This window comes from Prunus persica, chromosome G8 (assembly GCF_000346465.2).
Source record: "Prunus persica cultivar Lovell chromosome G8, Prunus_persica_NCBIv2, whole genome shotgun sequence".
NCBI classification, from domain to species: Eukaryota; Viridiplantae; Streptophyta; class Magnoliopsida; order Rosales; family Rosaceae; genus Prunus; species Prunus persica.
In genome coordinates this window covers 3790612-3842292 of record NC_034016.1, presented here as the reverse complement: position 1 = coordinate 3842292, position 51681 = coordinate 3790612, and the positions used below count along the sequence as shown (strand labels likewise).

The following is a 51681-nucleotide window of genomic DNA, read 5'->3' as shown; positions in this document are numbered from 1 at the left end:
GATCTGCATACTGTAAAAACTCATCATACAGCACAATTAATCCATAAAATAAATTGCTGGTAAATAAATTACTGGTATGGACGATAAACCCGCACCATACTTTAAATAAATGTAAATGTGCGGTAAAATAAATTCATAAATTAAATTGCTTGCTGTATGGACGTTAATCCCGCACCATACCTTAAATAAAATTAAATGTGCGGTAAATTAAATTCATAAATTAAATTGCTTGCTGTACGGACGTTAATCCCGCACCATACCTTAAATAAAATTAAATGTGCGATAAATTAAATTCAGAAAGTAAACGTGCTTGTATGGGCACTAATTCTGCTCCATACTTTTAAATAAAAGTAAAGGCGTGGACGATAAACCCGCACCACCCTTTAAATATTGTCGTATGGGTAATAAGCCTACACCATACCATAAATAAAATAGATAAGCAAAGGCGTGGACGATAAACCCGCACCACCCTTTAAATATTGTCGTATGGGTAATAAACCTACACCATACCATAAATAAAATAAATGTGGGAATAAAAACCACCACTAAAAATATAAGAAAGTGAAAATTACTGTAGGAAGCTTTTCCAACCCCCTTTTTTTTTTCTTCGTTGGAATCTTATCAACACCATGATTCATTAGTTTGAAAGCTAGACAAATTATGTTGGCTTTTCTTCTTTTCTTCCTTACATCAACATAATGGTTAGTAGTATAAATAATAGTGCAGCACAAAAATTATACCTAAGAGCTTCTCGTGCTGATAACGTGTTATAAAATAACCTGGAATATGTGCGAATATTGAGCTGCACGTAAAGTAGATGAGACACAGCATTTAACGAGGTTCGGCTATGCCTACGTCCTCGGAGAGCAGCAGCAGTAACTTTTCCACTATGTAAAATAATATGGCTACAACTTTAGTGTTTACAACATGTGTGGCTCACTGAATTTTCTCTCTAGGAGAATTTCTCTCTGCTCTCTCATTCCTCTTTCTTCCTTCTCTTCCTCTTGTCTCTTTCCTCTTCTCTCTTTCCTCTCTTTGTTTCTTTCCGTTTCCCTTTCTCTTCTTTTCTCTTTTCCCTTCTTTCTTTCCTCTTTTCTCTTCTCTTCTATCTCTATCTTCTTTCTCAGATGTGGTCTTATTTATAGGATGAGAAAGGATACCCGTGAGTGTACCCGTGAGTGTGCAGGTGATAAGCTTCCAAAATATTTTGCTTAATTTCTTTGTGGGCCCCATACATGTGGGCTCCACATGTTTATTCTTTACAACAGTTATTAAGTTTTCACTTTTTGAAAATGCAATTCCATAAGGGTAATGTAATTATGTTATTTTTGTTTAGCAATTGGCATATGATTGGACATATTATTTTTCAATTAAGTTTATTTTTTTTGACTCACGATGACATACGTACGAATTTCACAAATATATTTGTTTGCTTTTATAAATCTAAAGTTACCGTTTTAGACTTTTTTTATTTATGAGAACTGTTTGACTTTTTTTTTTTCCTTCTGATTTTGATATGTCACTTCATTGTAGCTTTACTCAAGTTCATTATGAGTTGCTGGTTTTATTTATATGAATTATGATGGCTAGTTGTGGTTAATTCCTCTGTATTTTATGCCTAGTTTTTAAAAATCAATTGAGGTTGATAGTTTTAATTTTTTGTTACTTTTGTTTCATAGAATTGGTGAATGTGCATCAATATTTATTTGAGAGCTTGAAAGTCTTTATCCATCAAATTTTTTCACCTCGAGTTCTGTCTATGTAATTGGTTGAAATCAATTTCTAAAATAAGAATTATATTACTTGTTGAACTCTATGTTACATGGTTGTACTTTTGTAGACATCCACGAAGTATTATAAATTTATATTCTTTTTCTAACATGGCCGTGTATTTTATATTACAATGTCAGGATTAAAATCAAGAAAAATAAGTATAAAAGTAGAAAGTTTACAAGTTTTCTCGTAGATTACAAGATTTTCAGTTGTGTTTACAAGGATAATGACATAATTTTACTCGTCCAAAGTCCATTCTTACCTTGGTACTATGTATCATTTTCTTTGTAAATTAGGGTATTACAGTGTTATGGATTAGGGTGGACTATAATGTTGTTACAATTATTTCAATTATTTCACAACATTTGCAAATTTTTTCATGAGTTAGGGGTTGCTTTATATAACTTATAACCAAAATCAATAAAATTGGGGTAACTTTATATAAATCCAATTGGCCAAACTGAAAAAAACAAATTTTACTTGTAACCAAATACAATTTTTGAACATCTAAACTATTCTTTTTGTTTTGTTATTTCTTAAATGTGAATAAATTACTATAAGGAACTAAAAAACGACTACATGGTATAACTCATTTACGTATTTAATATCAATCAATGATAAGATATTCAACTTTTAAGACATAATATCAATAAATATCCACTTATATTATAATAAATATTATATGACGTACTTTGAAGCCACACTATAATTACTTCTCAAGATGACATATTATTATATAAAAAAATATATGTATTCTTGCTTATTCTAAAAATAACTTTAAACAAATGTTTTATAACAAAAGATGACTCATAGCATCTTCCAACAAAAAATTTCCTTATGATCCGTCTCCCTTTTTTGTTCATATCTTCGTAATATAATTGGTTCATGTTCCGATAAAAAAATTATATTAAATAAGAATATATAATAATATAATACTTAAATAATATATATTGCACTTTATAATCAATATAGAATACATAAATATGATATTTACATATAATATGTACAATTTCAACTAAAATACTCGAAATTTTATATAAGTATGTAACATAACAAAATACTAAATGGGGCAATGAAGGAGAAGAAAGTGATTGAGTTACCATTACCAATTCCTTAAACTCGTAACTTACAAGTTTTGGTAACAATTTACAAGGTTTTGCTCTTAAATTACAATGTTAGGGTTCACCGAATTCATAATGTTGTAAATCAGCCTTTTGCAAGGATATGAATCCATATTACAAGGAATTGGTAATGATGAATCATAGGGATGTAAAATGAGTCCTTATTCTAGTAAACAATGGTTTGCAACATTAAGGAATTGTATTACAATGCTTTGGACGCACGAGTTCCATAAACTTGTAAAGTGGATCCGTAATCTCACAAATTACAATATTTGGGTTCCCATTTATTAGGTTTTGCAATCTGATTACAAGTTTAAGGTTCTTCATATTCCATAATCGTATAATACCCTAATTTATAATAGAAAGGATCCCCATTATAAGTTTATGGAATGTCGAGGTGCAAAACATTGTAAAAGTGGTCCTTATTATTGTAAACCCTTGTGTTTACAAAAATAAGGACCACATTTACTTCTCCAAGGTCCACCCTTATAATACCTTAACATTATAAGAGAGATCCTTTCTAATGTAAATTATAGTATTACAAGATTATGGATTATAAAGAACTTTAAAGTTGTAATCATGGTGCAAAAACTTGTAAATAAGTATCAAAATATTGTAATCTATGAGATTAAGGATCCATTTTACAAGTTTATAGAACACTTACATCCAAACCATTGTAATACAAGTCCTTAGTGTTATAAACTATTGCGTTTACAAGAACATGAACCACGTTTACATTTCCAAGGTCCACCATTACCTTAACTTTGTAATAGAGATCCTTTTATTGTAATTTATGAGATTACAAATTTATGGATACACATTACAAGTTTATGGTACATGAAGGTCCAAAATATTGTAAAAGAAGTCCGTAATACTGTAAACCCTTGTTTTTACAAGAATAAGGACCACATTTACAACGTTAAAGTCTACTCTTACCTTATCATTGTAAGAGGGATCATTTCAATTGTAAATCAGGATATTACAACTCTATAGATAAGGAAGAACCTCAAACTTGTAATCATGGTGCAAAAAATCATAAATGAGAACCTAAATCTTGTAATGTACGAGATTAAGGATTTGCATTACGAGTTTTTGGAGAGCTTACGTCCAAAGCACTGTAATACAAGTCCTTAATGTTATAAACCATTGCATTTACAAGAATAAGTACCAATTTTACATCTTCAAGGTCCACCATTACCTTAACCATGTAATAGAGATCATTTCTATCGGAATTTATGATATTACAAGTTTATGGATACACTTTACAAGTTTATGGAACATGGAGGTCCAAAACATTGTAAAAGAGGTCCTTAAAATTGTAAACACTTGTGTTTACAAGAGTAAGGACCACCTTTACTTCTCCAAAGTCTACCCTTACCTTATCATTGTAAGAGGGATCCTTTCAATTGTAAATCAGGATATTACAACGCTAGGGATAAGGAAGAACCTCAAAATTGTAATCATGGTGCAAAAAATCATAAATGAGAACCCAAATCTTGTAATGTACGAGATTAAGGATCTACGTTGCGAGTTTATGGAGAGCTTACGTCCAAATCATTGTAATACAATTCCTTAATGTTATAAACCATTACATTTACAAGAATAAGTACCAATTTTACATCTCTAAGGTCCATAATTACCTTAATCATGTAATAGAGATCCTTTCTATTGTAATTTATGATATTACAAGTTTATGGATACGCTTTACAAGTTTATGGAACATGGAGGTCCAAAACATTGTAAAAGAGGTCCTTAATACTGTAAACCCTTGTGTTTATAAGAATAAGCACCAAATTTATTCCACCAAGGTCCACTCTTACTCTATTCTTATACAAGGGTTCCTTGTTGTTCTAAATTATGGTATTACCAGATTAAGGATGACTTTTACAATGTAATGGAACGACTATGTCCATTTTAGTATAATACGAATCCTTAATGTTGTAACCACCACCTTGTTTACAAGGATAATGACTCAACTTACTACTCCAAGGTTCATTCTTACCTTAACATTATATTGGGGGTCATTACGAGTTTTGTAAATTACGATATTACAAGATTAAGGATCTCTTTTATAACTTTATGGAACCCCTCTGTCCATAACAATATAACGGAAGTCCTATATGTTGTAAACTCCTTTGTTTACAATGACAAAGACCAAATTTATTCCACCAAGGTCCACTCTTACCCTATTCTTATACAAGTCCAATTTACTTTCCTAATGCCCCAAGTTACCTTAATATTATACTATATGTCTTTATCTTTGTAAATTACGATATGACAATATTAAGGATGAGTTTTATACTCTTATGGAACACACCTGTTTAACATAGAGTAATACGAGTGAAAGGACCCGTCCCGAATTTCCCCAAATCCGAGACGAATCCTGTGGAATTCCCGACATCACCCAGATGCTGGGCCCACTTCTAAAGCTATACCCTTTTTCCCAAAATGGAATAAGGGTACTAGACTTTCTGCCGAAATTTTGGCAGAGTCTCCCTTGTAAATTGGACAGTTCCCAAAATTTCGACCTGCATAAAAACACATTTAATATTCCCAACGGGCAGCATGCACAAAATAATTTCATGCAATTTACATAAACGGCCTTCGGCCTTCCAATAATTCTCAACAAACTACCAAGCACACTAACAAATCAATTCATGCCTTAAACAAGGCAAACAATAAATTCAAAGACGAATTATGACTACTAACTACAACATACATCATCTAACTTTTCCAAATCCAACATACGAGGTTTTAACCTCCTAACACAATCACATCTATGTCCGTGGCTGCACCTAATAACCTTAGGCTGCCTATGTACCCTCCCTGAGGGATCAAGTCACACGTAGTTCTTCCTTAAAACCCAATTCCACACATAGGCAATACCTTATTTCATTTCTCTGTATTTCACATAATCTCCCCATACGACGGTACTACCAACGCCACGTATGGGGCCTGTCAACACGTCGGATAACCTACGCCACGTGCGACCATACCATACTATCACATTATCTCCCCATACGCCGGTACAACCAACGCCACGTATGAGGTCTGTCAACACGCCGGATAACCTACGCCACGTGCGACCATACCATACTATTACAATATCTCCCCATACGCCGGTACAACCAACGATACGTATGGGGCCTGTCTCAACGCCGGATAACCTACGCCACGCTCGACCTGAGCATCATATCACAATATCTCCCCATACGCCGGTATAACCAATGCCACGTATGTCGACACGCCGGATAACCTACGTCACGTGCGACCTCAACATAATATCACAAGATCTCCCCATACGCCGGTACAACCAACGCCATGTATGGGGTCTGTCCACACGCCGGATAACCTAAGCCACGTGGGACCTAACTTTCACAGGGTGGTACTTGTAGTGTAACCAAAATCCAGGGAGGTACCTAAGGTAGTGTGTATAGCACTTCAAACTGACATTCTAGACTCCTTTTATACCTTTACAAACGTATATAAATATATAATTTACTTCTAATATTGTGTAAACCTCAACAATAGTCTAGCACCCAATAATTCCCCTGGGAAGGTGAGATTACTCCAGAAGACTCACGGTCAACCAAGGGCCAAACTACCTTAACCCTGGTCAAACGGGCCCACGGGGCCCACGACCTCCAAATTCCGATCTGAATGTTTCTATGGGTTCTACAAGGTATAGGACACTCGTCCTGCAAGTTTGGCTCAGATCGGATGGTCAGATCGCTCACAATCGCACGATCTGACAGTTAATATAAAATATAAACTTTAAATTATTAAATCAGAACATCCGGGGCTCCGATTTACGATTTGTGAATTCCTACACGATCTTAGAAATATCTAGATTAACATATATTAAATTTGAGACCATCCAACAGTTCTAACCTATCGAACCTGGATAATGCGCAATAGGCGATATCAGTTCGATAGTCAAACGACGTCCAAATTGAGATCCATGAAATCCTATGCACTCGTGACAACCTAAGGATCTCATTGAGACACAATGAAAATTTACTACCCTCGCCCACGCGCCGCCACACGGGCCGGCAGCGCTGGGTGCCCAAAGCGATTATGCATTGCCGGAAAATCTCAAAACCACGGCTCCAAACTCCTACCCTAGGTATAACACCCTATTTGGAGCCACTTTTGTTCTTGGACCTACCCCAAAAACTGACCGGGAGTGGCCGGAATCGAGATCCCAAAACCGGCCGAATTTCAATTCGTAAATCGAATTACCTACACTCAAAATCGATGCAATCCTACCAACCATCAGCTAGAGCATGAAAAATAGGCAGAAATCCATACCTTGCTCGTCTAAATCGGTGGCCGGAGGAGAGAGATCGAGCTCCTTGAATTTTAGGTTAAAACCAGATTTTTGCATTTTTCGGCGAGCACAGGTGGTTCTAGTGGCTGAGATTGGTTGGGATGGGAAGAGGAAGATGGCACGGTTCTTTTGGGACCGGTGCCACCCCAAGCGGTGGCCAGATGCGACGGTGACGGCCCAAAAACCACCGCGGTGAACAGTAACATAAGGGGCTATTTACGGTTTTGCCACTGAACTTGTTTTGCTCGGAACTTCTTCGTTTCAACTCCGAATCGAGCCCACTACGTCTCTACGGACTCATCTTAGTACGACCTTCCCAAAAATACTAGTCGCTGCCCCAAACTTCTTTCGGGTAAGAAAATGACCAAAATACCCCTACTCCAAGGGTAAATTTATAATTTTCCTTAAATAATTTAAATAATTTAAATAAGGGGTTTAATTTGGAGTCGGGGTGTTACAACGAGACCTTAATATTGTAAATATTTGTATTTATAAGTATAAGGACCCAATTTACCTTCTGAATGTTCCATTTTACTGTTTGTCAATTGCAATTTTGAGCTCACTATTTGTCAATTGCATTATTCAGTTTCAATTTCCCACTAAATGTTTGTCAATTGCACATGAGTCATTACTATTGTAAACCCTTTGGTTTACAAGGATAAAGACCTAATTTACTTCTCTAATATCTCACCTTCCCTTTATAAATTTATTTTATTAATTTTAGTATATTTTAAATACATGTTTACAACATATTTACAAAGGCCAACAATCACATTTTTTTTACCCAAAAAAAAACTTATTCACTTTGGGGTTACAAAAGCATTAGGAATGGGAAGTGCAATCTTGTTGAAAACGAAGTCAAAAGTGAAGCAAATAGGGTAATTGATGGTAAAACATGCTCTTTTTGTTTATCTTTTTCTCTTCTTCTTTCTGCCATTGATTACCCTGTTGAAATTCTCTAGTAAGGAAATCAGGGATAGAATTTTCACTTCCTCTCAAATATTCAATATCAAAATCAAATATGCTCAAAATAGCTTGCCATCGTGCAAATATTTGTTTGGATGCAATATATTGAACATCTTTTTTCAAAACATGCTTAGCAAACTTACAATCGACTTGGACTAAAAATTTTTGATTTAATAAATATGACTGAAATTTATTAATGCATAATACTATGGATAATATTTCTTTTTGTGATTGTGACCAAGTACCAGAATGGAATCGAATGATTTGCTCAGTTTGACTAGAATTGACTCTTTGTTTGAGGATACCACCATAACCAATATTAGAAGCATCCGTCTCAACAATTTTGAATGAATTGGCAAAAGGGATGCCTAAACATGGAAGTGTTTTTGACATGGATCTTGATTTGTTTGACTATGTCAGTAGTGTGGGGGATTACTCTGGAGGCGATCAAACAAAGGCTTATATTGTTTTCTCAGATTTTGATAAAATTCAGAAACATAATTAAGAGATCCTAAAAACCTTTGTAATTGACTTTTATCAATGATTTGATCAGGGAATTTATCAGCAAATTGAATGACTCGATCAATTGGACTAATTTGTGACTGACAGATATTGTAACCAAGGAATCTAATATTGGTTTGGAATAACTTGATCTTCTTGGCAGAGACGACTAAACCATTTTGTTTGCCTATCTGCAAAAACTTATACAAGTGTTTCCAATGTTGTTCTATTGACTGAGAAAAAATAAGGACATCATCAATATAAACTATGGAGAAATGACTGTAAGGGTTGAATATCTCATTCATTATATTCTGAAACTCGCTGGATGATTGACTTTTGTGAAGGTTGATGACCAAAATTAATTTTGACAGTGCCATCAAGATATTGTTAGATATAATCTAAATTGTTTAATCTACGTTGGATTGGAATTGGTTGACTCTCAGCGGTTAAGGTCCAATCTACTGAAAGGGACATATAAGACCATTTAATTGAGTGAGGGACTGGTATATATATATATATATATATATCAATGGAAATTGCCAAACAAGAGACAAATTTCCCATCGTCATTTAAAAGTGAGATCTGACTTAACAAAAAAGAGCTTAACAATAAAAGTTAATAGGGTTATTCGCAGCAATGGTCCCTCAAATATACCCGTAGTTACATTTGGATAACTGAACTCAATTATTAGTTGTAGATGTCACTGAATTAGGTGTTGTGTTGCACCATTAGTCCTTCCTTCAAATTCTGTTAAATTTTCTGTCAAAAGTGAGGATAAATTCAGAAATTCATCAACAACCCTCCCCTTCCTCCACAAACCTCCATTGCCGCAACCCAATCCTTGCCGACACCCAAAAATTCAATTAAAAAGATGCTGCACAACACCAAGAATATTTTCAAATATTTATAATAAATACCTTCAAACCGGCAAACAGATTCAAGATCTCGCATTTTAAGCCGCTTACGAGAACCCAAGTCACGTTCTTGTCCCAATTCAGTACTCTTATGCTTTTCCCCAACAATCTAAAACAACCCAAAAAATACGCGCAGGAAAAAGAACCAACCTTTGAATCCAATCTGGGTATTGAGACCAACCCTTCTCCTAAATCACATCGGTCTTCCATAATCTTCGAACCCAATTTAAATACACCAATTTAAAACCCAACACTTTTGCAAGAGCCACTAAATCTGACTCATGGGTGCTAAAATTTGTAGACTTTTGAAACAAAAATGAAAAAGGGTAAGTGCTGAAATGATGAATCTTTGCACCTCCCCGAAGGAGCAAAGAAGAATGGAAGGTTGAACCATAGGTTCGACATAAGAGGAATCTTTCTTGAGACTCGGTTCGCTGTCAGTTTTCAAAGCATCTAGAGGTTGAGAGGGAAGAGAGGTTGGTGGGTTAGGGTTTTGAAGTTTTGTGTAGTAGACCTGTGGGAATTTTTATTATTTGATATTCAATTTGAATTTCCAAATTTCCAAATTTATAAATTTTGAAGTTGTGGAGGATAGGGAGGGTTGTGGATGAATTTCCGAATTTACCCTCACTTTTGATAAAAAATTTAAAAGAACTTGACGGAAGGACTATTGGTGCAACAAAACACATATTTAAGTGACCTCTGCAACTAATAATTGAGTTCAATGACCCAAATGCAACTACGGGTATAATTGAGGAACTAGTGCTGCGAATAACCCAAGTTAATATGTGAAAATCTAATGCTTTGTACCTTTATTTATGTGGATCTGTATGACCTAATACTTTCTATTAACTTGTATTTATTTTACCCTTAATCAATTCAAATGTTTATTTTGGAAAATAAACTTGTCCAACTGCATAGTTCAATTTTCTTTTGTATTTTCATAATAAACATATAAAGCATGAGACTACCATGATTGTCAATTGCACAACTGGAATGCAAATAGGTCTACTTTGATTGTCAATTGCACGACTGGAATGCAAATGGCACTACCTGTTTGTCAATTGCATTAACAAATCACATATTGTATTTATATTTTCAATTAATTGTGCATAGATAATGGCAATTGCGCGATTGGAATGCAAATGAGACTGCTTTGTTTATCAATAGCATGACTGGAATGCACATGACATTACCTGTTTGTCAATTGCATTGACAAACCACATATTGTATTTACATTCTAACAATATGCAAATTGAAAAGGCTTCCAATGTCATATGCATACACTAATTGTAAAAACGGACTAACCAATTGCTAATTGGATTCAAAAATGACATACCGAAGTACCTATTGCATTTTCATTACAAAAATGCAAGGCAATAAATATAATGTCGCATACTCTAATTGCAATAACAGACTAGTCAGTTGGTAATAGCATTATGAAAATGCAAAAAGGTTGCCAATTGTACGCTAAGTTACGTACACCAACTGCTAAAAACCCCTTACAATTTGGTAATTACACGCCTAAATACCATATCAAACTTCAATATAATACAACAATTCCGATGACCATGAACTCAATGTTAGAGCTCATAATATCATTACAATTAAGAAATTCTACCTAATGCTTTTCAAATGAGTCACAAAAATTTCAACATCAACAATATGCCTAACATGAAAAAAAAAATATATATATATACTAAAATTAATCATATTGGGTGTTTTGTCTGTCAAAAAAAAAAAAAAAACCAAATCACAATGGGTTTCTTTTCAGCCAAAAAAAAACTTACATCCACATCTCGACCACAATGCCAAGCTAAATAAAAAAACAGATAGTACAAAAAGAATAGTATGACTGAAAAAGAAAATTAAAGCTTCGTAAACAAAAGGTGCAAAGAAATAATTAAATTGCTAAATAATTATATAAAGCAACAAACTGAAATCTCACATCCAATACAAATAAATATTCAGCACTACAAAAATGTTAATAACATAGGGAAATAAACCAAATGATCTAATATCCAGTAAGTCACTTGGAAGCTCGACTTTCCTTGATGAGCCTAAGATTGCCTTTTTGGTATGAGCCACAGTAATCACATCAAGTTGCTAAAATGTAAATGTATGAATTAAAGAGTTAATTAATGCACATGGAACTAAGACTAAGCAGAATTCAGATAATAGATGATGCCTTAAATAATCTCTAATGTTTAATAACATATATAATGATGAAAATTTAAAACTCACATACATGAAGGGTAGACAATCCTAGGATAGTAAGCATGAGAGAGGAGGTAATAAACAGGGCTTCCTATGTAGATGCACACATGATGAATGAAAATCAAGCAATTCATAGAAAATTACAGCACTCTTTCTGCAGGACAACACCAAGTGAACATCCAATTGTCAGTTAGTAAGAGAAAGCACAAGGTCAGCAAAAAATTAGAGAGACTAAAAGGAAACTAAAGAAACTAACAGAGGCTTTTATTGTTTGGTTGTTAGGTAGCTTTCATTAAAACTCCAAAAAAGAGGCAACCTTCATAACAAGCTTCCAAAGATGATATTCATAAATCAATGGGGCTACAGGAGGATGAGAAATCCTCACACCCCCCATCCCACACGACCAAAACTACAAACAAAAGCAAAAAACCACATAAAAAAGAAGAATCCGGGCTAAACAAAGCAACACTCCAGAGCCCAGGAAAAAGAAAAAGAAAAAAAAGAGACTAGAATGACATCATAGCACATTCAGGAATCCGAATATGAAAATAAGATGCAACTTGTAAACACAAGAACCAACTCAGAAAAATAAAAAAAAAATCAATTGGAAAAGAAAAAAAAAACCAAAAAATGATGAATGCAGCAGTAAACTCAAAATTAAACTAACATTACCAAATCTACATCTAGTTCAACACTAATATGAAATCCTCACCTTGTCTCCAATTTAATGGTTCAAATACAAATTAAAAAGTTGAAAACCTGCAGAGACCATAGCCCAATATCAAAACCTAAAACTTACAATATAAATTAGAAAACTCAAACCTTGAATCATTAAAATTATCTTGGGAGATAGACGGCAGGGATCGAGCTAAATGGGGGTTTCAATTGGGGCTGAGATTTTTGGTATGGGTTTGGTTTTGAAACGAAGCCTGGGAAGGAGATTGAGAGACCATGAGATATAGAGATGAGAGAGACAATTAGGGAGAAGAAAGACAGAGATACCTGAGAGGAGAGGAGTTGTGTTCGTCGCGCTGTCTCGTCGTCACAACAGGAGGAGAGGAGCGATTTTGGAAGGAGTCGAACTGGAAGAGAGAGAAAAGAGAAACCCAATGCTACTGAAGGAGAGTTTTTGTTTTTGTTTTCTTTTTACCTACAACAACCGATTTATCCAGTAACTAACTCAACGGTGTGGATAACTCCACATCACCAACTACTCATCCAATGGTCTGTAACAATGGGCGCATCCATGCGCCAAGCCCACTGTAGAATTTTCCTTAAAACCTGTTACAACTAAGTTTTTGACTTTGGGCTCTTTGGAATGACGATGGATTAAAGATTGATGGGGTTAGTACAGTTGACCAAGTGATCAATGTTTGTATCTCATTGCCTGGGAAACAAGCTTGGATGCTCTCTGTTATGTATGCTAGCCCTCCTATCCTATTGTATTAGAAGTTGCCCACCTGATATCTGGATAATGTCGTTCTCTCCGACCCGTTATCAGCAATTTCTGGATCACATTGCACTCTCCGATCATTTGTCGCCTTGGTAAGGTGGAGTAGGCCTCATCAAAATTGAAAGGTTCAAAAGCTTGGATTGCTAAGAATGCTATGATACATTTTTTATCCATAAATTGTACACCGTATAGTAATAACATAGGCAGCAATTCACTCGAATAGCAAGGATTAAATCGATAGGAAAATGAAGAATCCATGAGAAGAGCGTTCTTTTTTCGGGTACTTGGAAAATGATTTCCAAGCAATCAAGCATACCTTCCAATACATAAATATAGAAAAGCCTCTTCCCTGTTTTCATAAGCCTCCACATTATTCGCAAAAAGAAAAGGGTTAACTGTTGTTGGAGTCTTTTTCCATCGGAAGGCTCATTCGGGCTTGTTGATTCTTGAGCTGCCATGGAGTGATGAATCAAGCCTTCGTTGCCTCTTTTTCTAAGTTAGTGAGAACTAGGCCCAAAGTATCCTGATGGAGAAACAAGTCCCAGGGATACTTTGTTCTTCTTCCAGCGACTACGTGTTTTGTGTTGATGTTTCCGGCAACTTGAAGAAGAGTTGAAGATGGTGCATTGATATTGCACAGGCTTGGCATGAGAGTTTGCTTTGGTGAATCAAGATACTACTAGGCTTGGCATGAGAGCTTGGAGTGTAGGAGCTAAAGACCCATAAGTTTAGCAAATGAGAATGCATGTGCTTGGCTTGATGTTACATATGCTTGAGTTTGGGTGTTGATAATTTGCTGTTTGTGGCTATGACTATGGGCATTTAAGAGTTTCAAGAGAAGGAGGATGAGAGGAAAAGCTTGAGGTTTGAAGGCTATGGTGTTTATAGCTTGGAATGAAAAAAAAGCTTGGAGTTATGCTTGGTAAGGCTTTATGGAGAAGCTGATGGATTTCAAGGGTGAGAAAGTAGAGGACATGGTTATGATGGCTGAGGAATGGCTAGGATGGCCGCTGGAATGCTTGCAGCAGCCGAATGGAGGCAGGAAAGTGGTCGATAGTTGCTGGTATGCTTAAGCAAACAAGAGATGTTGGTCGATGGTTGCTGGGATGCTTCCAGCAGCCCAACGATGGAGGTTGATGGCTCAAGAATAATTGTGAAGGTGAAGGCTCTCTTTGGTTTCCAATAGGTAAAAGGAAGTGTTGGATGTCTATTTTCAATAGGTAAAAAGGGGCATTGAGACATTCTTATTTCCAGTAGGTGAAGCTAGGCATTGAAAAATAACTATTTCATATGGGTAAAAGGAAGTGTTGGAATTGACTTGTTTCCAGCGGGTGAAAGGAAGCATTAGGATATTCTTATTTCCAGCGGGTAAAGCTAGGCATTGGAAAATGACTATTTCCTATGGGTAAAAAGAAATGCTTGAAAAATATCTCATTTGCACACCCACATTGGAGAACTCCAAGTAATGGGCTTGGACTTTGGTGCTCCTAAGTAGCTAGCCCAAAGTCTCCATTATCCAAGAGTTTCCATAGGCCTTGTGGACCTCCGTAACCTTCCACACAACAATCCTTCATGCAAGCCCTGTAAACCACATGACTTGGGTTCATGTGAGCTTGGTAGGTAATTGAAATATGAAAAATGTATTATTGGCTTGGCATGGCATGCACACTTTCTATATTTATTTAATGAATTAATTCCCAAAATATAGCTCGGATTAACGCATGACCAACATTGTATGTTATATTTGGCTTTAAATATCTTTGGGCTTCTCGTGACTTTTTTGGGCCTCAACATTAGCCCCCTTGATTACTGGGGCCATGAAGTGGCAGCGAGATAAGCAAAATAATCAATTTCAACCCAAAATAATTGGCAGTGGCATGGCATGACTGGTTCTTCAATATGCATGAAATATCCATGCTTGCTTGATTAGCCGTAGTCGTTTTGTTTTTCTTGGCATGAAGATTAGCATGGTTTTAGCAACTGTTAGCTTGGTTATATATATATTTATTTATTTATTTATATGTAACAATGAGCAACTCACGGATAACTAGTTAAGAGTCTTCAAAATCACAGCCAGGTCTTTTCCGGGAAGGTTGGAGGGGTCGCAATGATCCCGCTTAATACCCAATCTTCTTAGACACCTAAGGTGTTGCCTTGAAGAACTTTCCTATACACTGTAATATTGGAGTTTACTTACTGGGGTTACCAAAAGTTGGCTTATTTTGCGGCATGACATAAGAGATAAGGCTTGGTTGAATTTTAACCCAAAATAAGTTAGCTTGCATGATTGATGTGCTTGAGTGACTAGTGACTCTTGATTTGGTATGGTTGCAGTTTGCAAGAGTTGTATTAGTTTTGTATGCTTGATATTGGCTTGCATGCTTGGTTTTGACGTGTATATTTAGTATTGGCATGTATGCTTGATGGTGACATGTATTCTTAGTATTTGATTTGGATGCTTGGCATTGGCATGTACGCTTGATTTTGGGCTTGTATGCTTGGTATTGGCTTGTACGCTTGGCTTTGGCTTGTATGCTTGGTATTGGCTTGGATGCTTGGCATTGGTGTATACACTTGGCATTGGCATGTATGATTGGTATTGGCTTGTACGCTTGGCTTTGGCTTGTATGCTTGGTATTGGCTTGGATGCTTGGCATTGGCGTGTATGCTTGGCATTGGCCTGTATGCTTGGCATTGACATGTACGCTTGGAATTGGTCTGTATGCTTGGTATTGGCTTGTACACTAAGCTTTGGCTTGTATGCTTGGTATTGGCTAAAGTGACATGGCTTAAAAGTGTTTGGGTTTTGGCATTTATGTAGGGGCTTTTTTATTCCAGCAGCTACAGATGAGCCTGGCCTGCTGTGAAAAGCAAGGGGGTGGAGTTGCTTCTGTGTTTGAGTTTAAGCATTAGGCCCCAAGGGTGCTTCGAAAGGTTCATGGAGCCTTAGGAAACATCTTGGTTTCCTTTTCCAACAAAACCAACAGTTGCTGACAGATGAATATCTTGGCTTGGCTTGAGAAGTTCGTGGCATGGAAGCTGAGCATTTATGAGTTTAACATTAGAGAGAAAGAGGGCTTATATTTCCCATGAGAAACAGGGGTTCAAAGTAAGGGGAGAGGGAATTTTGAGAGACAGAAAAGAGGAAAAGATGAGGGTGGAAGAATGAGTGGTTTTAGCAAATTTTCGGCAGCTTGACAAAAGCTTTGTCAGGCTTTTGCATGCTTTGCCAGAAGAGAAAAGGGGAAGGAAGAGCTCAAAATTGAAGAGTTCCAATAGTGAGAGGGGATGCTTGCTCTCTCTGAATGGTTATGGATGTAAAGAATTTCTCAACCCTTAAGTGCATGCTAGCCATCATGAAAACATTTGATTTGCATGAGCTCGTAGCATGACCTTCTTGGTATTTGATTGAATCATGGTGCAACAAACTTGGGGCATCATTTTGCTGCAATGGTGACCATTTGGCATGATGGCGCATGGCTTCTTCTCCCTACAACTCTTTCTTCTCTTTTCAAGATTCAAACCCGTGGGTACTGTGCATCAGTATATAAGTCATATTTTGGAAGCTCGGATCAGAAAAGTTCCTTGATGAAAGTTGTTCATCTGCTCAAGTACTATAGACTGTAAAATTTGTAGAATTTGTAGAATTTTTCTGATGCCTAAAAGTTGGTCTGTAGCTTCAGTGTTCATCCATGGCTGGTGAGTTTCTTCAGATTTTGTTTCTACATGTGTTTTTAATTTTTGATACTTGGATGATTGCACTTGCTTCACAAAATATGCTCGAAATTATGTTGTTTATAACATATCCAAAATTGAAGATTATCCAACAATTGTAGTGTTCTCTGCCTTCATTTTTCTGAAGCATGTTCTTGAATTGATGTTGATGCCTTTGCTGCTTGCTTGTTTTCTATGCTTGAATGCTTGAGCTCCTCTGTATTTCCCAGAATTTGTGAACTAGAAGTCAAATTCTGAGGTTGAGCTTCTGGTTTAGGATTCTAGCTTGGTGATAAACAAGAGTCATACAAGCTCACTTGGGTAATGCATGCCAAGTGTTTGTCAAAATATCTCAAAGTAGCTTGTGGGCTGTTCTTTGAACTTTCGAAATGTTTTTCTTGGAATCTGAGTTGGACATGAAAACAGACTTCTCAATGGCTGTGTTGGAACTGGTCTTGTGCCATTTGAAGGAAAAATGAATTTTTGGTGCAATTTCAAAGGGCTAAGCTGCTGGAATTTTCTAGTTTCTGTCGCATAGCATGTTTTGAGAATCTGTTTGACATGCTTCCCTAGCTCTAAATGCAAAGAAATTTTAGAAAAGTGAAGCTTGATATATCTAGTTCTAATCTGGTAAGTTTGAGATCTGTTGGTTGTAAGCTTGATTTCTAGTGATTTTCCAAAGGTGGAATGTTCTAGCTAGAATAGTTGGAAAGCTTGTGTATAAGTTTTGCTTGGCATGTTGCTTTTGTTTGAGAATTTAGCATATCCTTTCTATTGGCATTGAGTGCTGATCTGGGCATTGCTAGAGCATGATCTTGATCAATATTGTCGTGAGAGCATGATTTTGTATGGTATTGTCGCAAGAGCATGGGTTCTTCAATTTGCTTAAAATGCCTGAATTGCTTGGAATGCATGAATGAAATGAAATTTCTTGGCATGTGGATTGATTTTATGCCATGTGAATTCATCAAATGTTTGGTTGATGAGTTTGCTTGCTGCTTATGCATCATTTTTCTACTTTGCAGGAGTTTTTTTTTTTTTTTTTTTGGGGAAGAAAATGAGAGCAATGATGCAAGTCCAGGTGCTCAGACAATCATCTTTATAAAAACGAGCATCTCAAGTTTGCCTGAGAAGAATGATGACGATGAGGAGGCTATGACTTACAAGGGAAATGATAGATTTGAATGATAAGAAAATATGAGGAATTGGATGAGGAGCGATATTTGTTGGATGTTGCAGGTGAAGAATAGATGAATGTAGGAAAATATTCTTCTGGCATCTTTTCTTTTTCACGAGTACCTTACCAGCATCTGTATCTTTTTCAGACATGAAGCACAGACACTAGCAGGAAGTTTGAAATCGGGTATGTGCTAAAAGGAAGTTTGAAATTGGGCATGTGCTGGAAGGAAGTTTGAAATCTGGCTTGTGCTGGAAGGATGTTTGAAATAGGGCATGTGCTGGAAGGATGTTTGGAATAAGGCAAGTGCTGGAAATTCTTTGCTTGTGGTGCTAGAAGAATGTAACTTGGCTTGGAATGATATAGCTTAGACTTGCTCTCAGGATGTAGATAATGTAATCAAGATTTAGCTTGGTTTGGCATGAGAATGGAATAAAGTTGAGTCATATAATTCCTAGGAATCAAGGTATAGCCTGGTATGACATGAGAAAATTTGAAGTTCCCTAAAATTTATGTGCTAGATGCTTGACTTGTGCTTGAGTTGGTTTTTTTCTTTTCTTTTCATGTAAATTTGGCTTCATTGATTTGCTTGCCATGTTGTAATTTCCTTCTTGGCATGTTGCAGAGGTCCTGTTTGATCACTTACAGCACTTGATTGCATGAGTCTGAGTGGTAGCAGGTTTTAACATGGGTAAGCCCCTAAGAGGTTGAGGTCTCGAAAAGGCATAATATTTGGCAATGAATTGCATAATAGATTTTTGACAAAGGTTAGGTGTGCTGATTACTAGTGGAAACTCAGATGTAGATGGCTTGTTGAGTTGGCAGTACTTGGCTTATTTCAAAAAGGGGAAATAGAAAACTGTTTGTCACCACAATGCATGATTGTCTAGGCTTGTTGTAATCAAAGAGATGATTTATACTATATGGCAGAAAAGGTGGGTGGGTTTGCTTATTTGGATGGCATGGTGTCCTTCTCCAAGTCAGCTTGTTGGGGTCAACAATTGGTTGCAGAGTTGGGTTATGCACTTTTTGGCTTACTCGAGGTCGAGAAACAGAGTAAAGGCCTGCTTGTTTTTTTGTTTTTTTTGTTTGGTTTGGTTTCTTCTTGCAATTTGCTTCAAACAAACAATTTGCTTTCCTCCATGAGAAAAACTGAAATTTACAGCAGCTTCTGGATTCTTGTCTCTCTCTTTTGCTTGGCATGAAGCCCCCAAGTCATTTGATGTTTGCATGTGCTGTTTGCAATGATGGATTCACCTAAGCCCCCATAGGCCTTTCGCAATATGTTTTGTCTGAGAATGTATATCTACAACATAAGAGAAAATATTAAAAATATTTGTGCATCCCTTTTTTTTTAAAAGAACAACAGAACAAAGCAAAATCAAAGAGAATGCTCTTATCTTTAAATTTTGTTGTAGTGTGCGTGAATACTAATTTTAAAGCTTGTGATCTTTTAGGAGCCACTACAAGACTAATGTCCTAGTCCCCAACAGAGTTGCCATTTATGTTGGGGTCTTTTTCAATCGGAAGGCTCATTCGGGCTTGTTAATTCTTGGACCACCATAGAGTGATGAACTAAGCCTTCGTTGCCCCTTTTTTTTGAGTTAGCGAGAACTAGACCTAAAGTATCCCGAGGGAGAAGCAAGTCCCAGGGGAGTACTTTGTTTTTCTTCTAGCAGCTGCGTGTTTTGTGCTGTTGTTTCCGGCAACTTGACGAAGAGTTGAACATGGTGCATTAATGTTGCACAGGCTTGGCATGAGAGTTTGCTTTGGTGAATCAAGATACTACTAGGCTTGGCATGAGAGCTTGGAGTTAGGAGCTAAAGACCCATAAGTTTAGCAAATCAAAATGCATGTGCTTGGCTTGGTGTTAGATATGCTTGAGTTTGGGTGTTGATAATCTACTGTTTGTGGCTATGGCTATGGAGATTTAAGAGTTTCAAGAGAATGAGGATGGGATGAAAAGCTTGAGGTTTGAAGGGTATGGTGTTTATAGCTTGGAATGATGGAAAAGCTTGGAGTTATGCTTGGTGAGGCTTTATGGAGAAGATGATGGATTTCAAGGGTGAGAAAGTAGAAGACATAGTTGTGATGGCTGAGGAATGGCTAGGATGGCCCTGGAATACTTGCAGCAGCCGAAGGGAGGAAGGAAAGTGGTCTAATAGTTGCTGATATGCTTGAGCAACCAAGAGATGTTGGTCAATGGTTGCTGGGATGCTTCCAGCAGCTCAACGATGGAGGTTGATGGCTCAGGAACGACTGTGATGGCTACTGGAATGCTTGCAGCAGCTGAAGGAAAGTGAGTTCTCATGGTTGCTGAGAAGCTTGCAGCAACCAAGAGGGTTTGGTTTTGGCTGAGCAATGCCCCTCCCAATTTATAGAAGGTGAAGGCTCTCTTTGATTTCCAATAGGTAAAAGAAAGTGTTGGAGCTAATCTATTTCCAACAAGTAAAAAGGGGCATTGAGACATTCTTATTTCTAGTAGGTAAAGTTAGGCATTGGAAAATGACTATTTTCTATGGGTAAAAGGAAGTTTGGAATTGGCTTGTTTCCAGCCGGTGAAAAGGAGCATTGGGACATTCTTATTTCCATAGGCTAAAGCTAGGCATTGGAAAATGACTATTTCCTATGGGTAAAAAGAAGTGCTTGAAAAATATCTCATTTGCTCACCCACATTGGAGAACTCCAAGTAATGGGCTTGGACTTTGGTGCTCCCAAGTAGCTAGCCCAAAGTCTTTATTATCCAAGAGTTTTGTGGGCCTTGTAGACTTCTGTAACCTTCCACACCACAATCTTTTGTGCAAGCCCCGTAAACCACATGACTTGGGTTCATGTGAGCTTAGTAGGTGATTGACATATGAAAAATGTACTATTGGCATGGCATGCACACTATTTCTATATTTATTTAATGAATTAATTCCCAAAATACAGCTTGGATTAACGTATGACCAACATTGTATGTTATATTTGGCTTTAAATGTCTTTGGGCTTCTCGTGACTTTTTTGGGCCTCAAAAACTGTTAATCTACCCTCTGAACTTGTACGCTACTTTCAATTTGCACCATAACTTTTTTTTTTCTTGGAAAATTAAGGATACGAATTATTTTTTACCGCCAATTGCCCCTTATCTTCTAAATCAACTCTTTGACATCCAATAGTCCATCAAATTGTCACTGTTCAGGTAGTTTCGTCTCTCCGCCCTAATAACTCCACAAATTATCCCAACCATCACCCTACTAACCACAATGTGACGTATTCAGATCAACTTCTACATCAACTTGGTGTAAATTTCGGTGAAGCGAACCATCAAAGTGAAATGTAGGTGTAGATGCAAATGCTTGACTCTCTAACAGGGGGGGTTCTGGCTTATGTGAGAGGTACAAATTCTAAACCCTAGATGACGGAATTTGTTGCACAAACTCAAGTACATGGCCATTTGTTTCTAGTGGAAGAAAAGCCTTTATTGTGCTTCTATAGTGAAAATACGTTTTAAATTCGTTGTATCCGAGTGATGTAGCAATGTCATACATGTTCAACATTGAAAAATGATCCCAACATAGTTATCTATCCATTAAACCCTACCACCCAAATATTTCCCCTTTAAAAAATTCCCTCTATGGTGAATCTCCATAGTGAAGTTATCTGGATTAGCTACAAAGGTAGAAATAAAATGTATATATAAACAACACTTAATGTCATCAACAACTTACATTTACAACCATAACAACACATTTACTTTTGACATAACAAAAACTTGCTCACATCAGACAAAACCAAAAGTTATAGACCAATCACAGACAAATCACATGCACTACCCTTGGGACCACAAATATATTTCCTTTTCATAAAGGAATATCATCCAAACCAAAAATGAAGAATTTCAGCCAAACTACTTTACAGAAGGGAGATAAGAAACACTATTCTACAGACATCACTGGGCCACAATGATTCGAAAAGAGAAAAAAGAAGATTTGCTGTACTTTGGAGGACAACCACTGCTACGCATAATCGGAGCCATATTTCATCAAATCCACAAAGCTCGTATTCAAGAATCTCACCGATTTGAAACCCTCAAGTCTTCAAATCATCTATTCAGTGTTGAATCGTCGAATCTCCTCTTTCCCAAAACAAACCTTACTTTAGTAATAGTTGGGCGAATTGACCCTTCAATGACTTGTTTTTCTTATTTCTTTTTAAATCGGCAATTTGTGTAATTGGAAAGGGGGCTAAGTAGAGTTATTAGGGTGGAGAGACAAAACTACCCTTGAACAATGACAATTTGACAAACTATTGGATGTCAAAAAGTTAATTTAGACGCTAAGGGGGAATTGGAGATAAAAAATAATTCGTATACTTAATTTTCCAGAGTGCAAATTGAAAGTAGCGTACACGTTCAGGAGGTAGATTCACAGTTAACCCAAAAGAAAAAGCACCATTTCACATTGTGAAAACGCAAATAATAAAAAAGGGTGTTTGTATAGTAACCCTTTTTTCATTTCTTAGTTAAAGCATTATGTAGTCCAAACATACCAAGAAACCTGAATAATTTTCTTTTTAAAGAAAGATCTCTGGAAATATATCACAACACTAAACATGGAACAATAATCCCGTAACCATGGTGTAAGTCTGATGATTCTAAAATAGACTGAACGGTTACAATTCAATCTGATTCGGCTTTATCCAAACGCATCTGTTCCAAACCAAAGAATGAACTGAGAACAAAGATCAGTTCTGCAGGTACTTGATTTCATTCTCATTGTTGCCATCATAAGGTTCAGCTTGGCCCCTTCGTGGAGTGCAGGCAATGCTTTTAACAATGGAAGAATAAAGGTCGAATTCTGCCTTCAGTTTCAAGCAGCAGGCTTCAATCCACTTCTCAGCTACGCTGGTAGCTACGCTGTCTTGGCTGTCCCTTTCATGTTCTTCAATAGCAGGTCGTATCTCATTGTATAAAGATTCAAGATGAGTGGCAGCATCATTTTTCATACACTGAAGAAAATTTTCAAAGTGAACAATATGATAATAATAGTAACAATAAAATCATGTGCCAGCGCTAATAGCATATAATAAAATCATTTAAGTTGAAGTCTTAAACGGTACTAATAGTGTACAATGACATAGGAAAATACTTCAAGCACAAATGTTGCTATACACAACTTTTATGTACATGAAATTGGGATTGAAGATTAAAAAATTATACAAAATAAATAAATGATATTCCATTAAGTAAATTATATTCCTGCTGATGTGTGAAAGCACAGGTTGGCTTGGAGAGATTTCAAGGCACCTTCAGTGTGATGCCAAAGGGCGGTGTGCTGCCGGAATTTTTCTAATTTATCTATTGGGCACCTCCAGATCTCTCTTTTCTAATTATACAGTATTTTACTACCTTAACAAAATATCTTTTTAATACAAGGTTTGTGAAATAATGGACAGTACTACCTCAGATGATCACACCAAAAATCACATGCTCTTCTACTATCATACGCTATCAATCTTGGTTTTTTGTTTTGGCTAACATCACACAAGATAAGGTATGCTTGCTTGACATATTAGGTATAAACTATATTATGGCTACTTTTAACTGCTGGGGTATTTTATTGGTCATTAGAGTTATACGTAATTTTAAACTGAAAATAAACGTATGTATACCAACTAAGCTTAGATGATTATATAGATGAGCTGATAATTATTAATAATATGGCATTTTGGTCTGCTGAATGTTATAAGACATACACTTCTATATATAGAACAGATTAATTTAAAAAATGAAAAGATAAATACCTCATATTTTAAAATTTCCTCTTGTGCTTCCCTTGATGCTAAAAGCGAAGCAAAAGACTTGGCGTCAACTTGCTTTTGTGCACCATGTTTCACCTTTCCATTAGAGTATTGTTTTGATCTTTTGTTTGGCATGGATCCTGATCCAATGTGATAGTTACGACATGCAGTATTACTGCGGATACGAGATATCATTGCATTCTTTCTTGAAAAAGGTGGTTGATTTTCTTGTGAATAAAGTTTCCTCTCCTCACTCACTTCTGTTTTTACCCCCATCACTACACCCTCCATTGGAACAGAATCAAGTGATTGCACAACAAGAGCAGTAGACATCAACTGATGTCCAGAATCCACATTGACATTGATCATCATCCCATCAACATCAAATTCAGAACTTGAGGAGTTGACAGTCTTGAAGAGCCTCGAGGAAGGCTCATCCTCTGCAGAATCATATAGTGGAATTTTCTCAACTGAATACCTGACACCAACAGGCAGTTAAATATAACTCAAGTATGGCAGATAAATCATAAAAACGAATGCACAAGTCTACATAAGATCTCTACATATGCATGTGTACATGAGAGTGGGTGTGCATTTTTTCGAAAGATTTTAGTTTAATATTGAAGATACACTCGAGATAAAACTGCATCATAAACCTACACCTTTCAACCACGTAGGCCACAAAATGGAAAACAAAACCTAAGACGTGTTTGCTGAAATTAACAAGATCACCAGCCCCACCAGAGAAGTGGAAACTACTTGCAACTGATCCACTCATCTGATTCATGAAGTCTTCTACAAAACTCACTCATTTGAAGATTTCTTTCTTTCCATGTAGATCAGTTAATGTCTAAATTGCTGAAGAGTTAAGCAAGGTAAAACTAGTTACATTTTGTAGGAAACACAACATATTTTATTAAAGAAGAGAAAAGGTACATAAAGAGATGGACAAGGCAAAATATGCAAACTATAGAACTACTGATGATTAAAAAAAAATTTAAAAAAGAAGATAATTATAAACTATGAAGTAGACACCAACATGCAACATAACACTACATCACTCATTACGAATTTTACCAAATTAAGATACCCCATACCATGGACACAGAAAGTAAGTGAATATGGTTTTAGGGTTTTAAAATTTAGTTTCATCTTTATGCATGAATAATTAGTTTGTAACTAATTCATCCAAAGTTAATTGTCAAAAATTTCATTGAAAGCATGTAAAACCAAAGTCCTAACTCAACATAAAGCATTACATCAGAATAAATCCAATCCAATAATAAAAAATGAAATAATAATACACACTTAGGTCTTAGCTCCCTAAGTATTATAGTAATATTAGTATAAAAATAACAATAACATAAGAGAATAAGCACTCAAATAAATCCCCAAACACTGAGACAAGGTTGGCTAAGTCAACTTGTAGCCAAGGCTTGAACTTTGTGTGTAGATCCATAAGCAGCCAACCATAGCTTTGGATCCGAAGACTCCCATTAACGTACATAACATCCTCTAAGTTTCTTACAATTTCTTAAGAAAAATATTATAATTTCGCCTCAACTTTGTCAGGAAAGTGTTGGGAAAGTGTCGATAAAGTGTTGAGAAAATACACACAAGACCACGAACAGGGTCAAGCATTGTGTCAGGGCACAAGAACATGACAGCTTCGAAGAAATGTCAGTGCTAGATTACCAATTATTGGTAACCTCTTACACAATCAAGATGAACTAGACCAAAGGGAACAAAATTTAGAAGGGTAATAACTAAAATATGAAACTATTAACCAAATTACAAGCAAGTGCCTGCAGTAGATCACTTCTGCACAAAACGAAACTTTTAAGACAAATGCATTAAGGTATACGCATAAACGTTACCTGTCATCATCGTCTTCCCATAGGTAAGTATCCTCCTGTTTGGAAAAAGTTGCATAACATTAAACACTGATGAATAATATTATTGAACAAAAGAAAGTTAACATCAAACACACCGGAAATTCTAAAGATGCACAATTATAACTGCTACTAATAAATAGTCATAAGCAAAACAATATCTTGAGCAAAAGTAAAATAACAGCAAACGCACACCAGAAATCCTATGAATGCGCAATGCTAACTGCAAAGAATTTAAATGAAATCAGATGGGAAAAAACCTGCCCTACAAAACAAGGACAGAATTAAAAATACATAGGACAGGAAAAACCATACAACGTAGAGAAATTAGTTTGCAGTATGCAGATTTTATATTTCAAAACACAACTGGTTGAGGGACCAATAGAAATTAATGTAGAGTTTTAGAGGATTTTCAATTATTCTCAGTTGTGCTGATATGTGCACAATCAGGATACGAGAGCATTTGTTGTATGTTGAGATGTACATTCTTCACTGATAAGAGCGGTGCACAAGTGTGCATAATCTAGTTTCATATGCTTATGGAGTTCGGTGAGGTGAGATGGGGAATTGCGTCCCCCAACTACATGTATTTACATTTGGGGCACATAACCAGGTATGGTATTAGACAGACAGCGGGACACTCGAAGCTTTTAGAGGTGTGAGAATGTAAGCTTATTTGCTCTTTGAGACGTTGTAACATGAATTATATCTCAGACAAACCGCTTGTGTATCATTGGATATTATCAAAGCTGCCACTATGAATGATTTGCAGCATAAGAGAGGAGTTGGATGCTTTCGTAATTGATGAGGTATGAGACGTCCTCTGTCCATACTATTAGGTTTATCACTTTCCCTTTATGTATATCATTTCAAATATTCGTTGCCATTATTTGTGTAGGTAATTTGGGTTCCTTATGGTGGGATTTGGGAGCAACATCCACTTCATCACCTCTCCTTCTTTTCGGGTGCATATATGTGATCTAACCTTACCATCCTCAGCGTGTTCTGAAACAGTTTGAACTTGTGACATACACCTGACCAAGTCAGATTTGGTCCGAGCTGACAAGAGATTTGAAGCGTGAAATACAACTAGTATACAAAGAGTCCCATCCTTGTGCTGCTGGCGTATGACATCTGATCCAATCAGATGCAACAGGAGGCACAGGATGCCCTGGCCTTAAGAACACCTACAAGAAACATATGTTACATTAATCTAAAATGTCTTTCTACAAGAAAACTGCACACATCATAAATTATTGCTATCATACCTCCACGCAATGACAGTCATTCATAAAACCAATGGCAATGTGTCTACGTGTTGGCAAAGGAACTGGTGCTGATCGAAGAGGCAGGAACGTAAGGCACTGAGTAGCTGACAAGTGGAAAAGTACAGCCTTATAACATGACGCTATAAGATGACCCATGTCAGGCATCGTCATCCATCTGTCAAATGGCGCTCTACCCTCGTCAAAGAATGATAGTATCTGTGCTAACTCACGAACTCTGTCTGTGGTGCCATACAACTCGCCATAATGCGCAGAATATGAAGACAACTCAGTAAGCAAGTCATTGCGCACCTGCAAGTATCCATTCTCACCCAATCCCACTAAATCAGCAACTGCCCTAAACCCGCAGTGACCATCATGACATACATCCTTGACTTGCTGAATGAAGGGCCTCAATCCAACTGGGAACGCATCAATATACGAAATACCTTTCACCGTCAATGTCCGGTACACCTGTATGAATATAAATTGTTATGAATAAATGGGTAACTATATCATCTTCAATTTAGTAATGGGTATCTTTATTACCTTCTCCTTTGTTCGCTCCGTTTTCTTATGTGCAAAATTTTGTGGAACATCCATTGTATCACCTGTAAAGCTAGGTGAGTGACTATCCACAGATGCAGATCTCAATTCAAAAGCATATGGGTCTTGTCGACTGGACATATCAATTTTCTCCTTCAATTGACCTCGTAATCTAGACTTGATTCCTGGTTCAACAAGAGTAGTTGTATAGGGTGCTACAAGTTCTCTCACTCTTTTCCTTAGCATCAACCTATTATCTTTGTTTGCCTCCAGAAAGTACTGCTGAAGCAACTTCAACTCCGGAAACTCATTCACATCCATGGAATCCTGAATAGAACTAGGAGGCAGTAAATCAAGTTTCGTCCAATGGGGGTCAAGAGACTCGAGAGGAATTGGCCTACAATCCCTCTTGTATTCTGCAATCTCATGGGCACAAGGTAGACCATGGGTACGGCGTATGACACAACCACATGCCAAAGCATCAACACCAATTGAGGCGGCTAGCTTGGACTGAGATAACACCTTCTCCAATGCAAAAATAGATACGACTCCTCTCAAATATTTGAATTCTGAAGACTTGAAGTTATGTTGCACGACTGTCGAACACTTATCAAAAGATGTCTTTATGTCAATGTGTTGTAACTCGATGAGAGAGTGTATATTTTCAAAAGAACCCTCAAAATTCCCCTGACTCAAACCAAGTTCCCTCTTAAGCTTGGAATGTGCACCCTCAGCCCTATTAAATCATAAAAAAATACAACAGGTTAACACAAATTCATATTAAACCAGTGATGTAATATGGCATGACTAATTATATTATAACTTCAAGAACTACCTGTTTGATGTAACATTACCAAAATGCATAATCATGTCCGTCCAAGCTGACACAAATCTGTCCTTCAAAGGCTTCAACCATGTGTTTATAACATACTCCATGACCTCAGTGTACATACTAAATTCGCTCTGTAACACTGCTAGCTCCCGTTTGTAATCACTTTCCGTAGGAGACGTCACAAGTACATTCCACTTCATTATAAATCTATCCCACTTTTCCTTGGACTCAAACAAATTTTTGCATTTGGACAGCACATTCTTATTAATATGCCATTTGCATAAAAGATGTCTGGCTGTAGGGAATACTACCTCGACAGCTCTCATCAATGGCAAATCCAGGTCAGTGACAATAACATTTGGCATAGTGCACTCCACCATCACACCACGCAATCTGCTTAACGCCCATATATAGTTATCTTCTTTTTCAGAATCTAAAAAAACAAATGCAACTGAGAATGTAATATCAGTTGATGTGATGCCTACAACCTCTAGTAGGGGATAGTGATACCTATTAGTCTTGTATGTGCAATCCATCATCAAAATGGTTGGAAATGCACGCAACAACTCCAAACTCACAGGGTGTGCCCAAAACAAGTCCAGCACATTACCAGATATAGGGCAACCCCTATGCCACTCAACATAGTCATGCTCATTCAACCTACATAAAAGTTGTTGCATTTGAGACCTCCCTGCCTTCTCTTTAACTCTTTGCCTTTGGCGTGCATTGTAGATCGTCCTTATGGTTGTAGCATTGAGTTCATCCCTTTGCTTCAATGTGTTCAGGATTTCTTTGGGCCGTACTAAACTCTTTGACAAGTCTATCAAGAGTGAAGTCTCCTGCTCCGACAACCTCCCTGCATATGAACGCCCCTCAGAATACTCATTTGATGCATGGTTGTGCACTCCACATAAGACCTTCAGCATCCATCCATTGCCACTTGCCAACTTCTCCCCCTTCAATGTGAACGGGCACCCACACTTCTTCGTGCCAGTCCCACATCTTTTTTTAGTACCCTTATTGACTTTAGTTTTCTTCTCCTTAAATCTTCCACCCCTCTCACAGCCTAATGTAACTCTTGGTTTCATACTCTTACCACCCAAATCAGATCGTATTGTCACAATAACAAACCCATTTCTCTTTCCAGCCTCACGAGCCCACTGCATTAAGGACTCTCTAGTCTTGAATATCTATAAAACAAAAGAAACTAGTGTGTAAGTATCCAAAATATCCGTATGACTTTTATTGGAACCAAAGCTATGTAACGATCAAGTTCGTAACCTCATAAGTAGTAAATTCACTTGTGTAATCCATCACACATTCCGAGCTAACCCCACTATCTCGAGTAGAATTATCAACCTGCATTAGCAAAAACAAGTTTGAGTGAAGAATTCTGTTAGTATTCAGTTAGAGAATACGTTACAGGAGAAAACTTTACAGTCATTATTGGCAGCACTTCCATGTTGGTGAAACAGAAATTTTGACCAAACACCAAAGCTATTTAATGATCAAGTCAGTCAGCAACTTAACGATAAAGCTGGTTGGCGATTTAACAATAAAGCAAGCTGACTGGCAATTTAGCAAAAAATTTAGGTACCTCATTCATCGTAAATTCACTCGTGTAGTCCATTGCACATTCTGAGCCAACCCCACTACCCCGAGAAGAAGTTTCACCCTGCATTAGAGAAAGAAAGCTTACATGAAGAATTTTGTTAGTGTCCTATTTAGAGAATACATCACATAGAGAAAACTCTGTGGCTATTATTGGCTCCACTTTCATGTTGATGTGCAGCCAATTTTAGTCACGCACCAAATGTACAATGCAGCCATATTGGGCCGCACTTGAGGAACATTTTTCGGCCACACATAACCACACAGTACATTTGGTGCTCAGCTCTGGTTAGCCGAACAAGACATGAGCCCCTTTTTAGTAGCACAAAAGAACGATAAATAAATAAAACTCAACTATTGTGGCAAATAACATACCTTTCCATCCTCACTGACTCGTCATAAATGATGATTTGATGCTCTGACCAAGGGAACTCAATATGGGTGGTATCATATGATTGGGGTTTATGGAGTGAGAAAAAGATGATTCTGAAGCTGGTAATAGAGTTTTTGTTTGGTACTTGATGGTAGGCTGGGTATAAGCTTGAGTGTGAGCTATGGTAATTGGAAACCCTTTAGAAGTGTATTAAGTTCGTTTTAGTCATTGCAAAGGTTACAATGTTGATTAAAAATGTTATTAAAGCTTCGACTGCACTGATCAAATTGAAGAGTGCATTTAGAAGCTCCCTTATTTTAAAGTCACGCCTTTAGAAGTCCATGAGACACCCATTAAACACAATAGACAACCCCACATTCAGTCCATTCCAACATGTTAAAAACAACCCAATTTCAGTCCCGAATTTGGCAAAAGTCAAAACCATTTAAGAAACCCAATAAACTGGCCCATGATCGACCATAAAATTTTATTCATCAGGTTGTTAGTAGTCTTGCCAAAGCAGAAAAGTACAGGAAACCATATTTCTCTCCTGCCAAACACCTCCTTTTATAAATTTTCTTATTTAAAAGCCTAAATGAAGTATCTTGATCTCTGGAAAACCCTTTTTTCTTTATCAGCATCAAGAAAAATGAGAATAGCAAGTGTTCAAAAGTGACACAGGAGTTTTATACAGCATACACCTCAACAAAAAAGCTTAGGCCTTTGAGAAATTCTGCAAAACACTTGTATGCCTAAGGCATTTTCAGGTTGTGTCTCTGGAAGGAGAGCCTACAATTAAAAATGTTTAAGTTTAAGCTTTTGTTTTCTTTTCGCTGAGTGAGACAAAGCCTCTAAACTCTGAGCACTATGCCTTCGGACATATATCCTCATATAAGTTTGTAGGAGGATTGCAAACCAATGGACACCACAAATCCCTAAAACCATTTTATACTATAAAATCGGTACTTATGATCCTTAGCGTTGATAGCTTCCAAAGAAAGGTCATTATGCAAAGGATTTCAAAACTAACAATGAGATCATGCTCAGAAAAACAAAGACAAAAACAAAAAGTTAACTTGAAAGATTAAGGCACTGGCATTATGCATCCAAGGCAAGATGTTTAATTTTCTATTTCATTCCAATTGTGAGTTTCACCAACCTCCTAGATAACAGCCCCTTTAAAGTTGGATATCAGCTAGTTCTAGGACAGTGCAATACAATATCCAGACAATTTATAATAGGGAAACAGGTAATGTGGACCTATGCAACAACTTCTATAACACAGATCAAACGGACACATTTTTTCATCTTTCAATAAATAAATTACCTGAAAACCACGAGATTTTGCCCCAAGAAATCCTGAACAGCTCGGTGCACCACAGAGGCAGCGAACCTTAGCACCCCCATACCATTCAAAATTGTAGTCGTATGCCAACTCAGTTCCATCCAATATATCTTGTTTTGCAAATATTCCAACCCTAATTTCCCCCAACACATTCCACTTTCTTGTCTCACAATTTGGTTTGCTGAAAACATTAAAGGATTGTAACTCATTCTCAACTAAAGGAAAGTAAGAAAGAAACAAGAGATAACAGCTAGTTGTTCTAAAGATATTTCATTTCCCCAAATTAGATTCCGCTTGACGTGGCTCACCATGAATGATTTATAAATCGAGCAAGGCTTCCCTTTTCAGTGGCATCAATAGACTCAGAGGCATTGAGAGAAATAATAAATGCATCCCTGAGACCTGCACCAAGGCACAAACGTTGAACACAGTTTCAAAATAAATACAAACATATATTTCATAAGTCTATTAAATCACCTTGAATTTCATAAGCTTGAGATCTTTGCTTTGCTTCTTTCCATGATATCACTTCTCCACAGTACTCGATAATAAATTGCCCTGCCTGCATTGTACAGAGCAAATTAAAAAGCTTACAGGAGATTAAAAAATTCACTCAACAGATAAACAAACTATAAATAAATGATTTAAAGTTCAATCATAGACTTATAAAGCTTCAATGTTCTCAGTGGAGTCAAACAAAAGTGCCAAAGATAAATAACAGAACAAGATGCCAGTTTACAGTTGTAACAGATCAAGATAAATTAGTAAGCGATTACCTTTATATTCTCATTTGCTAAAAGACCCCACCCACGACCTTCTGTTCTAAACAACTTTGTCTTGGCATACTCACATTTCTGAAATCTCTGTTGACAGCAAATAAATGAGACATCAAATATGGGTAATAATAGTTTCACAGAATTTGAACAGGGATTTGAAGATTCATAGTATCTTAAACTCACACTAAGTACATCATTATCCCGATACTTTCAGGAAAAAGAAAAGCAACTATAATACAGCAAAGAGAATGTTTTAAAAAAATGAAGATAAGTTATTGATGCGACCATGAAAGAGAAACATTGAAGAGTAGTGTCATTGCCAACCCCATCTAATTCTCCCCACCTTTAAAAATCCTTTTGTGACAAATATTATCATGTTCTTATCAAAACGAACTTGCCTCGCATCTGGCAGCTCACATCTAGTGACAACCATGGTCTTACCACCATACTGATTGTCTTTTCGAAATATTAAAAATTTATGGATTAAAGGTAAGAAGACAAATAGAGTATATCTATCACATGCATTAGAAAAGCACAAAATGGGCCAATAAGGCAATGAGCAAGCATTTGGTCTTCCTTCTTTAAGAGTATCTCACATGCATTAGTTTTCCCATGGATAACAAGCCAAAATAAAATCACATCAGTACAGACACAAAACTTCCAAATCATCTTGAAAGGCTCAAAAGTAGAATCAACAAGATTTTTAACAAGTGATTGCTATGGCCATAGGTGATTCACCCTTCAATTCATCTTTTCACCCATTGCACATGCTCCATGGAAATGATATACTGAGTTGTTCCCCAATAGTAGGCATTTCATTTTCGTAAGCACAAAATAATATTTTCTATAACTTGGATCATGCTCGGAAAAACCTAAGGTTGTCAACACCAAATCACTTCTGTCCATTTTCTTATCACTGTGAAGAAAAATGATTAATTCCTCTCAAACATATGCAGGCACTACCAATCCTATACAGTGATTCACTCTCTTTACTACTCCACAACCAGCTCCTATTGTTTTTACTTATTCATCATAAAACGCTAATATAGTGATCTTATATTTTCAATCTAAAAGCTTATTACTGGCCAAAAAAACAAAAATCCCATACAAATAGCCAGAGAGCCCATAAAAGTATCCATTGTCCAGAATTTCCATCTACATCCAACCTATACCCTTCTGAACCATAAAAGTTTACAAACCCTAAATTCCATGTCAAACCCTAATTTCCAAAACATAGACAACCACATAAAGACAGCAAAGACAACTTTCATGTACACATATATATGTGAGAATAAAATTATTAGTAAGAGGCAGTGGAGTGCATGCATGTGTGTGTATAACATTTTATCCTTTTCTGTAAAGAATTGAACCTTTTTTATAGAAGAAAACCGGGGAAGCACAACACAACCAAAAACAATAACCATGATTAACATCACAACAGTATAATATGAATTGGCATATACAAACTCATTTTGAAAATAAATAAAATACAAATAAGTAAAAGTATTAGAATCTTTTACCATCAAAATGTACAAAATTATGATTAACACATGGCCACACCATGGAGGCTTATGTATGAGCAGGGAAAAAAGAACCAGAGGAAATAAATACTAGAAACACGCATCCATATTCACAAATTCTTATGGATGAGGTGGGAGACGAGAGAGAGAGAGAGATTTACCTGATTCCTGCAATAGACACCGCAAGGGCAATATCCTGGAGTGCATTCTGTGCTGGTAAGTACATTCAAGCACCTCTCCCCACATGCACTTTCAGGATCATGTTCATCATACTTGCATTCACATATAGCAATATCTTCCTCCGTCTGTGTCTTGTGTCTACCAACAACAACAACAAGACAGATAGAAAGAAAACTTGTTATATATTTAAATTTTAAATTGCTAATGCAAATAACTAAGTATTTATGACCTGAAACTCCACCCAAAAAAATAACCAAGTAATGAGGTCTGTAAGGAAGTGAAGGCATTTGGATAACATTGTCCTACGCATGGACTAGAGAAGTAATTTACAATATTTACCATGACTGCACAAAACAATGTCATAAATAAGAATGTAAAACCAATTTTAACCAACAACAATCGACTATAGAAATATTGACCTAAAAATAAATCAACTATATAAAGCTTTCCTTGAGCAGATTAGCAAGTAAAAGTTCTAACTCAGCCATGGCAACACAAGGGATACTATTTTCAAGAAAGAAACTAACTTGAAACCATAATCTTATACACTAAACCGTAAACCTCAATTCCAAATAAAATGAAATAAGCAATCAGTCCTCTGAATGGTCTCCTTCGCCAATTACTGCGTTAACAACACTTACAGACGAAAAACTGAGAAACCCAGAAGACAAATTGACAAGTCATCAACCAAAGCCCTTCAATTTCCAAAAACCCAATTGCAAAATGCCATGGCAAGTTAAAAATTCTAACTCTTTAGAAACCAAAAAAAAAAAAAAACGAAGGAGCAAAAGAATAAACAATAAGATAGAGATTTTCCTTACCTTCTATGCGAGAACTCATTTTGGTCAATGTGTATGTACTGTGGCTCTTCTCTAGTACGTTGTTCCGTCAAACATAGCAGTTGACGCGCGCAATGTTCTTCAGTTTGGTCAATATCAGTATGTGTGTGCTGTGGCTCTGACTCCATCTTTTCTGACGCGCACAATTTTCTCACAAATGAAAACTGCTTGCAAAAAATAAAAAAAATTAACGCTTCCTTTCAGTCAAAATCAATCGATTTCAGAATGAAAATTCTCAATCGGCAAAAATGAAAATCAGTTCATTACCAGCACTTGCGCTCCCCTCTTTTCTTCGAGGGAAACAACGCCGTCCGGCGTCGTTTCGGCCGAACACGACGTCGTGGTGAGTCGTTGGGGTACGGGTCGTAACACTGTGTTTAGTGGGACAGAAAGTTCAAGAATGCTCTGAGAATCAATAGTGAAGTTTTGGAGCAGAAGATCACAAATGGCCCTCTTCCTCTCTCTCCCTCAACTAAAACCCCTCTTTTTCTTCTGTTCTTCTTGGGTCTTCCTTCTTCGATTTTTCTTTTGGGTAATGTGAAAGGTTAATTTCGATATTTCCTTTTTCATTTTTTCTTCTGTTAAATTTTGAATCCCATCCTACATATTGTATCTTTAGAGCAAGCCCAGCGCAGGAAGAGACCCGGGGGGAAAGGGCCCTAGGCGAGCCCGAAGGCGCTCCAGCGCTGCAGAAGAAGCCCGGGCAAGCTGCGGGTCCCACGAGCCCGGGCAGGCCTAAGGGCGAAATCAGACTGGGCTCGAGCCCGAGTTTGGTGACGTCAGTGCTGACGTCACGATGACGTCAGCGCTGATATCACCACACGCCGGCTCCAACGGGAAGATGCCACGTGTCGCCACCGGGTGTCTCTGATTGGTTTTTTTTCAGAAATCCTACGGTTCTCATTTTTTTGGCTAAAAAAAATTATAAAAAATCCGAAAAAATTCTGAAATTTTTTTTAAAAAAATACCAAAAAAGTATGTATTTTTTCCCTATAAATACCTAACCATTTTATCTACTTTCAACACCAAATCTTCATACAATTTCTTCTCCATACAATATTTTCTACTCTCCACTCACATTATTCATTTTCCACACCAATTCTCCATACAAACTCATCTCCTTCCAATATTTTTTACTCTCTACTCATATTTTCCACTTTCCACACCAATTCCATACAAACTCTTCTCCTTCCAATATTTTTTACTATCCACTCACATTTTTGTACTACTTTCCATTTGTAGAAAATAAACAAATGGCATCTTCTGTCGAAATCGGAGGCTCGTGGTCAACCCAGGAAGATATTGCGTTGTGCGAGTCTTGGGTGAACGTTAGTCATGACCCTATCACGGGCAATGAGATAAAGTTCCATCATATGTGGAGCAAAATTCATGGAGAATTTTGTCAAAGATCGGGTTCCATTCGGACCGAAATGGCTTTTTCTAGTAGATGGAAACTTCTAAACAAAGAGTTAGGGAAATGGAGAAATGCCTTGACAAAAGCAAGGGACAACATTCGGAGCGGTCAAAATCTTTCCGATGAGGTAAAATATTTTTAATTGCCATTTTAATCAATTTAATGTAACTTTTTTTTATTGCATATTCTATTTCTTTTTGTTGCACAATGTTTATTTTATTTTTGCATTTCCTAATTGGCTTTATTTATTTACATAATCAATTTTATTCTTGCATTTCAAAATAGTTTATAATTTCATGCATAATCTTTATTTTTGTTTTTGCATTTTCAATTTGTCTATATTTATTTACATAATCAATTTAATTCTTGCATTTCAAAATAGTTTATAATTTCTTGCGTTGTATATTTTTTTAATGCACTTCCAATTATTTATTTTGAATAGATCATACAAGCACAAATGTGGTTCGGTGCCACGGGGCAGGGGAAAAAAAGTTTTGTGCATTTCCAATGTTGGAAAATTGTCAAGGATTGTTCCAGATTCAAAATTATTCCTACCGCACCCCTGGTTGTGTTGCATGAGACGCCGCTCCACGAATCACCATCAACCGATTCGCCGTTGGACTCCCCAATGGAAACGGAGTCACCACTCCCACGTCCGCTGAGATCTATTGGGAGAAAGGCAGCAAAGGCCAAGAGAGGGGCCACTTCGAACATTGATTGTGTTCAAATATTCGAGCAAATAGCTAAGAACAACTCTCTAAGATATGAGAGAGACTTGAAGAGAGATGAAGCGGACAAGACACGATTGGAAGCCTTTGCAATTGAAAAGCAACATGCAAAAGAAAAAGACGACGATGAGAGAGAGATGAAAATCATGGCCATGGATACGAGCCATATGTCTCCTGAAACAAAGGCCTATTGGAAGCATAAACGAAGGGATGGATGAGAAGAAAACTTTTCCATGACGACGGATCTAGCAATACGGATTGGCTAAATGATGAAAACCATTAGATTGTATTGTTGTATTTTTTTATAATTGTTGTATTTGTTTTAAATTGTTGTATTATCCTTTAATTTGTTGTATTGTTTCTTTTTTATTCAATCAAAAAAGCATTCTATAATTGGACTATTTATTAAAAACATTTGAGCTCCTCACAAAGATTAATTAAAAACAAACCTTCATTTATTGCAAACAACACACAAAACAAACCATACATAAAAGCATAATAATAAAAAAGACCTCGCAATAATTCCACAAAACACCACACACAAAAACAAAGCATAATTAAAAAACAAAGCATAATTTCAAACAAAGCACGAATCTAGCCTTCATCCATTGTGATTGCCTTTCATCTGCCACAAGTGCTCGATCAAGTCAACTTGACGTCTTTCGTGAACATATGAAGATTGCATTTCTATATAACGATCAATCATGGGGTTGTTGAATCGACCATCCCGAAGTAACGGTTCGGGCTCCATTGGTAGTCCATTTGGTCCCATCAGCCTTTCATATATTCTTGTCAACGCCGTGTTCATAGGATCGGGTTCAAACACCTCTGGAGCATCGTAGTCATACTCATCCTCCACAATCATGTTGTGGAGGATAATGCAAGTCATCATAATACTCCGCAGCACCTCCTCATCTAGCATCCGAGCAGCACCCCTAATAATTGCCCAACGAGCTTGCAAGATACCGAAACACCTTTCCACGTCTTTCCTGTAGCCTTCTTGAAAGGCAGCAAAGCTTTTTTTCTTCTCGGATCGGGGATTCGGAATTGTTTTCATGAATGTCGTCCACCTAGGATAAATTCCGTCGGCAAGGTAGTACGCACCAGAGTATACGGTATTGTTGATTTGGTATGTGACCTGGGGAGAATGACCTCGCAATACCTCGTCGAACACCGGGGATTGACCAAGGACATTGAGGTCATTCTGAGATCCGGCAACCCCGAAAAAGGCATGCCAAACCCAAGTGTCGAATGAAGCTACGGCCTCCAAAATGATACTTTTTTGGCCCTTCCGATTCCCATACTCTCCTTGCCACTAAAAGACTTTGAAATAGCATGAAAAGCTTACAGACCAATATGGCTGCAGCTGTGTATTTATATTAATTGTATTGATAAGTACAGGTTTGAAAAACAGAAAGCTGTTCCTACAAAACAGGATTTCAGCTATTAAGTGATAGAGTTCTATTTCTATACAATACAAAACTCCTCATTCAAACGAACCAGAGGATAAAGAACTATCATTCAAATTCAAAAACCCAGTAGCTTTATCCACGTCAGACTTTGGTCTAACAGCCTCCCTCAAGCTGAGTGGTTCTTGGAGAACAGGAAGCTTGAAAACAAGAGCCTTGAACCGAGAAGAACTGAGACCTTTAGTGAACAGATCAGCAACCTGATCTTGTGAGCAAATATAATTAACATGTAACTCACCACGAATTACTTTCTCCCCAACATAGTGGTAGTCAACTTCTAAATGCTTAGTCCGAGAATGAAAAACCGGATTGGAAGCAAGCGCAATAGAAGAAACATTATCACACCATAGAGTAGGCGTAGGTAAGAAAACGCACAAATCTCGGAATAAGGATGTAACCAAGATAACTCAGCAGCGGTATAAGCTAATTGCCTGTACTCAGCCTCCGTACTAGAACGTGAAACGGTCTTCTGCTTCTTTGAGCTCCAGGAAATTAAGTTAGAACCAAAATAAACACAAAAACCACCAGTAGAGTGTCTTGTATCAGGATCCCCTGCATAGTCAGCATCAGAATAAGCATTCAATTCAAGTTTTCCAGGTTGATATCGAAGCCCATGATCATATGTTGCCTTCAAATATCTTAGAATGCGTTTCACTGCTTGCCAGTGCAGTGTTGTAGGTGAGTGCATAAACTAGCACACTTGGTTCACAGCATAAGATAAGTCTGGCCGAGTAATCGTGAGGTATTGTAAGGCACCCACAACTTGGCGATATTCAGAAGGATCTACAAGAGGCTCCCCACCGTGGAGACTCAGTTTCTGACCAGAAATACATGGTGTAGATATAGGCTTGCAATCTGCAAAACCAGTGCGAGTAAGAAGATCATAGGCATATTTCTTTTGAGTCAAATGCAACGCGGAACCTTCATAAGTAGCCTCAATACCCAGGAAATAATTTAGACGACCCAAATCCTTCATAGAAAATAATTTTCCCAATCTCTGAATAAGCATCATAACCTGAGAAGAATTATTTCCAGTCACCAAAATATCATCTACATAAATAAGTAGAATAAGAAAGACCTCATTGTGTTTATACACAAATAAGCTATAGTCACACCTGGATTCTTGAAACCCAAGTTGTAGTAGAAAATCACTGAACCGTTTAAACCAGGCTCGAGGTACTTGTTTTAAACCATAAAGTGACCTCTGCAACTTGCAGACGTGATTGGGATACTGCGAATCAACAAAGCTAGCCGGTTGCTTCATGTATACATCTTCTGTCAAAAAACCATGAAGAAATGCGTTCTGAACATCCAATTGACGAACAAGCCATTTATTAGACACAGCAAGCCCAAGAACCATTCGAATTGTGGTGTGTTTAACCACAGGACTAAACGTCTCTGAATAATCGAGTCCTTCCTGTTGATGGAAACCATTGGCCACCAAACGCGCTTTATAACGCTCAATAGATCCATCGGAGTGCCTTTTAATCTTAAACACCCACTTGTTGGGAAGAACGTTCATGTGATATTGAAAAGGAACCAAAGTCCACGTCCCACACCGTTGCAAGGCACTGAATTCTGTGGCCATAGCAGTCCTCCATTCTGTGCGTTTAATAGCTTTGCTGAAACAAGAAGGCTCAACACTTGTAGAGTCAACTTGGAGATGCAAAGCGTACCGAGAAGAGGGTTTTAAAGTCCCTATTTGAGATCGAGTCACCATCTGATGCCGAACAGGTTGTGTAGATATAGCAGTTTCAGTCGAAGTGGTGGTAGTATCAGCATGTATGTTGGTGATGAGAGGTGGAATAGATGAAGTGGCAGCTTCTAACGGTACGGTAGATGGAGAGGATTCACGCATCACAACTAATTCTTGGACTGGAGCAGAAAATGTTGAAGTGTCACGACCTCTGTCTTGGCTTAAAGGAGATGAAGATGACGGCTGTGATGGTATAGGGTGTGTTATTTGTGGGCTTGGGCTCGACACAAGATCATTAGGTGCTGCAATGGGCTCAGGGTAAACAAGATCAGGTTTAGTAATGGGAAAGTTAAAGGAGAGAGTAGACTCTGTACCTGAGTTAGAGAGGACACCTTGCCTGAGAGATGTGAGTGCAAGATGTGCAAATGGGAAGGTACCTTCATCAAACAGCACATGGCGGGACAAAAACACCCTACCTGTTGTTAGATCTAGACATTTATAACCAAGATGATTAAGAGAATAACCCATGAAGACACATGAACGAGACCGTGGCTGAAGTTTGTTTTGGTTATACGGACGAAGAAGAGGAAAGCAAATGCACCCAAAAACCCGAAGAAATTCATAACTTGGACTGCGATTGAATAAAATTTTATATGGACTCTTTTGTTGAAGAATTCTAGTTGGTAACCTATTTATCAGATACACAGCAGTTTGAAAAGCTTCTTCCCAATATTTTTGTGGCATGTGAGACTGAGTCATAAGAGCCAAACCTGTTTCGACTATGTGACGGTGTTTTCTTTCGGCCAAGCCATTTTGTTCTGGATGTTTTGGACAAGAGAACCTTTGATGGATACCTTGAGATGCCAAATATTGAGAAAAGGTCTTTTTGGTGTATTCTCCACCTTCATCACACTGCAATATTTTTATTTTATGGGATAGAAGATTTTCAACCTGAGTTTTAAATTGAATGAAAATTTGATGGACATCTGATTTATTTTTCAGAGGAAAAATCCAAGAATATCGTGAGAAATCATCAACAAACAACAAGTAATATCGAAAACCTTTGACTGAATTAACTGGAGAACACCATACATCAGAGTGTACAAGTTGTAAAGGAAACTGTGACTCGGATGATGAAACACTAAAAGGCAATTTAGAACTCTTAGCTAATGGACAAGAATGACAAAAGGAAAGTTGAGAAGAGCCACAAACGGGTACAAACTTATTCGAAATTAAATATTTTATTGTGGCAGACGCAGGATGTCCTAAGCGTGAGTGCCAAGTTTGGGCAAAAACTCTAGAACCTATGGAAGCTGCCAATGCCTAGATTGATGAAGAGGGTCGAAACTGCAATGGATATAAGCCATTCTCACATCTCCCTTGGAAAAGCGTCCTCTGGGTTTTGAGGTCCTTGATGAGAAAAAAAGTAGGATAAATTAGAAAATAGCAATGGTTATCAACAGTGAAACGGTGAACATATAACAAATTGGATGAAGCATTTGGACAACGCAAGACATTTTTAAGAGAGAAATTTGTAGAGGCCGTGACAATTTTAGTATTTCCAGTATGAGTTATGTGTAAATCAGAGTCAGTACCTATACCGCCAACCTGTTCATTACCAACATATTCCTGAGCATTATTGAGATTACCAATATCTGGTGTGATATGTGCATTGGCACCTGTGTCAACGAGCCAAGCATTTGAGGCATATCGATTTGCAGTGTTAGACTGGGTGGCCATAGCAGAGAGACGGCCTGCTGGAATTCGGCCTTCATATGCAGTATTCATCCTGTTAAAGCAGTCCAAAGCTTGATGGCCAGGCTTGTTGCAAATCTGGCAAATAGAGCGAACAGGGACTGAAGAAGAAGACTCCCCTGGAGAATTGAAAGGTGGTTGATTGGGAAAGTTTGACCGAAATTGACCACGCCCATTAGGAGCAGCAGAATTTTTGTTGGATGAAAAACCACGACTGGAAGAAAAACCACGGCCACGATTGCCACAGCCACGTGAAGCAGCAAAGGCAGTAACTCCTGTGTTCAGATTAGGAACAGGCTGTGACTGCTCCCCCAAACGTCGTTCAGCACTCAGTAGAAGAGCCTCCAAGGCTTCATAAGTGATTGGAGTATCACAGGCTTGTGCAGCACTGACTGTGACTTCAAATGCAGCCCCAACATTATTATGATGATGGAGACCAGATCACCATCTGTGAGAGGATTTCCTGCAAGAGCCAAATTATCAGAAATGGAATTGATTTTGTCCAAAAAATCAGAAACGGGCATATCTCCCTTAGTGGTACGCAGCAACTCATTTCGCAAGTGTAAAATCCGATTTTGTGAGGTGGACGCATAGTGACGCTCCAACGATTGCCAAGACTGGCCAGAAGTGGGGGAAAGAGCGACAGTAGCCAATACTGCCGGACTCAATGAGTTGTTGATCCAACTGAGAATGGTCTGATCTTGTTGCACCCAATTGAGATAAGCAGAGTTCATTTGAGAAGTATTTGTGGTTGGGGAATGCTTGGGTGGACATGGCACCGAGCCATCAACATAGCCAAAAAGGTCACGGCTGCGAAGAATGAGAGATATTTGAGCCAACCAAAGTGGATAGTTGGTTCTATCGAGTTTAATGGTAACAATAGTGGAGACTGCAGGTGGAGCAGCATGGGTGGGTGTGAGAGAATTGTTGGTTGTGGGTGATGGTGGGTTTGCATCATTGGTAGGAGCATCACTTGAGGTGTTGGTAGCCATGAGAACAGGAAAAAAAAAATTAAGGTGTCGTTAGACTAGAGGCTCTAATACCATGAAAGACTTTGAAATAGCATGAAAAGCTTACAGACCAATATGGCTGCAGCTGTGTATTTATATTGATTGTATTGATAAGTACAGGTTTGAAAAACAGAAAGCTGTTCCTACAAAACAGGATTTCAGCTATTAAGTGATAGAGTTCTATTTCTTTACAATACAAAACTCCTCATTCAAACGAACCAGAGGATAAAGAACTATCATTCACATTCAAAAACCCAGTAGCTTTATCCACGTCAGACCTTGGTCTAACAGCCACGCAGTAGGACAATTCTTCCACTGCCAATGCATGCAATCGATGCTTCTGATCATTCCTGGGAAACCTCGAGCCTCGCCTTTTTGTAGAAGCCTTTGCAGGTCCCTCGGAGTAGGTTTGCGAAGGTACTCCCTCGTGTACAAATTTTTCACTGCATCACAGAATCTCACCAAGCACTCTAGGATAGTAGATTTTCCCATCCTTGCAATCTCATCCACCTGCTCTGCAGATGCCTCATAAGCAAGCATCCGCAAAGCAGCTGTAAGTTTTTGCTCCGGGATAAGACCAAAAACTCCAACAACATCATGCTTTTGAATGAAGTATGTGTCGCAATTACAAATATCATGCATGATTTTTTGGACACAAATGTGGCTGCATTCTATATCTCTCTCGAAACTTAGAAACTGGATATAACGAATTTGGGATAAAGTAATCCTCCAAGAGATTCTTACCCCGAGACTCTCTGCGTCTGTCCACATTCGGGGCACGACGACGATGGTGTTGGCTTGATTGATTCATCATACACACCGCCGCTGCTACAAGCATTTCTTCCTCTTCTTCATCGGCGTCCCGATCTTCTTCCTCACGTCTACGTTGGATTTCTTCACATTCTTTCTGTTGCCTCTCCAACACCCTCCTGAAGTTTGACATTGAGAGTATAATGTGTTTTGTAAAATCTGAGAAATGAAGGAATATATAAGAGATGGTGTGAGAGGAGTGGTGTTGATGGTGTAGTTTTATAGAGGGATTCAGAAGATAGAGATGACACGTGGCACAATTTTAGAGGGTGAAAATCTTATCTGAAATCTGAGATCACTATTTGTAAAAAAATATTTGAAAATCTTATTAGACATGGGACACGTGGCACAATTTTAGATGGTGAAAATCTTATCTGAAATATGAGATTATAATTTTTTAAAAATATATGAAAATCTTATCTGACATGGGACACGTGGCACAATTTTAGAGGGTGAAAATTTTATCAGAAATCTGAGATTATAATTTTTATTAATGAATATCCGAAAATTTTATCTGGAATAAGACGCGTGGCAACCGAGATTCTCATCCGAAAATCTTATCCGAAAATTTAATTACAAAAGATTATCAAAATTAATGATTTAAAGTATAAAAAAATAGGAAATAAAGTACAATGAATAGTAATTGCCCTAGACTTTGCCCTTATGGGTGGAACCACAAATGGCAAGAGCAACTCCACCCCTTAGGGCAAAGTCTAAGGCAAGGGCAAGCAAGGGCTGACACTATTCACATGAATAGTGTCAGCCTTGCCATTTGTGGTTCCACCCACAAGGGCAAAGTCTAGGGCAAGTCTAGGGCAATTACTATTCATTGTACTTTATTTCCTATTTTTTTATACTTTAAATCATTAATTTTGATAATCTTTTGTAATTAAACTTTCGGATAAGATTTTCGGATGTGAATCTCGGTTGCCACGTGTCTTATTCCAGATAAAATTTTCGGATATTCATTAATAAAAATTATAATCTCAGATTTTCGATAAAATTTTCACCCTCTAAAATTGTGCCACGTGTCCCATGTCAGATAAGATTTCAGATATTTTTAAAAAATTATAATCTCATATTTCAGATAAGATTTTCACCCTCTAAAATTGTGCCACGTGTCCCATGTCTGATAAGATTTTCAGATATTTTTTTACAAATAGTGATCTCATATTTCAGATAAGATTTTCACCCTCTAAAATTGTGCCACGTGTCATCTCTATCTTCTGAATCCCTCTATATAACTACACCATCAACACCACTCCTCTCACACCATCTCTGATATGTTCCTTCATTTCTCAGATTTTACAATTTCCCATTATACTCTCAATGTCAAACTTCAGGAGGGTGTTGGAGAGGTAACAGAAAGAATTGGAAGAAATTCGGCGTAGACGTGAGGAAGAAGATCGGGACGCCGATGAAGAAGAGGAAGAAATGCTTGAAGTAGCGGCGGTGTGTATGATGAATCAATCAAGCCAACACCATCGTCGTCGTGCCCCGAATGTGGACAGACGCAGAGAGTCTCGGGGTAAGAATCTCTTGAAGGATTACTTTATCCCAAATTCGTTATATCCTGCTCATAAGTTTCGAGAGAGATATAGAATGCAGCCACATTTGTTCCAAAAAATCATGCATGATATTTGTAATTACGACACATACTTCATTCAAAAGCATGATGCTGTTGGAGTTTTGGGTCTTATCCCGGAGCAAAAACTTACAGCTGCTTTGCGGATGCTTGCTTATGGGGCATCTGCAGAGCAGGTGGATGAGATTGCAAGGATGGAAAAATCTACTATCCTAGAGTGCTTGGTGAGATTCTGTGATGCAGTGGAAAATTTGTACACGAGGGAGTACCTTCGCAAACCCACTCCGAGGGACCTGCAAAGGCTTCTACAAAAAGGCGAGGCTCGAGGTTTCCCAGGAATGATCGGAAGCATCGATTGCATGCATTGGCAGTGGAATAATTGTCCTACTGCGTGGCAAGGAGAGTATGGGAATCGGAAGGGCCAAAAAAGTATCATTTTGGAGGCCGTAGCTTCATTCGACACTTGGGTTTGGCATGCCTTTTTTGGGGTTGCCGGATCTCAGAATGACCTCAATGTCCTTGGTCAATCCCCGGTGTTCGATGAGGTATTGCGAGGTCATTCCCCTCAGGTCACATACCAAATCAACAATACCGTATACTCTGGTGCCTACTACCTTGCCGACGGAATTTATCCTAGGTGGACGACATTCGTGAAAACAATTCCGAATCCCCAATCCGAGAAGGAAAGAAGCTTTGCTTCCTTTCAAGAAGGTTACAGGAAAGACGTGGAAAGGTGTTTCGGTATTTTGCAAGCTCGTTGGGCAATTATCAGGGGTGCTGCTCGGATGCTAGACGAGGAGGTGCTGAGGAGTATTATAATGACTTGCATCATCCTCCACAACATGATTGTGGAGGATGAGTATGACTACGATGCTCCAGAGGTGTTTGAACCCGATCCTATGAACACGGCGTTGACAAGAATATATGAAAGGCCGATAGGACCAAATGGACTACCATTGGAGCCCGAACCGTTACTTCAGGATGGTCGATTCAACAACCCCATGATTGATCGTTATCAAGAAATGTAATCTTCATATGTTCACGAAAGACGTCAAGTTGACTTGATCGAGCACTTGTGGCAGATGAAAGGCAATCACAATGGATGAAGGCTAGATTTGTGCTTTGTTTGGATTTATGCTTTGTTTTTAATTATGCTTTGTTTTTGTGTGTTGTGTTTTGTGGAATTATTGCGAGGTCTTTTTTATTATTATGCTTTTATGTATGGTTTGTTTTGTGTGTTGTTTGCAATAAATGAAGGTTTATTTTTAATTAATCTTTGTGAGGAATGCTCAAATGTTTTTAATAAGTAGTCCAATTATAGAATGCTTTTTTGATTGAATAAAAAAAGAAACAATACAACAAATTAAAGGATAATACAACAATTTAAAAAAATACAACAATTATAAAAAAATACAACAATACAATCTAATGGTTTTCATCATTTAACCAATCCGTATTGCTAGGTCCGTCGTCATGGAAAAGTTTTCTTCTCATCACATCCCTTCGTTTATGCTTCCAATAGGCCTTTGTTTCAGGAGACATATGGCTCGTATCCATGGCCATGATTTTCATCTCTCTTTCATCGTCGTCTTTTTCTTTTGCATGTTGCTTTTCAATTGCAAAGGCTTCCAATCGTGCCTTGTCCGCTTCATCTCTCCTCAAGTCTCTCTCCAATCTTAGAGAGTTGTTCTTAGCTATTTGCTCGAATATTTGAACACAATCAATGTTCGAAGTGGCCCCTCTCTTGGCCTTTGCCGCCTTTCTCCCAATAGGTCTCGGCGGACGTGGGAGTGGTGACTCCGTTTCCATTGGGGAGTCTAATGGCGAATCAGTTAATGGCGATTCGTGGAGCGGCGTCTCATGCAACACAACCGGGGGTGCGGTAGGAATAATTTTGAATCTGGAACAATCCTTGACAATTTCCCAACATTGGAAATGCACAAAACTTTTTTTCCCTTGCCCCGTGGCACCGAACCACATTTGTGCTTGTATGATCTATTCAAAATAAATAATTGGAAGTGCATTAAAAAAATATACAATGCAAGAAATTATAAACTATTTTGAAATGCAAGAATAAAATTGATTATGTAAATAAATATAGACAAATTGAAAATGCAAAAACAAAAATAAAGATTATGCATGAAATTATAAACTATTTTGAAATGCAAGAATAAAATTGATTATGTAAATAAATAAAGCCAATTAGGAAATGCAAAAATAAAATAAACATTGTGCAACAAAAAATAAATAGAATATGCAATAAAAAAAAGTTACATTAAATTGATTAAAATGGCAATTAAAAATATTTTACCTCATCGGAAAGATTCGCACCGCTCCGAATGTTCTCCTTTGCTTTTGTCAAGGCATTTCTCCATTTCCCTAACTCTTTGTTTAGAATTTTCCATCTACTAGACAAAGCCATTTCGGTCCGAATGGAACCCGATCTTTGACAAAATTCTCCATGAATTTTGCTCCACATATGATGGAACTTCATCTCATTGCCCGTGATAGGGTCATGACTAACGTTCACCCAAGACTCGCACAACGCAATATCTTCTGGGGTTGACCACGAGCCTCCGATTTCAACAGAAGATGCCATTTGTTTATTTTCTACAAATGGAAAGTAGTACAAAAAAGTGAGTGGATAGTAAAAAAATATTGGAAGGAGAAGAGTTTGTATGGAATTGGTGTGGAAAGTGGAAAATATGAGTAGAGAGTAAAAAATATTGGAAGGAGATGAGTTTGTATGGAGATTTGGTGTGGAAAATGAATTATGTGAGTGGAGAGTAGAAAATATTGTATGGAGAAGAAATTGTATGAAGATTTGGTGTTGAAAGTAGATAAAATGGTTAGGTATTTATAGGGAAAAAATACATACATTTTTGGTATTTTTTTAAAAAAAATTTCAGAATTTTTTCGAATTTTTTAGGATTTTTTTTAAAAATTTTTTAGCCAAAAAAATGAGAACCGTAGGATTTCTGAAAAATTGGCGCGTATAATACACGCGCCAACGGTAAAAAAATTTGAATTTACTGCGCTGACGTCGTCGTGACGTCAGCCAACTCGGGCTCGAGCCCAGTCAAGTTTCGCCCTTGGGCTTGCCTGGGCTCGTGGGACCCGCAGCTTGCCCGGGCTGGTTTGCTTGTGCTGGAGCTGGACTTGGGCTCCTTCTTGCCTTTTGCCTGGGCCAACCCCTAGCGCTGCCATTGCTCTTATGACTTCAATTTCAGTTTAATAGCATCAATTTTCAGTTATAAAGTAATATTTATTTTCAATTTTAACAATTATGTATCTTTTTTTTAGATAAAAATTCACTTTTGCGATGTGCAGGTTTCTCACTTTTACCATTAAGAGCAACTCCAGCAATGAGCTGAGCCCAAGGCTGGGGAAAAAAAAAAAAAACTCATTCCAGCGGTGAGCCCAAGTTCGGGCTGGGAGTGGGTCCCACCAATTTGGGCTGGCTTGAAAGCCAGTTCAGCCCGAGGTGAAGTCCGCGTGTTGTGACGTCAGCGCGACGCCACCTCCAACGGGAAGAAGCCATGTGTCACGCCCCTAGCGTTCCGATCTGCTTCTCCGAATCCAATCCAACGGCTGACATTTTTTGAACAATAAAATTATGAAAAAAAAATTGAACTTTTTTTTTAAAAATTCTAAAAAATTTTGAATTTTTTATTATTTATAAATACCTATCAATACCTTTCACTTTCAACACCAATCCTCATACATTTCATTATACTTCTACTATTATTCACTCTTTACTAAACATTTTCCTCTCTTTCACCTTATATTTTTATTTCTTATTTTTATGGCTTCTTCTATCGAAATCGGAGGAGCTTGGAGCACCATGGAAGATGTTTCCTTGTGTGAGGCTTGGCTCCAAATTTGTCATTGTCTCGTGTCGGGCAATGAGATGAAATTTTTTCATATGTGGAAAAAAATTCATGCCAAATTTTGTGAAAAAATTCCTGGGTCTACTCGTACGGAGATGACATTATCTAATAGGTGGAAAATTCTCAATAAAGAGTTGGAAAAATGGAGAGACGCCTTGACAAAAGCGATGGACAACTATAGAAGCAGGGAAAATCGTACTAACAAGGTAAGTATTATAATTTTTGTTTTATTAAGTTTAATCTCATAATATATATATTTTGTTAATATTTATTGCATTTTCAATATTTTGTTAATATTTATTGCATTTTAAATATGTTGTTAATATTTCTTGCATTTCCAATTGTTTCTTAATTTTTCTTGCACTTCTAATTTATTTGTAAGGTTAGTTGCATTTTCATTATTTTTTTTTTTGTTACTTGCATATCCAATATATTTTAAATATTTATTGCATTTCCATTTTTTTTGTTAAATAGATGATTCAAGCACAGATGTGGTTCGGTACAACCAGGGGTGGCAAAAAAAGTTTCAACCATCATGAATGTTGTTGAGGTGGTGAAATATTGCAAACACTTCATAATTATTTCGACGGGTCCCGCCATTGTGTTAAACGAGACGCCACTCCGTGATTCAATGACATCGGATTCACCTCTCGATTCTCCTATGAGTCAAGACTCACCCATCGGAAAGGAGCCGAGGCTCATTGGCCAAAAGGCTACGAAGGCAAAGAAAGCGGGTAATTCAAGCAATAATAATTCAAAGTTTTTGGAGGAAATTGCAAGGCAAAACGGCATAAGAATTGAAATAGAATAGAAACGCCAGGATAACAAGTTGGCCCTTCAAGCCGAGTATGCACGAGAAAGAGAGTATTTGCGCAAAAAGATATGGACAAGATGGATCGGAAAACCATGGCGATGGATACAAGCTATATGTCCCCTGAAACAAACAATTTTGGAAACTAGAACGAAGGGATGTTATGAGAAGAAGACTTTTCCGGGATGATGGGCCTAGCAACACGGATTAGTTAAATGATGGAAACCATTAAATTAGTTAGCATACCTTTTATGTATTTGTATTTTTCATGTTTTCTATTAAAGTTGTTGTAATTCATGTATTTTATTTTAGTAGTAGTAATTCTTAATGACTTGTATTGGATTTCTTTATTTAATAAACAAAGCATTCAATAAAATACCTTTTTATTCAACATATTCTATACTTCAAACAAAACAAAATTAAAATAAAAAAACTACAAACAAGCAACAATAATAATAACAAACCACAACCAAAGCATAATAAATAAAAAACAACACAACCTAATCATAACTAAATAAAACATAACCAAAGCATCTATGCTCGATCATTCATCTTCATCACCTTTCACCGCCCATAGATGCTCCATCAAGTGAACTTGAAATTCATCCAAAATTTGAACCCAAAAATCTTATCCGGAAATTTTATCCGATTATGAATAGTCTTAACACGTAGGAACCCGGAAATCTTATCCGAAAATATTATCTAAATTAATTATTTTCATTAAAAAATTTGTGAAAAAAACAAAAAAATGAATAGTAATTGTCCTTAGCCATAACAATGGGTGAAAACACAAAATACTATTTGGAAGGGCAACCACTACATAACAATGGGTGGAAACACAAAATACTATTTGGAAGGGCAACCACTATTCACGTGAATAGTTGCTGCCCTAGCTCCCCTTTTGCCATAGCTAAAGGCAAATGGGTGGAGTTGCTCTAAGGTGCCAGTAGTTTCAATTTGGTCATTTTTGCCTTGTGATTTTCAAGTCCAAAGCAATTCACAAACAATGCCCAATTTCTATCAAATTCTTCTAACTTTAAACTTCCCTTACGGATTGAAGGGCATTTCGGTCAAATTTTTCTAATTTTTAATTTCTTTCAAAAATAAGATTTCTTTTTTAAAAACATAAACAAAACAAAACAAAAATTGGGCACCCACCAGCCCCTTCTCCACCATCCTGACAAGCCCCGATTTCATATTTGCAAGAGTCAAATAGAGTTTGTGTTTGTATATGTAGGAACCAAGGAGTAGCTTGAAAATTTTCAAAAATATTTCAAGCTTTTAACTGGCTTTGGTATGTGTTTTCCCGATCCAATTTTCCTGGGAAATACAATGAATGTCGTGAAAATTTTCATTTTCAATTTCTTGTGTTTTGTTGGAAAATTGG

At 37.3% G+C, this 51681-nt stretch overlaps 2 protein-coding genes and 1 long non-coding RNA gene across 8 annotated transcripts; 1 reads left to right on the top strand and 2 right to left on the bottom strand.

Moving 5' to 3' along the window:
- LOC109950565 lies at window positions 16076-19336 on the top strand. Its single transcript, XR_002272806.1, has 2 exons — window positions 16076-18632; window positions 18792-19336. It is a non-coding gene; the product is annotated as an uncharacterized LOC109950565 (long non-coding RNA).
- Window positions 22624-35703, bottom strand: LOC18767072 (histone-lysine N-methyltransferase ASHH1). 6 transcript variants are annotated; one of them, XM_020569870.1, is made up of 15 exons: window positions 35394-35703; window positions 35109-35290; window positions 34269-34425; window positions 32588-32674; window positions 32289-32373; window positions 32120-32213; window positions 31794-31992; window positions 30080-30157; window positions 29764-29841; window positions 28486-29672; window positions 27654-28386; window positions 27108-27578; window positions 25825-27026; window positions 23951-24425; window positions 22624-23155 (listed from the first exon to the last, which is right to left on the bottom strand). In XM_020569870.1, exons 2-13 carry the CDS (start codon window positions 35252-35254, stop codon window positions 26883-26885), a joined length of 3459 nt encoding a protein of 1152 aa, XP_020425459.1. In that variant the 5' UTR covers window positions 35255-35290; window positions 35394-35703; the 3' UTR covers window positions 22624-23155; window positions 23951-24425; window positions 25825-26882. The 6 variants fall into 6 exon arrangements, with proteins under 6 accessions (XP_020425459.1, XP_007199600.2, XP_020425463.1 ...); XM_020569871.1 differs by lacking the exon at window positions 22624-23155 and having other exon boundaries at window positions 24352-24425; window positions 25825-25859; window positions 26830-27026; XM_020569872.1 differs by lacking the exon at window positions 22624-23155 and having other exon boundaries at window positions 24399-24417; window positions 25825-25859; window positions 26830-27026.
- On the bottom strand, window positions 38755-39425 carry LOC109950785 (uncharacterized mitochondrial protein AtMg00810-like). Its single transcript, XM_020570903.1, has 2 exons — window positions 39081-39425; window positions 38755-38937 (listed from the first exon to the last, which is right to left on the bottom strand). The coding sequence occupies exons 1-2, from the start codon at window positions 39423-39425 to the stop codon at window positions 38755-38757; spliced, it is 528 nt and encodes a 175-aa protein (XP_020426492.1).

Coding starts and splice junctions, on each gene's coding strand:
- LOC109950785 (XM_020570903.1), bottom strand. CDS start 39,425: ATGCACTCACCTACAACACTGCACTGGCAAGCAGTGAAACGCATTCTA. Junction 38,938..39,080: donor ACCTACGCCTACTCTATGGT/GTGATAATGTTT, acceptor TCACAAGATCAG/GTTGCTGATCTGTTCACTAA.
- LOC18767072 (XM_020569870.1), bottom strand. CDS start 35,254: ATGGAGTCAGAGCCACAGCACACACATACTGATATTGACCAAACTGAA. Junction 29,673..29,763: donor GTGAATTTACTACTTATGAG/GTTACGAACTTG, acceptor TTTGTTTTATAG/ATATTCAAGACTAGAGAGTC. Junction 27,579..27,653: donor CGGAGCGAACAAAGGAGAAG/GTAATAAAGATA, acceptor ATATTCATACAG/GTGTACCGGACATTGACGGT.